Genomic DNA, 54999 nt, shown 5'->3' on the forward strand with positions numbered 1-54999 from the left:
AGGCCAGCTGCTATCCATCCCTGATTTGGGAGGCGAGGCTTAAACGAGGGCTGGAGGGCGAAGGGCTTGGCAGGTGCTGATGCGCCACTATGGCCGCCGCCACCACCCCAGACGAGGAATGGTTCAGTGGTCAAGGGGGCACAGAATTGTGCAGATCTGTAATGGAGAAGATCCATTTGGGGCAGCCAAATTTGGGGCTTGCACAGGGTGCCATATTTCCCCACTGGGATGCTGTCTGGCAGAAATTCCTGCTGGAAGGTCCTCCCTCTCCCAGTGGCGTAGCAAGATCAGGTGGTACCCGGTGCATGGCGCCATATTGGAGGAATCAAATGAATCAAATGGGATTTAGCTGCCCCAGCGTCCCTGGCCCCTAATGGGGCAGTCAGCTTTTGTTTAAAACATCCCTTCACCCACCCCACTCCCGTGATGGGTGAATCATTGCAAAAGACAGCAATTTACAAGAAAGGAATAAGGAAGTGATCTTGAGAGGGGGACTAATCTTGAAATTTGCTTATAAGTCATGTTCCCCAGCGGAGGAACCAGTGGGGTGGAATTCTTGTGATCTTCTTCCTTGCTTGCAAAAATTGTATAATCTTGCCTTGGAAATGCTCATATATCATGCAACAATATTACAAAAGATTACCTCCCCCACCCCTTAAAATTTAAGGGTTTAATTTGAGTCAAGAGTGCAGAACTATCCAAGTCCGTTAAACGCACAAGCGAATATTTGCAGCCTATTAAAGTGCTCAAGGAAATGGAATCTGTAAAATATAGCCACTAATTTTACCCTTCGGAACAGTGGAAGAACCATAACTATTGCTAGAAAAGCACTAGAAAGAATAGAACAATTCAGACAAGTAGCAGGTTTCAAATTAAATAAGAAAAAAACAAAAATGTTATTGAAAAATATGAACTGAGATTTGATTGATACATTGCAGCATCAGAGTGGAATAGAGGTTGTTAAAAAAGTTGAATATCTAGGAATCTGGTTAACATCGAAAAATGTAAATTTATTTAAAGACAATTACACACTGGTATGGAATGGTACTAAAAGTGACTTAGAAGTGTGGGGAAGAATGAAACTATCCTTAATGGGTAGGATTTCAGTTATTAAAATGAGTGTGCTACCAAAAATGTTGTTTTTATTTCAATCAATCCCGATAATTAACGGAGTTGGTATCTTTAGAGAGTGGCAAAAAGCAATTTCAAGATTTATCTGGCACGGGAAGAAGCCAAGAATTAAATTTAAACTGTTAACAGATATAAAAGAAAGAGGAAGCTTCTCTCTACCAGATTTGAACTTGTATTATGAAGCATCATGCCTTTGTTGGTTAAGGGACTGGATATTATTGGAGAATACAGATCTTTTAGATCTGGAAGGATTTGACAACAGATTTGGATGGCACGCATATCTATGGTATGGCAAAGTAAATGTTCATAAAGGATTTGGAAACCACATATTTTGAAAGTTATTGTATGAGGTGTGGGATAGATATAAAAATCTATTAGAACTTAAGACACCATGGTGGCTCTCACCGCTTGACATACTTGGAAAGCAACTGTAAACAATTGTAGGCTTAAAAGAAGTTTTGTAAGGAGTAATATAGAAATTATTGTGAAAAGAATTAAGAATAGGTATTAAGATTTGGATTTATAGCAATAACTATAGCAACAAAATGCATAATTAGAAAGGATTTTAGAAAACCATCAGTTGAGGTTGAAGGAAGTCTTAGGCTGTGATAGCCAAAAATTTTGTAATGATGTTTAAAAGGATGATATGCTGAAAAATATGAGGAAAAATCAATAAAAAATTATTAATATTTTTTAAAAGCGAGAAACATTGGACAGAAACTGTAAAATGAGGGCAGGGTCATAACTACGGCATGGTCTGCTCAAACAATCTATAAAAAACACACAAAAATTTCCCTTCCGTTTAATTTGCATGCAAAAGGCAGGAAAATGTCATTAGAAACCCATCTAGACCCTGCTCCTCCTGACAACTCATTAGATGACCTAGTCGAGGACAGGAATAACCGGCTCTTGGCGGCCATCAATGAGATCGCACCTAAGCACCCTCTGTGACCCTGTCGAAACTGGGCCCCTTGGTTTACTGAGGAGCTCCGGAAAATGAAGCGGGATCTCAAATGGCTAGAGCGAGTATGGTGATGGACTTGTGACGGAGCTTCAAGAACATCTTATAGGACACTTATGAAAGCCTATGAGATGGCTATGAAAGCTGCTTAGAAATCTTACTTTGCAGCTTCCATTGCACCCGCTAGCTCTCACCTGGCACAACTTTTTAGAATAATTAGGTCGATAATGTCCTTAGGAGGAGAACTAAATTTAAGCACAAATTCGACCCACAGCTGTGAGGCATGCACGAGCTTTTTTGTGAAGAAAGTCCTCCCTGCCAATTTAGATACAGTGACAGAACTGGAGGCCCCTCGACTGTCTTTGGGTCCAGTGTTGGACCATTTCGATCGGATACTCCCTGCTGATGTGGATAGATTCCTTCCAGCTGGTAGGCCCACCACCTGCCTCCTTGATCTGTGCCCAAACGTCGCACTGACCCCCCTGGTTGAAGTTATCAATTTGTCCCTTGGCACAGGGACATTTCCAGGGGAGTTGAAGGAAGCAGTGGTGTGTCCGCTCTTAAAGAAAACGTCACTAGATCCTTTAGGCCTATCCAATTACTGCCCAGTTTCAAATATTCCATATCTGGGTAAGGTAATTGAGAGAGTAATTGCTGAACAGCTTGGTAGGTTTCTGGAGGAAACATCGGCTTTAGATCCAATTCAGTCCAGGTTCCGTCCTGGTTTGGGACCGAAACGGCTCTGGTTGCCCTAACAGATGATCTCCGTAGACAACTGGATCGAGGCAGGTCAGCACTGCTGATCCTTTTAGATTTGTAAGCAGCCTTTGACATGGTCGATCACGATCTTCTGGACCACCGCCTTTCCAACGTGGGGATACAGGGCATAGCCCATAAATGGCTGTGCTCTTTTATCTCTGGTCGGGGACAGAGGGTGGCGCTAGGGAGAGAGATGTCATCGCGCCACTCCTTGGTGTGTGGAGTGCCGCAGGGCGCAATTCTCTCCCCGATGCTTTTAATCATCTTTATGCGCCCCCTTGCCCAGATTGTCCGGAGCTTTGGGCTGGGCTGTCACCAATATGCTGATGACACTCAGCTCTATCTGCTGATGGATGGCCACACCGACTCGGCCCCGGACACACTGACCAGATGCTTGGAGGCTATGGCTGGATGGTTTCGTGGGAGCCAATTGAAACTAAATCCTTTGAAGACAGAAGTCCTCTGGCTGGGTCGGGATAGTATGGGGATGAGGGACCAACTCCCTTCTCTTGCGGGGGCCCAATTAGTGCCATTGCCTTCCGTTAAGAGTTTGGGTTTGACGCCTCCCTTTCCATGGAGGCGCAAGTTACAGCAACAGCCAAGGCGACATTTTTCCACCTTCGCCGCATCAAGCAGTTGGTCCCTTACCTTTCCCGCCCCAACCTGGCCACAGTGATCCATGCGACGGTCATCTCCAGGCTTGACTACTGTAATTCGCTCTACGCGGGGCTGCCCTTGAAGCTGACCCAGAAACTCCAGCGGGTGCAGAATGCTGCAGCGAGGCTTCTCACGGGGTCTCTGCCATGGGAGCATATTCACCCAGTGCTTTTCCAGCTGCACTGGCTCCCGGTAGAGTACAGGGTCAGATTTAAGGTGCTGCTTTTGATGTTTAAAGCCCTTCACGGCCTAGGACCCTCGTCCCTATGGGACCGCCTCTCCCGGTATGCCCCACGGAGAGCCTCAAGGTCCATGAATAGCAACCCCCTAGTGGTCCAGGGCCCTAAGGAAGTTAGATTGGCTTCAACCAGAGCCAGGGCCTTTTCAACATTGGCTCCGGCCTGGTGGAACGCTCTGCCTCATGAGACCAGGGCCCTGCAGGATCTGATTTCTTTCCGCAGGGCCTGTAAGACAGAGTTGTTCAACCTGGCCTTTGGCTTTGAGTCAATTTGATTCCCTCCCCCTCTTTCTTTTTTCCTTTCTTCTCCTGTGATGAGGCTGCATTTTAATGTTTTGATGTTTTAATGTTGTATTTTAATCTTGTTTTTAAGTTGTATTCAATCAACTTGTTTTTATTATTGGTTGTTAGCCGCCCTGAGCCTTGGCTGGGGAGGGCGGGGTATAAATAATTTTTTAAAAAATTATTATTATTATTATTAATTAAAGCAGCACGTCTCTAGCTCACAATTCTTCCAAGCAGAATTTGTTCACAATTTAAAATACTCATTTTAACATCCTTAAAATATCAATGATTTCCCTTCTTCTCTTCCCATGGTCCATTTTGCATACCATATCTCTGCATATTCTACAAAAACTATACCATTCAGTATTCCATTCTTGCGTCCATCTAAACTTATTTACACTGTTGAATTTATCTTAATGCTGCCAACATTTTCGTGTGTACACAATTTCCCCCCGTATATTCAACAAACTTTTTCCAATCTTCTCTTTTTTATATAATATTTTTTTATTAATTTTCACAATTAAACAGTAAATCTAAACCACGGGAAAAAAGAAAAAAAAATTAGAAAAGAAAACATTTTCTCACCGTATTATAGATTCACATTTTGGGATTGCCTCCCCTGGTTCTTTTGGAGCATCTTATATTATACAACAACAACAAATACAGTGGTACCTCAGGTTACATACGCTTCAGGTTACATACGCTTCAGGTTACAGACTCCGCTAACCCAGAAATAGTGCTTCAGGTTAAGAACTTTGCTTCAGGATGAGAACAGAAATTGCACGGCAGCAGCAGAAGGCCCCATTAGCTAAATTGGTGCTTCAGGTTGAGAACAGTTTCAGGTTAAGAACGGACCCAAAGTACTTAACCCGAGGTACCACTGTATTATACATGTGTATAATTTACTTATCCTTAATTATTTCCAAATTTAAACATTCTCCTTAATATTCCAAGTGTTTGTTTTTTTAAAAAAACCTGCTATTGTGTTAATATATTCAATAAACCTTTTCCAATCTTCTCTAAATGTATGTTCTTCTTGTTCTCTTATTCTATATGTTAGGTCTGCATATTCTGGCCTGCAAGTTTTTATGGAGTGTGCATTTGAGCTGGTGGCGTGCGCTGCTCCCGGCTGGAGATGCTATCGGTCGTGTGGCCTTTTCTGGCACATTGCTAAACTCCAAGGATCAAAGTCCAATCTGTCTGGAGAGAGACACTTGTGGCTAATGAAAAGCTAGCATGCGCCACCTTGAACAGGGAACAACGTCAGCTCTGGAAGCTGCTAACAGAATCCAGTCCAATTCCATTCATTCCCCCACAATGAAGCATGCCTGGCCGGTCACACCGTAGGGCTAAAGATCAACATCAAAGCAGGTGTGATGCAGAAGGTCTGCAATCAGATTCCAAACATTTCTTCCTTTTTTCCAAAATATTCTCTTTTTCTTTTGGAGCCGACATGCTTATAACTTTATTGAACAATGATTGTGCAAACTTCAACTGCACTCCACAGGAAAGGTTAAGTGGCTGAAGGTATTGATCATAGCTGGATTCTGAAAATGTTTATTGAGGGTGTTCAAGAGATAGTTTGAGGGATGGCAAGAAAAATTGATGACGTATGCAGAACTGGCTAAATTGACAAGCAAACTGCAGGACAAGGACAACTGTGACTTTAATGAAGATTGGGAGCTTTTTACTTTTCAAATAGTTCATATATTTACTCCAGTCTTCTAAGAATCGCTGGCCTCACAGGTTTCGAATCCTTCCTGTTAATTTATCTAATTCTGCATAGTCCATCAACTTCATCCTCCATTCTTCTTTCGTCGGTAGTTCTTCTTGCATCCATTTTTGTGCCAATAATATTCTTGCTGCTGTTGCTGCATATAAAAACTTTACAATCCTGTCTATTAATATCATCTCCTTTTCCAAAATATTCTGAAGCATACGGGGTCTTGGTCACAGCAGTGTCGCTGGAGTGGGTGGGAACCAACCATTTCTGCCCATGCCCTGATTATTAACATTGTCTTTTGTTATATAGTGATTGATGCTTTGCTTTTCCCCCTGACAGAGACGTGTGGCTCAGGCGCGCTGCAGACCCTGTGGTGAGTGCTGCCCGGCATTTTGTCACCCCCCTCAGTGGTGACACCCGGGGCGGATTGCCCCCTGTCAGGGGCTCAGGAGCAGAGGCACAGGAAAGGGAGGAAATAGAGAGCGAGGGGGAGGAATCCGAAGGAAATGTTAGCGATGACAGCGGCCCGAGGTCTCTGAGTCTTTCCAGCGAATCGGAAGATTCACAGAAAGGGGCTCCCATGGTCAGAGCAAGGGGGGTGCCTAGGGGGACACCCCAGGAAGAAGGGGCCAGAGGGGACTCAGAGAGCAGCAGTTGGAAATCAGGACCAGCTTCCCCACCAGAGCGCAGTAGGGGGGAGGAGTCCCAGGTATCGGGATCAGGCGGCTCACCGCCAGCGGGAGGAGAGGAGTCAGGATTGGCCACGCCTCCATCGGAGAGTGAGGAAACGGTCAAGAGGAAGGTTGGAGGCTGGGCGCGCGCGCCAAGTTCAAATGTACAGGAGGGCGGCGCAGTTGGCAGCCCGGATAGGGAGCCAGGTCCTAAAGCCCGCAGAAAGGAGGGACAGGAGTCAGGGGGGTCAGCGTCAGCGTCAGAAGAGTCCAGAAAGGAGGAGACCCCGGGGGGCAGAAGGACCCAGAGGAGAAAGGAGAGACGGAAGAGGTGGAGTAAGGTTAGAGTCTTAAACTGGTGTACAGGGGGTGGAGACTCAGACGGAGCTTCACCGGTCTAGCTTCTCAGACGTAGAGCTGCGCACTGCGGCTTGAAAATGGAAACTGTACTTCAATAAAGACTTTTGTACATTACTAGCGGCTATCGCTGGTCCTCTGTGAGCTGGGACCTGGAGGCAGCTCTGACACCCCCCCTTCCTCCGCCCCGGGGGGGAAACCCAAACATTAAAAAACAGCTAAACATTAATAGAATTAAAACTATATATAAACACAAAAGGTCTGTAAATATACAATACAGTGGTACCTCGGGTTACAGGTGCTTCAGGTTACAGACTCCGCTAACCCAGAAAAAGTACCTCAGGTTAAGAATTTTGCTTCAGGATAAGAACAGAAATTGGGCGGCGGCGGTGCTTCAGGTTAAGAACAGTTTCAGGTTAAGAACTGACCTCCGGAACGAATTAAGTTCTTAACCTGAGGTACCACTGTATGTAATCAGGGATGAGTGAATCTTTCCGACTTTTCAGTCTTGAGTTCATTTGTGTGCATTTCCATGCGATCTTTTTTTTAAGTCCTCATGAAAATACATCAACCTTTTAGTGTCAGTTTCTCCCACTGTGCATTAATATATTTTTTTGCATGTTGTTTTTACAACTGCATGCATTTTTATGCACCGTTTGCCCTGGTATATTTGTTTTTGTGCACATCCCTGGGCTGGCAAACAGCATTGCAACAGTCAGGAAAGTGCGAATTCCAGAGGCTGGCTCCAGCCTTTCTGTTTGTGCATTGTCTTGGAAAGCGCGGATTCTATAGGTTTGCCTTTAACTAAGGAATTAATGGAAGCTCTTCCCTGCCTCTGTTCGTCACGCTTGCAGCGCTTGGTGATGCCACCTCAGAGTTAAACTGCTGCTGATTCTTATCTAGAACAAATGACATCAAACTGGAAGCTGAAAAATAACGTATTTTCAGGCTTAATGGATAGAAATGTGTTTTGCAGATAGCAGCCAAACAACCTGTAGAACTTGGGGGAGGAAACTTGATTAAAAAAACCCCTGACTTTCTTTCCTTCCTTCCTTCCTTCCTTCCTTCCTTCCTTCCTTCCTTCCTTCCTTCCTTCCTTCCTTCCTTCCTCTCTCTCTCTCTCTCTCTCTCTCTCTCTCTCTCTCTCTCTCCACCCTAAGCTCACCAAAGACAGCACACTCAACAAGCATTGAGTTCAGAGCCCATGTTGTGCACCAGCCAGGCTGCTCCTGGTCTGAATGGCCTGTTCCTAGCTAAGGAGCACATTCAACCTTTTCTCACAGTCTGAAGTGGCTTGGCTCTTTGCAGCGCAACCCCTCTCTCCGAGCTATTATTTTGGCCACGCCTTCCCAATTTTAGGCTCCACTGGCCCTGCCTTACTGGTCTATATAATGCACACCTTTTGCCACCTGTTGGAGGGCTGTCCAAGGCAGCCACCAACCACCCAGCCCAGATCAACCAGCAACAGAAGGTAAGGAGACTGGGAGGAGGGGTGATTCGAGATGAAGTGGTGGGGTAGACTTGGAAGGGGGTCTTCTTTTTTTAAATATAATTTTAAATTAATTTTTCAACATATCATTTTCAACAGTAATTAAACATACTTTCATTCCTTACACCATTTTTTACATCCTTCCTATCAATTTATCTAATTCTGCGTAGTCCATTAATTTTGTCTGCCATTCTTCTTTCGTCGGAGTTTCTTCTTGCCTTCATTTCTGGGCTAACAATACTCTTGCCACTGTTCTTGCATATAAAAACAATTTAACAGCTTGCCTATTGATATCTTCACCTATAATACCAAGTAAAAATGCTTCTGGTATATTTCAACATCTTTTTCAACTCATTATATATCATTTCCCAGAAGATTTTTACTTTCTTACATTCCCACCACATATGAGAAAATGTTCCTTCTTCTTTTTCTTTACATTTCCAACACTTATTACTTGTTGTCAGGGGCTCAGGAGCAGAGGCGAAGGGGAGAGAGGAAATGGAGAGCGAAGGGGAAGAATCTGAGGGCAGCGGAGGGCAGAATGACAGTGACCCGAGAGATTCCATGAGCCTCTCCAGTGAATCAGAAGATTCCCAGAAGGGGGCGCCGATGGCCAGGGCAAGGGGGGTCCCAGGGGGGACACACCAGAAGCAGGGGGCCAGCGGAGACTCCCAGAGCAGTAGCTGGAAATCAGGGCCAGCTTCCCCACCGGAGCGTAGTGGGGGGGAAGAGTCTCATAGGTCAGAGTCAGCGTCTCCTCCGGCAAGCAGCGACAGGAGCAGTATAACGGTCAGAAGGAAGGTGGCAGGCTGGGCGCGTGCACCAAGTTCAAATGTACAGGCGCGCGGGACAGCAGAAAGCCCGGATTGGGAACCAGGTCCTAAAGCCCGCCGGAGGGAGGGGGAAGACTCGGGGGAGTCAGCGTCAGAAGAGTCCAGAAAGGGGAAAACCCCGGTGGACAGGCGGACCCAGAGGAAAAGGGAGCAGAGGAAGAGGTGGAGCAAGGCTAGGGTCTTAAACTGGTGTCTGGGGGGAGGAGACTCAGACGGAGCTTCGACGGTCTAGGGTTTCAGACGTAGGGCTGCGCGCCGCGGCTGTCAAACCAATAATGAACTTCAATAAAGACTTCTGTATATAAAGAGGAACTGGCGTTGGTCCTTTGTGAGCTGGGACCAGGGGCAACTCTGACACTTGTCTTATACATTTTAGCTAATTTCACAGGTGTAATATACCCGGAAGGGGGTCTTGTGTTTGATTGCACAATCATAGATCTGTAGCTTTGGAAAGGATCCCCCAGGAGCCATTGCATGTCCCACCCCCTGCAATGCAGGAATCGCAGCTAAGGAATCCCTCACAGCTGCTCATCCAACCTCTGATTAGAAACCTCCAGTGAAGGGAGCCCTTTCCAAGCAAGTCCATTCTGCTGCTGAGCAGCTCTTACCACCAGAAAGTCCTTCCTGATGTTGAGTCTTGTCATTTGAATCTATCGGTCCTGGTCCTCCTCTCTGGGGCAGGAGAAAACAATTCCTGCTCCGTTTTCTGTGTGACAGCCGTTCTCTTGTCCCCTCTCAAGTCTCCTCTTCTCCAGGCTGAACCTAAAAAAGGTAAAGGGACCCCTGACCGTTAGGTCCAGTCGTGACCGACTCTGGGGTTGTGGCGCTCATCTCGCTTTACTAGCCGAGGGAGCCGGCATGACTAAGCCGCTTCTGGTGAACCAGAGCAGCGCACGGAAACGCCGTTCCCCTTCCTGCTGGAGTGGTACCTATTTATCTACTTGCACTTTGACGTGCTTTCGAACTGCTAGGTTGGCAGGAGCAGGGACCGAACAACAGGAGCTCACCCCGTCGCGGGGATTCGAACCGCCGACCTTCTGACCGGCAAGCCCTAGGCTCTGTGGTTTAACCCACAGCGCCACCCGTGTCCCAAGATCTAGTCTAAGCTCCTGCTCAGTGGAGGAATATCCCTAACAGACAGGCAAAGCCAAGCTGCAGACCCTGTTGAGATCAACCTCATCTTGGAGACTGTCAAGACCCAGGGCTCACCCACACTTGCCTCTAGCCATAGCTGTCAACTTTCCCCTTTTCTTGCGAGGAATCCTATTCGGAATAAGGGAATTTCCCTTTAAAAAAGGGAAATGTTGACAGCTATGGCCTCTAGCTCTGCTCTTTCCAGGCACAAGTCTGAGCTTAAAGGCTCCCCCGTGTCCGAGGTTGCAGGTTGTTCCCCCATGAAAACAAAACCTCTCCTTCTTTTGTCTGTCTTATTTTCTTCCTTTATTTTGCAGTATTTACACCCCGCCTTTCCCCTCTAAAGAGCTCAAGGTTTCATACCTGGTCTCTCCCAGGTCTCAGTCTGACACTCTAATCACCACGCCCATTCCCTCCTACAGTCCTCAGGTGAAAATAGGGACATTGTATTCAACATCAGTACAGTGGTACCTCGGGTTAAGTACTTAATTCGTTCTGGAGGTCCATTCTTAACCTGAAACTGTTCTTAACCTGAAGCACCACTTTAGCTAATGGGGCCTCCCGCTGCTGCCGCGCCACTGGAGCACAATTTCTGTTCTCATCCTGAACCGAAGTTTTTAACCTGAAGCACTATTTCTGGGTTAGCGGAGTCTGTAACCTGAAGCGTATGTAACCCGAGGTACCACTGTATCACTGCCGCCCTGCTTTTTTGCATGTGAAATTATTTAAATTAAAGTTTTCCATGATACAGAAACCTCCCACAGCCCAGCTAGCTCCCGCACCCACGCTGGACTCCAATTCCCTCCTTGCTAACTTGTGCAAAGGACATTGCAAGTTTCCTTTGAAATGCACCATTTAATGCCTGCTTCTTGCAAATTGCCATTATGCCTACACAAGATAAGTTTCAGGTGAAGAGGGTGAACCTTACATTTTGGGGAAAGCAAGCTGTATCCTGATTCGCAAGTGAAATATACTCGGAGTCGAGAGCGGATTTCATGCTCTTTATTCAGCTCATAGTGGTGAGGAGGAATGAAAGTTCCCCCAAAGTATCAGCTTTATATACATTATTTACACAACGGGCTGCACGTGATTGGCTAATTCCAGAATTCTCCTGTAGGCCAATCAGGTTGCGGATTCACTTCCACCTGGAGCTGGATTGGGTGGCTCCTGTGAACCAATCAGACTGCTGCATTCTGGATCTTATTGTTCTAGGACCAATCAGACTGCTGCATTCTGGATCCTATTGTTCTAGGGCCAACCAGACTGCTGCATTCTGGATCCTATTGTTCTAGGGCCAACCAGACTTCTGCATTCTGGATCCTATTGTTCTAGGGCCAACCAGACTGCTGCATTCTGGATCCTATTGTTCTAGGACCAATCAGACTGCTGCATTCAGAATCCTATTCAACTCAGTACAGTGATACCTCAGGTTAAGTACCGATACTTAATTCGTTCTGGAGGTCCGTTCTTAACCTGAAACTGTTCTTAACCTGAAGCACCACTTTAGCTAATGGGGCCTCCTGCTGCTGCCACGCGATTTCTGTTCTCATCCTGAAGCAAAGTTCTTAACCCGAGGTACTATTTCTGGGTTAGCCGAGTCTGTAACCTGAAGCGTCTGTTACCCGAGGTACCACTGTATATAACAGCAAGTCAGGAATAAGACAGGCTTTATTGTTTATTGCTAGACAAATATGTCATGTGACAAAGACACCTGAGAGCCGAAGCAGCCAAGCAGGCGGGGAAGTGCTGGGGTTGCCCCGTCATTTGGGCTGAGTCAAGTTCTCCAGGCCTGACTGCTAAGTGTGGAGTCACTCTGTCATGGGACTTAGTAGCCAGTTTCTCTTTTGTGTTCTCTGTAAGATGTCAGTCAATGTCAGTCTGCCACAGTTGTGAGCAGAGTCAGTACAGTGGTGCCCCGCAAGACGAATGCCTCGCAAGACGAAAAACTCGCTAGACGAAAGGGTTTTCCGTTTTTTGAGTCGTTCCGCAAGACGAATTTCCCTATGGGCTTGTTTCGCAAGACGAAACGTCTTGCGAGTTCTTGCGAGTTTGTTTCCTTTTTCTTAAAGCCGCTAAGCCGTTAATAGCTGCTAAGCCGCTAAACTGCTAATAGCGCTAATCCGCTAAGCCGCTAATAGGGTTGCTTCGCAAGACGAAAAAACTGCAAGACGAAGAGACTCGCGGAACGGATTAATTTCGTCTTGCGAGGCACCACTGTATGTAATCTCAGTCAGACTGTCTGGAACCATGTTGTTTATGAAGAAGTTTATTTTAATTCAGTAAAGCTTTTACAGTAGTACCTCGGGTTAAGTACTTAATTCGTTCTGGAGGTCCATTCTTAACCTGAAACTGTTCTTCACCTGAAGCACCACTTTAGCTAATGGGGCCTCCTGTTGCCGCCGCGCGATTTCTGTTCTCATCCTGAAGCAAAGTTCTTAACCTGAAGCACTATTTCTGGGTTAGTGGAGTCTGCAACCTGAAGCGTATGTAACCCGAGGTACCACTGTATTCTTTAAAACTCTGCATTATTAATACCGTATATGCTGCATGTCAAAATAGTCATCAGTTTGATCCAGAAAGTCCAACAGCATAAAGGTTACAAATATACAGTGGTGCCTCGCAAGACGAAAATAATCTGTTCCGCAAGTCTCTTCGTCTAGCGGTTTTTTCGTCTTGCGAAGCAACCCTATTAGCGGCTTAGCGGATTAGCGCTATTAGCGGTTTAGCGGCTGTTAAAGGCTTAGCGGCTTAGTGGCTAAAAGGCTATTAGCGGCTTAGCGGCTATTAAAGGCTTAGCGGCTTAGCGGCTAAAAGGCTATTAGCGGCTTAGTGGCTATTAAAGGCTTAGCGGCTAAAAGGCTATTAGCGGATTAGCGGCTTAGAAAAAGGGGGGGGGAAGCGAAAAAAATCGCAAGACTCGCAAGACGTTTCCGTCTTGCGAAGCAAGCCCATAGGGAAAATCATCTTGCGAAGCAACTCAAAAACGGAAAACCCTTTCATCTAGCGGGTTTTCCGTCTTGCGAGGCATTCGTCTTGCGGGGCACCACTGTAGTAAGAATTCCAGAAGGTCATGAAGGGCCACAGTGGCTTTTCTAAATATCAATATGCAAGCGAGACTGACACTTTGAAGCAGGGTCTGCAAACTTTTTCAGCAGGGGTTGGGTCCACTGTCCCTCAGACCTTGTGGGGGGGCCAGACTATATTTTGAAAAATAATAATAAATGCACGAATTCCTATGCCCCACAAATAACCCAGAGATGCATTTTAAATGAAAGCACACATACTACTCATGTAAAAACACGCATATTCCCAGACGGTCTGCCGGCCAGATTTAGAAGGTGTTTGGGCCACATCCGGCCCCCGGGTCTTATTCTGCCTACCCATGCTTTGAAGCATCAGTATGGACCAGCTCAAAGGCAGACCCCATAAAAACCTGCACCTGGTCTTTAAGTTTCTGCTTAGAAGAATTGTGAGCTAGAGACGTGCTGCTTTAATGAAGGCGGCCAGACAAAGCCCTTTGATGCATTTTGGCTGCCTCTCTTTCTCCAGGTTACTGCAGAAGCCGCCATGGCCCAGACTGTTCTTCTGAGCGTCGCCCTTCTGAGTGTCGTCCTCTCCTTCCATGGCGCCTTGGGCATCAGTGGCTGCAGAGTCTCTCAAACTGGGCTGGAAAACTGTAAGTGAAGCTGCCCCTCCTGCAGATGTGCCACTTAAAATCCCCAAGCCAACCATTTATTTATTTTGCAGAAAACCCCCAGGTAGCTCAACGCTTGGTGTGTTTCTCGGATGCAACAACAACCCATACGAACAGGTTCCAGACCTGGTTCCTTGCCCTGCCTCCCCTCCCTCAGAGAACCAGGGGAAGTGTAGTCTTGCGAGGGCACAGAGAGTTCTTAGGCCTGCACCTTTCCTGGGATTCCTTCCTTGTGCACCACCAGCTACGACCCTTAAGGCATTCTGGAGCTGTGTGGCATCTATAGGGTTGTGGCTGGCATCTGTCTGTCTGCAGAGACATTGGAGTGTGCCTCCGGGGGTGAAGTCCAACTGCTGCACTAGCAGCACCAAAGTGACCTCTCTGGGGGACAAGCCTGGGCAGTGTGTTTGGAGGTCCTGGGATGGCCTGAGGCCCCACTGATGCGGTCCAGAGGAAAGCAGAGCAACGTGTTGGAGCCTTTTCTTCTCCCAAAGATGCCCTGCAAGGCAGTGGAGGTTTAGGATGAGCGCTTTCCTTCTCCTAGATGGGTTCCCTTCCCAGGTGGGCAAGGCTCAGCCAGACGTTCCAACTTCCAGGTGCCTGCTGAAACCTTTTGCAATTATTCCATCAGGCTTGAGCAGGCAATTAAGAATGGCATCTTTCTGTAAGAGCTAGCTGGCCTCTGATTTTAATTTTTTTATACAGCTTTATATACAGGTGAAACACGGAAAATTAGAATATCGCAGAAAAGTTCATTAATTTCAGTAATTCAACTTAAAAGGTGAAACTAATGTATGAGATAGACATGCAAAGCGAGATATGCCAAGCCTTTATTTGTTATAATTGTGATGATCATGGTGTACAGCTGATGAAAACCCCAAATAAACAATCTCAAAAAATTAGAATATTAAATGAAATCAGCAAAACAAGGATTGCAAATAGCTGTACGCCATGATCATCACAATTATAACAAATAAAGGCTTGACATATCTTGGTTTGCATGTCATGAGTCTACTTCATATATTAGTTTCACCTTTTCAGTTGAATTACTGAAATAAATGAACTTTTCTCACGGCCATGACTTTCCCAGTGCTGAAGGTGGAAGACTGCTGGCTTGCACCAACCCTGGCTTGTTCCAGGGCATTGAAGAACCTGGTCCTTGCCTCTCCCTTCTCCAATAATCTCCTCTTTGTGTTGTCTTTACAGATTGCCGTTCCACAAAAAAATACTGGGAGCAATTCCTGCAAGGTCCTATCCAACAGCTCCCTGTCCCCGCCCTTCCTGGTCTGGTTGGGTGAGTAACGATTTTCCTGCAGGGAAGTCATTAGTTTAGATGCTTTTATGGGAGACAAGTTCCACTCTCCAAGTTGCTCCGGGTTCTTTTTTCTCTTGGAATCCTGGAAGCCAAGACCCAAGTTTGGGGCAAGCGCTCTTTGGTGAGAAGACGCTCCAGCAGAGATGTAGCATGGCAAAACACGCAGCAAAGAGAAGTGTAGAAATCTAGGCTGTGAAACCTTTCAAATGTGTCCTTCTGGTGAGTCGCACAATGTCCCCTTTTAAAAGCTTTCCCCAAGCTATCCCACTTCCCTTGCACAGAGAGAGGCCACATGTCTGGTAAGTCATAAAGTGCTTTACTTACAAACTGTCCAAAGGTCAGGTTCATGTGCTTTTCCATACAGCAGTCAGAAAAGATGCACAGGCAGTTTAAAATGTTGTTTAGTTATAAAAGGTAGAAGTAGAGGAGAGAAAAGCTAGTTTCAGACTCCATTCTTTCTGAAACAAAAGAAGCTGGTTAAAGCCATGCGACCGGAGCAAACAGCTCAGACCTCCTCACATGCTGTAATCCACACGTTTCGTCTAAATCGGTGGTCCCCATACTTTTGGGGGCTACTGCCCCTTTGGTTCCAGAAACCCATCCCCAATGCCCCCTACCTTACCCTCTAGAAAGCCTTATTCAGAATGGTGGTTTGCATGGCCTACTGAGAAGAACAACTCAGTGAAATTCAAAACTGTCATGGTGGCTTGTACATTTATTCAAAATCCAAATGAAGCTGTTCAATCAAATGGATGAATGTTATCCAGTGATGCCAGATTTTCAAAGTCTGATAAGTCTTTTGCAACTCCAGTGCCCCCCCAGCACCTCCTTGCCTCTTAGCACCCCACCCTGGGTAATCCCACTGCCCCCTGGTGGCAGTCCCTCTCCTAGCATCTATACATATCCGTACAAAGACTATGGGCCCAGAAATGATTATTGATGGATGCCAGTAGAGTCTCTTAAGAAGAGAGACCCAGGAGAATCCAGCCTGCCTTAAAGCATCCTGGATTACTTAAACTACAAGGCTAAAGCTGGCCTATCAATGCTTCCCTTTTAAACTGCAAAGGTATGGCACTCTGCTGAACTCACAAATGTGAGCAAGGAAGGATAATATCCGATAAATAGATCCTCTCCTAGCATCTATAAACATTCCTACAAATACTGCCCATTTTGGGAACCATTGGTTTCTAAAACAATGGCTGTCACCCACCTGAATAGAACTTTGCCAATTAATCAGATGCTTAATAATAATAATAATAATAATAATAATAATAATAATAATAATTTATTTATACCCCACCCATCTGGCTGTGCCTCTCCAGCCACTCTGGGCGGCTTCCAACAGAATATTAAAATACAGTAATCTATTAAACATTAAAAGCTTCCCTAAACAGGGCTGCCTTCAGAGGTCTTCTGGTAGTTGTTTTTCTGGTAGTTGTTTTTCTCTTTGACATCTGGTGGGAAGGTGTTCCACAGGGAGGGCGCCACTACGGAGATGGCCCTCTGCCTGGTTCCCTGTAACTTGGCTTCTCGCAGCGAGGGAACCGCCAGAAGGCCCTCAGCGCTGGACCTCAGCGTCCGGGCAGAATGATGGGGGTGGAGACGCTCCTTCAGGTATACTGGACCGAGGCCGTTTAGGGCTTTAAAGGTCAGCACCAACACTTTGAATTGTGCTTGGAAACGTTCTGGGAGCCAATGTAGGTCTTTCAAGACCGGTGTTATGTGGTCTCGGCGGTGGCTCCCAGTCACCAGTCTAGCTGCCGCATTCTGGATTAGTTGTAGTTTCCGAGTCACCTTCAAAGGTAGCCCCACGTAGAGCGCATTGCAGTAGTGCAAGTGAGCGATAACTAGAGCATGCACCACTCTGGTGACACAGTTTGCAGGCAGATAGGGTCTCAGCCTGCGTACCAGATGGAGCTGATAAACAGCTGCCCTGGACACAGAATTGACCTGCGCCTCCATGGTCAGCTGTGAGTCCAGAATGACTCCCAGGCTGCGCACCTGGTCCTTCAGGGGCACAGTTACCCCATTCAGGACCAGGGAGTCCTCCACACCTGCCCACCTCGTCCCCCAAAAACAGTACTTCTGTCTTGTCAGGATTCAACCTCAATCTGTTAGCTGCCATCCATCCTCCTACCGCCTCCAGGCACTCACACAGGACCTTCACTGCCTTCACTGGTTCTGATTTGAAAGAGAGGTAGAGCTGGGTATCATCGGCATACTGATGAACACCCAGCCCAAAGCCTCTGATGATCTCTCCCAGTGGCTGCATGTAAATGTTGAAAAGCATGGGGGAGAGGACAGAACCCTGAGGCCCCCCACAAGTGAGAGCCAAGGGGTCTGAGCACTCATCCCCACCACCACTTTCTGAACACGGCCCAGGAGGAAGGAGCGGAACCACTGTATAACAGTGCCCCCAGCTCCCAGCCCCTCTAGACGGTCCAGAAGGATGCTTTGGTCGATGGTATCAAAAGCCTCTGAGAGATCCAGCAGAACTAGGAAACAGCTCTCACCTTTGTCCCTAGCTCACGGGAGATCATCAACCAGTGCAACCAAGGCAGTTTCAGTCCCATGATGAGGCCTGAATCCCGACTGGAAGGGATCCAAATGGTCCGCTTCTTCCAGGCGTGCCTGGAGTTGTTCAGCAACCACCAGCTCAGTCACCTTGCCCAAGAATGGAAGATTTGAGACTGGGCGATAGTTGGCCAAGTTGGCTGGGTCTAAAGGTGGTTTTTAAAGAAGCGGTTTAATAACCGCCTCTTTCAGCGGGTCTGGGAAGGCTCCCTCACAGAGAGAAACATTCACCACCCCACGAAGCCCATTGCCCAGCCCTTCCCGGCTAGCTTTTATAAGCCAGGATGGGCAAGGATCCAGGAGACAGGTGGTTGATTTCACTCGTCCAAGCAGCCTGTCCACATCCTCGGAGGTAACAGATTGGAATTGATCCCACACAACTTGACTAGACAGGACTCTCCCGCCCTGGCCCTGCTCCCACGGTGGCGTCTACCTCTTCCCGAAGCTGAGCGACTTTATCTGCAAAAAACTTTGCAAAATCATTGCAGTAGATCATGTGGCCTGTATCTCTTAACGAATTGCTTCAAAGGTGCATATATCTGCATGGGGGGTAAAAAACCCAAGACCCCAATACTTGGGCAGTCTCCTTCCTTTTTTGCTTTTGATGGTCACACACAGTTGCAGAGCAGTAAATGTTGACACACCGGAGCTTGCGATGACCACAGCCGGAAGAGCCTTTGGCCGCAATGGAAATGGCTGGCAAAGGGTTGTGTCACAAGGAGCGTGTTTGCCTTGGGTCGTGGAGACTTCGGCTGGTGCTGCTCAGCCCCCTCCTAACAGCTCCTTTTCCATTTCTGCAGCTGCCATTTCGATGCCCTGATGTGTGAGCGTGTGAGCGTGGTTTTCAGGCCGCCCTATGGCGTGGACGTGGTTGTGTGCTTCGTGGTCCAGATCAAGTGCTCTTTGCTGTGAGTAAGATGCATCCCGGGTCACTGGGCAGATTTGGGAGACCCTTCGTTGCCGAGAGTTGCAAAGACAAAACCGCAAAAGCCTTTGCACCCGCTCTGCCCGGCTGCTCGCGCACGGCAGGACTCTCCCCTTGGCCGTGACCTCTGTGGTTTGAGGACAGGGGGGTGCTGATCTCTTGACACCCTCTTACCGTCCAAAAAAGCTCTTGCTGTTCTCTTGGCGTCTCCTGGGCGCAAGGGGCGTAAGTCTGTTCTGGCTGGGTGGGAAAGGGAACCTCAGAGGTGAAAAGGGGCTGTTCAACAAAGGCAGACCTGGCCTTTGGTCAGTAGGCAAGTGAAGGAACATCTCTACACGCCAAGATGGAATATGCAGGAGAATGAGTGAAAGGAACACATGGCCTGGCTCATGACATCCTCTGTCTTGCATTTAAGAGCGCTAAAGAAAAATCAGACGGGAGGGTGGCTCTCCAGATGATTTGTCATTTCACATCATCCCCTGACAGCATGGCTAAGGGCGCATAGGAACACCGGGAGCTGCTTTTTGCCTGGTCATCTAACTGCATGCTGTCTGCGCTCTGGGTGGACCTTCATAATATGGCCATCGTTCTCTTCTTTCTCTTTCTCTTAAGGCCTTTCTTTTCGTTCTTTCTGCCTTTGTTCTTTTTTCCCAATTAAGTAGCTGTTTTAATTCCGTATATTATAAAAAGATACTTTGCTGTGGGTTTGTATTTTTGTATATCTTTGAATAGGTATCTCTAGCTATATCTATCTATCATCTCTCTCTCTCTCTCTCTCTCTCTCTCATCTATCATCTATCTATCTATCTAAGAAATATTGAGCAGAAGAGAAGGGAATAAAAAAATGTTTGAAGTTTCTCGCCTTTGTCTAGAGGAGCATTTCTAATGACATTTTCCTGGCTTTTGCATGCAAATTAAACCGAAGAGTAAAATTAGTGGCTATATTTTACAGATTCCATTTCCTTGAGCACTTAAATAGGTTGCAAATATTGGCTTGTGTGTTTAACGGACTTGGATAGTTCTGCACTCTTGACTCAAATTAAGCCCTTTATATATATATATATATATATTTTGGGGGGTATTCTTTTGTAATATGGCGCCCTGTGCAAGCCCCAAATTTGGCTGCCCCAAATGTATCTTCTCCATTATAGATCTGCACAATTCTGTGCCCCCTTGGCTAGGCACCCTGCGCGGAGGAACCACTGGCAATGCCCTAAATCTGATTCTGCTCCATTACTGGCAGAAGTTCTCCAGTCTTATCTGAAGATGCCAATATTTGAACCCGGGACCATTTGTGTTCAGAGCGCACGCCTGGCCACTGAGCCGTGCCTCGTCTGGGGTGGTGGCAGCGGCCATAGTGCCCTCGTTTCGGCCTCGCCTCTCGAATCAGGGATGGATAGTAGCTGACCTTCCTCTCCTCTCTGCTTAGGCTCACAGTGCGCGTCGCATTTTGTGCTACCATCCAGCTGATGGTGGTACCTTTGGGGCTGAGCTTCGGCAGCTGCTCTTCGGAGTACGTGGAAGTCAAAGTAGACCCACTGTTCGAGTAGGTGATGTGCAACTTCCTTTCCTTGGCGGGGGGACGGGACAGGCGGGGGTGGGTCGAGCGCCTCTCTTCCCCACAACAAGGGGAAATGCCCTGAGCCGTCAGAGGTGTGTGAGATTCCAGCCAAGTCTGTCACCAGATCTAGGATAGCAGCATTTTCCACTGTGGAAGGAGGTGTGGGTCCAGAACTGGCCTCCACAGTCACTTACGGGCTCACTGGTCAAACCGTGTTTATGGAAGACAATCTTCCTCGGCTACGAGGGATTGTCCAAGAAGAAAGATCCAGAAAAGCAAAGGGCTACAGCTTCCATGCAGGGGTGGAGTGCATGAAAATGCTGCCCAGGTGGGGTCTGCAAGGCGCCCCCCCCAGGGGTGTGGTGTGGAGGGAGCCCGTTGCAGCAGTGGGGCAGGGGCTCACTCCAACTCCCCAGTCCTGGAGAGGGCGCAGCAGCATTGCAACCCAAGTCTAACCCACTTTCTGCCAGAGCTGCTGGGCCGGCCGTGAGGAGCAGGATCTGATCTTCACCCTCCATGCTCTCCAGTACCCCCTGCTGGCAGGGCACAAGGGGGATCTCTGCCGGGGGGCTGGTTCAGTTGCAATTATGGGAAGCGATGCATAAATGAAATGAACAATAACAACAGAATATGAAGAAAGGAAAGAGGAGCAGGATTCCAAAGAACCTCTCTGCTAACTTAATTCCTTCTTCTTCTTCTTCTTTTGTAGTTTGCAGCTGCCAGTAGTGGCGAAAATGCTGGCCCCTCTGATGAATCCTGTGGTAGGTCTCACAGAGCATTTTATCTCCCCTCTGCTAGCAGCCCCACATCAACAAAGCGGTTCCAAAAAGCAGGAAGCAAATTCAGTTGATTGGAGGCCTCTGCCTCTGCAATGCTCTCTTCAGGCGAATCTGGTGTCTCTTCTGCATCTATGCTTTCTTGTTGTTGTTGTTTAGTCGTTTAGTCGTGTCCGACTCTTTGTGATCCGATGGACCAGAGCACGCCAGGCACTCCTGTCTTCCACTGCCTCCCGCAGTTTGGCCAAACTCATGCTGGTAGCTTCGAGAACACTGTCCCACCATCTCGTCCTCTGTCGTCCCCTTCTCCTTGTGCCCTCCATCTTTCCCAACATCAGGCTCTTTTCCAGGGCGTCTTCTCTTCTCATGAGGTGGCCAAAGTATTGGAGCCTCAGCTTCAGGATCTGTCCTTCCAGGGAGCACTCAGGGCTGATTTCCTTCCGAATGGAGAGGTTGGATCTTCTTGCAGTCCATGGGACTCTCAAGAGTCTCCTCCAGCACCAGAATTCAAAAGCATCAATTCTTTCAATTTATTCTTTTCAATTTATTCTCTTCAATTCTTTCAATTCTTTTCAATTTATTTTGAAGAAGTTTACTCACATTTCAGTTCACGATTTGATCCCTGAAAAGCAGGCTTTAGCTAGTATTTACATAACAATCTGTGAGTTCATCTCACTTGGAGATTGAGGTCATGTGCTGCTAGCTGAGAACCAGCAGACAGCGAAATTACATTGAGAGAACAAAATGGCCGCAGGAGAGCAGCACTGCTAGCAAGAGAGCAGGTGAATGTGTGTGAGAGAGAAAGCTTAAGATGGCTGCGTGACTCGGCTCTTTTATGGAGTCAGCCAGGGCTTTGCCCATCTCCCAGGTCACACGCAGAGGGAGGACGCTCCAGACCAGGAACAGGAAGTTTGACTGGCTGGACGGTCATCCCCTGTATGTCCACTCTAGCAATACAGGTAATGTTGTACGTGACTGCTCCACTGGATCACATCCCACATCTAAAAGGGTACATGAAGGCACCTGCTTGATCTCAAAAAGGGTACATGAAGGGACCTGCTTGATCTCAAGTGGCAGGGAGTTCCAAGTTTCTGACCCACTGGAGCTTCTCTTTTTCTGCAGGTTTGTGGCCATGCCCAGGAGATAATCATACAGCTGAACATCCTCCTTAACTTCCAACTTCGTAAGCGCTAATGGGGTGCACTGCTGGTTTACTTAAAAGACTCACGAGTCGCTTTGATATTTTAAGAAAATCGCAAAGTAGTACGCAAAAGAATAGAATGTCTAAATGGGCACAATAAGATGATATTTCGCCAGAAAGCTCTACACCTTCACAGTAACCCAGTGATGGGCCAGACTGGGCCACTGCGGTAACCAATAACGTAGCTGAACTCTGCTCTGAAAATGAACGCAAATGGGTTTTGGCCAACGCAGAGGACACAAATGGCATTAGGAATGAGGTCACCTGGGAGGAGGCTAAAGCTGATGGTCTGAGGGTCAAAAATGAGGTCTAGCGTTAAATAGGTCTCTGGTTCCCAGTCCTGGGATTCTCCTTTTTTGTTGTTTTTGAAGTAGAGGTTTTGAGAGGAAAAAGTGTCATTTGGATTTTGGGGGGTGGGGTGAAAGGCCCTATTCTTCAGAACTCCCTGCCTATCAATGCCTTGGCCGGTACTTTTTTCAACACCCACTAAAGCCATTTTTCACTAGGCAAGCCTACAATGCATTTGCGTTTTCAAACTGTTGATTTTTTGGTTATATTTTTACAGGGTTTTTTTTAAAAAATGCATTGTTTTAAAAGCTATTGTTAATGGATATTGCACACCGTTCTATGTAAAGGGTTAAGAGATTTTTTCCATTAAAGCAAAGCGTTATATCATTCTTGCAAAATAAATAACAGAATATGACCCCGGCCCCGCCCACATTCCAGATGTAAAACAATAGGATTAATTGGCAAAAAAGGAAGAGTAAACCCATTTGATATTGAGCCCTCAGCGAGTCTCTGGACTCCCATCCTACCCAGCTACCAAACTTCAGAGTGAAATCACGAAACGAGAGTGATATGCCACACTCTGCTTAATGGTCTGGCTGGCACTGATGCTCGTAAAATTAAAATTAAAAGTTAGTCTGCCTCGTCCAGCCTCCCCGTAAACTGTCACCTGGAGCAAGGCGAGTGGCTTGGCCTCTGGTTGCATCCAGTGACTACTTAATTATGCCATGCCTAGTTAGACTGTGGAACTCCCTCGCACAAGATGCAGTGATGCCGATGGCTGTGCCTCCACAGTTGGGGGGCATCAATGTTTCTGAATCCCAGTTGCTGGAAACAGAAGAAGAAGAAGAATAGTTTGGATTTGATATCCCGCCTTTCACTCCCTTTAAGGAGTCTCAAAGCGGCTAACATTCTCCTTTCCCTTCCTTCCCCACAACAAACACTCTGTGAGGTGAGCGGGGCTGAGAGACTTCACAGAAGTGTGACTGGCCCAAGGTCACCCAGCAGCTGCATGTGGAGGAGCGGGGAAGCGAACCCGGTTCACCAGATTAGGAGACTACCGCTCTTAACCACTACACCACACTGGCTCTGGAGAATAAGAGGACTCTTATATTCGGGTCTTGCTAGTCTTGCTAGCTGGGTTCTCAAAAGAGGCTCCCCCCCTTTTCCTTTATATTCCTTTTCTTTTGGGGGGTATTCTTCAGTTTTTTTAAAAAATAATGTTATTTTCTTCTTGGGTTTTTTTTTGTACTTCTTGGGTTGTTTTTTTGTACTTAATCACATTTTTCTTTTTTCTTTTTAGGTATATTTCCTATTTGGGAAATAGAGTCTATACCTATGTAATATGATTGAATGCAAATGCTAATCTAAGTGCCTATGGAGGTTCTATGTCTATGAACGATATTAGAAAATAAGATAAATGTTCAAACATAGAAAAGTTCATTACAGTCATACCTCTTGTTACGTTTGGTTCAGGTTACGTTCCTTCAGGATACGTCCCGCGGTGACCCGGAAGTAATGGAACGGGTTACTTCCGGATTTCACCGCTCGCGCATGTGCAGACGCGCAAAATGACGTCACATGCATGTGCAGAAGTGGCACATCGCGACCTGCGCACATGCGGGTTGCGTTCTGCTCATGTTGCAAACGTGGCTCCGGAACGGATCCCGTTCGCAACCAGAGGTGCCACTGTATTAGATATTTGTTAAATGGTACAAGTCATAAAATGAATGGGTATTGGGGAAACAGGTATACCTCACGGATACTTTGACGAATGCTAAAGGTGTGGCCATTTGGTTCAAAAAGCATTTTTCTCATGTACTTCTAGCCCAGAGGTTGGTACCGCCTCTCGCCCCCCCCTCTTTAGTCTCAGTGCTATCCCTTGCAGAACTCAGCAGGGGGCAAGATGGAGACCAGACCGTGTTGCCTCTGCCTGACATTGGCTCTCTGGCGCCACCTACTGCCTGCCTCCCTGCCTCCTGCCCCATCAGTCCCAAGAGCTGCCAGGCATCCCGGCTTGGGCTACTGTTCTGCTGTGCTTTGTGGTCCAGCTTTGGAAAACTCCCGATCTTTCTCCCCCAGAGCCAACGCCGTTCTTCGCAGGCTGCCAGTACATCTGCACAAGGCCCTATCCGCCTCAACTCAACTCTTTCCACCTGGATTTGCCTTTTGTGGTGAGTGGCTTCATCTTCTAGGAGGCTTGTTCCAGGCTCAGAGGGGGTCAGTCTGAATGATGGGCGCAGGGAGGGAGGGCTAGAATTAGGGCCGGGCGATATTTCAAGATTGTGATATATCACCAGCGAAACATTGCAATATACTGATAAATCACTATGACGAAATAAGGATCAAGCTACGTACAGGCATACACGGGTGGTGCTGTGGGTTAAACCACAGAGCCTAGGGCTTTGCAAGGGGAGACTCCCTTGATTAGATGCTGGCCGGTGAAGGGACTGACCCATAGCTGTCAACTTTTCCCTTTTCTTGTGAGGAATCCTATTCGGAATAAGGGAATTTCCCTTAAAAAAAGGGAAACATTGATAGCTATGGACTGACCAGTCCACCAGGGGACTGCAACACCTGCCCCATCCCGGGTGCCAGCAACCCACGCTATGCCCCGGCCACAAGGGTTATCTAGTTCAACCGGCTGCAGCGCAGGAGTCTCAGCTTGCTGCTCTCTGGGCTGGCAGTTCCTTTAGCAGTTGGCGCTCTGACCTTCCCACCTGCTTTCTGAAAGGCCACTGAACCTGCCTTGAGTCATTTTCCAGCCAGTGACTTTCATGTTGCCTCCAGATCTTATGTTCAGGCGCAGGCTGACTCATGGCGATTGTGCTGGTCCCGTGGGTTACCCAAGAGGCGAGGTCCAAGACCGGTCCGTGGTCAGAGGTGCAACGTGGAGACAGTCTGTAGTAGCTGGAGCTGGGTGCAGGGCAGGGATTCGGGTGAAGTCAGAAACAGGCATGCAAGCCGGGAGCCAGGGCGGGTCAGGAGCTCAGACAGGAGAGCAGGACAGGGTTCAGGCAGGAACTAGCAACCAACAATGTTGCTCCCGCAACTTGGGACTGGGGCTGGCCGGCTTTTATCTGCCCCGAGGCATAGGGCGGCCCCGAACTTCTGGTGACTAGCCTCTCCTGCCCTGGAGGCGAGCACCTCCTGCGGGTTCCCTCCGCCTCTCTGCCCTGAGCCGCTGCAACTCCGGAGGCTGGAGGGTTACCGGACCCAGAGGCAACCTCCGCTTCCTCTGACGGGGCTGAGAGTGGAGCACCTGCAGGCAATGGGTCCTCCATCACCTCAGGAGCCAGAGCAGGCTCAGCTGACGCCTGCACCTGAGGATCCAGCACAGGTGAGGACCCTTCAGGCTCATGCTCCAGCCCTGGCTCATCTGATTGTGGAGGCGGGGAATCCTGTGCAGGCTGGGATTCCTCAGGTTCAGCATCCGAGTCCGAATCCCAGGCCATCACAGTGACTGCAGCTTCCCCCCTCTTGTTCTCCTTGCAGCCTCAAATGTCCTGCGGAGGAGCTGTGGTTCCCTGGCCCAGCTATCCCATCTACTACCCGCCATCCACCCTCATTCCTGACGGACACATCTGTCATTATTATAGCGAAGCTGACATGGGCAACATCTTTTCAACTTTGAGGGCAAGAGAAGTGTTCAGCCTTGAGGTCACCCTGGTGAGTTCTGCACAATGAGGGCCCTTTCTCTGGGCAATTGATAACAAGCTGGAAGCAGTGGTCGCCAATTTTTTGGGGGGGCCTAATGCCCCCTTGATTCCATAAGCTCACCCCCCAGTGCCCCCTAACCTTACCCTATTAAAAAAAAGCATCATTCAGAGCAGCGGTTTGCACAACCTGCCAAGGAAGAGAATAACACAATAAAATCCAAACCAGTAACAATTAATTGCACATTTATCCACAATCCAATTTATTTGTTCGTTTAGCTTAATTAATGCAGCCGAATTGATCAACTTGATCCAGGGCTACCAGTTTTTCAGAGTCTGGAAGTCACTGACACCTCCAGTGCCCTTTTGCCCCTTTGCCTCTTAGTGCCCCCCCAAATCCTACTGCCCCCCCCAATTGCTTCCACCACCTTTAGGAAGCACTGAGTCAGAGGGTCAACAGCAGAGATATTTTTGCCCCGCTCAGTGAAATATGAAGCCTGTGGAAAGATGGCAGCTTGATCTGATTCAGCTGAAGCCCTGGGATCCAGAGCTTCAGGGGCCAGTTTGTTCATCTGGGCCATTAATATTCTGCTTCATACTGCTTAAAGTCAGGATAGGAGGAAAGGCTATATTGATTAAGTATTATTCTTCCTTCCCTTCAATATAGCAGGAAGTTACTTTGCAGATTTGTTTGAATCTCTTTAGTTAAGTGAAATATACTTGGAGTCAAGAGTGGATTTCATGCTCTTTATTCAGCTTATAGTGGTGAGGAGGAATGGAATGAATGTCTGCTTTATATACATTATATACACAATGGGCCCCACGTGATTGGCTAATTTCGGGATTCTCCCTGAAATATACTCAGAGTCGCAAAGTGATTTCATGCTCTTTATTCAGCTCATATTGGTGAGGAGGAATGAATGAATGTCCCCTCAAAGTATCTGCTTTATATACATTATTTACACAATGGGCTGCACATGATTGGCTAATTCCAGAATTCTACTGTAAGCCAATCAGGTTGTGGATTCACTTCTATCTGGAGCTGGATTGCGTGGCTCCTGCTGACCAATCAGACTGCTGCATTGTTCTAGGACCAATCAGACTGGTGCATTCTGAATCCTATTGTTCTAGGACCAATCAGACTGCTGCATTTTGGATCCTATTGTTCTAGGACCAATCAGACTGCTGCAGTTTGGATCCTATTCAACTCAGTACATAACACTCCTATAGGCCAATCAGGTTGCAGATTCACTTCCACCTGGAGCTGGATTGGGTGGCTCCTGTGAACCAATCAGACTGCTGCATTCTGAATCCTATTGTTCTAGGACAAATCAGACTGCTGCATTTTGGATCCTATTCAGCTCAGCACATAACATTAAGTACCGTATTTTTCGCTCTATAACACGCACCAGACCATAACACGCACGTAGTTTTTAGAGGAGGAAAACAAGAAAAAAATATTCTAAACAAAACAGTGGATGTATGATTTTTGTGGTTCATGCTGTGGCCACAGACATGTGATCTGACGGTGAGTTTGGGGTAGCCCAATGCAAAAATCCTGAGGATCCATGTGGATCCATGCTAAAGTCGCCCTAAAGTCGCAGGGGCGCTGGGGGAGTGAACAGGAAGCAGGAGGAGGCGAACAAGCCCTCTCACACATAGAGACACACACAGTATCAATCCTAAAGTCGCAGGAGAGGCAGGGGCACTGGGAGTGGGAAGCAAGAGAAGGAGAACGATCCCCCCCCCTCTCTCACACACACAGTATCAATCCTAAAGTCGCAGGAGAGCGCAGGGGCACTGGGAGTGGGAAGCAAGAGAAGGAGAACGATCCCCCCCCCTCTCTCACACACACAGTATCAATCCTAAAGTCGCAGGAGAGGCAGGGGCACTGGGAGTGGGAAGCAAGAGAAGGAGAACGATCCCCCCCCCCTCTCACACACACAGTATCAATCCTAAAGTCGCAGGAGAGGCAGGGGCACTGGGAGAGTGAACGGGAAGCAAGAGAACGATGCCTCACACACACACAGACACACACACAGAGTATCAATCCTAAAGTCGCAGGGGCGCTGGAAGTAGCAGGGGCGCTGGGAGAGTGAAGGGGAAGCAAGGGGAGAAGGATGCCTCACACACACACAGACACACAGAGTATCAATCCTAAAGTCGCAGGAGAGCGCTGGGGCGCTGTGAGAGTGAACAGGAAGGAGGAGGAGGAGAACGATAGCTCAAGCACACACACACACACACAGCCCCTACAGTGGCTGATCCAAAATCGGACAGCAAAAAAATGCAGGCAGGGACATAGAGCACGGGGCTGTTTTAAAGCAACCAACCCCGATCTGCTTCTCTCCCTCCTCCCGGCTAGGCTGGCTGAAAAGCTTTGCTGCTACTTAGCAGCTCAGTGGAGAAGAGAGAGGGACATAGAGCACGGGGCTGTTTTAAAGCAACCAACCCCGCTCTGCTTCTCTCCCTCCTCCCCGGCTCCGCTCGCTGACAGGAGCCGCTTACACCCGCTTTGCAGTTTGAAAGAGAGCCACGGACTGCTCACAACTGCAGCGGATTCCCCTGCCATCTGTAGGCATTCGCTCCATAACATGCACAGACATTTCCCCTCACTTTCCAGGAGGAAAAAACTGCGTGTTATAGAGCGAAAAATACGGTAATCCAATTTGGCTTGCCCAGAGGGATTATTCCTGGTGTCACACTTCTTCAGATACACTGAAACAGAAGTCACCAGACCCTTATATATAGTGGGAGGGTGGAGTTTTTCTCAGGAGGGTAGTGGGAATTGGGTGATTGACTCAATGGGTATGGTAAACCTGTGGAGGACTGTTAACGACTGCAATTAGTCCTACAGGAAAAAACAAGGGATAGTATGCAGATGACCCCACCCTCCCACTATATATAAGGGTCTGGTGACTTCTGTTTCAGTGTATCTGAAGAAGTGTGCATGCACGTGAAAGCTTATTCCCAGAAAAAACTTAGTTGGTCTCTAAGGTGCTACTGTAGAATTTTAAAATTTATTTTGAAGATGTTTACTCACATTTCAGTTCACGATGTGATCCCTGAAAGGCAGGCTTTAGCTAGTACAGTCATACCTCAGGTTGAAATAGCTTTTGGATAAGTATTTTCGGGTTGTGCGCTGCGGCGACCCAGAAATAACGGAGCGCGTTACTTCCGGGTTTTGCCGCTCGCGCATGCGCAGACTGCCAAAATGACATCGTGCGCATGTGCAGAAGCGGCGAATCGTGACCCACGTGTGCGCAGATGCACGGACGCAGGTTGCGTTCGCTTCTGGATGCGAACGGGGCTCCAGAACAGATCCCATTCGCATCCAGAGGTACCACTGTAGTTACATAAGAATCTGTGAGTTCATCTCACATGGAGATTGAGCCAGCAGACAGCGAAATTACATTGAGAGAACAAAATGGCCGCCAGAGAGCAGCACTGCAGTAAGAGATCAGCAGGCAAGAGAGCAGGTGAATGTGTGTGAGAGAGAAAGCTTAAGATGGCTGCGTGACTCGGCTCTTTTATGGAGTCAGCCAGGGCTGTGCCCATCTCCCAGGTCACACGCAGAGGGAGGACGCTCCAGACCAGTGGAACAGAAAGCTTGACTGGCTGGACGGTCATCCCCTGTCTGTGTCCACTCTAGGGATTGTTTAATTTGACTGCTCCAATGGATTACTTCCCACACAAACACTCTCCGTTTTTCACATCTGGATCTCAAAGCAGATGTTATTTTTTAAAAAATGGGGGAATATACAGAAAGGAACAACTACAATACCCCCCCCCCCTTTTTAAAAACCCCAGAACAATTAGCCACGATCCCCTTAGGGTAGTTCTACACTTGCCATTGATAGCGTTAAAAATGTCTTATTAAAATGTGACACCAGGGCCACCGACAATGGGAAACTGCCATTAAGCGTTCTAAACGTTATTAAAAAATAACGTTCTGTAAGATCAATGTAGATCCAGCCCCTGTCATGAATATAAGGGTAGTATCCTGTGCTATTTGCAACAGGACACCCGTTTCCTCTTCCCCTCTCTGCGGCTTCGCACAACCTCAAGCCTCAGTTTAAGTATCCAGGGAGACATCCGTTCAGACAGAGTGTCTCCTTTCCCCCCCAATTTTTTCCCCTTGATTTTCCAAATTTATAACAAACATAAACAAAAAAGAAAAAGAATTACATATAAAAAAACAAACATACAAACATTCATCCTAACTATTATACTCCCACTTATATTACCATTGTTAGTTGACTTCTTCAAATCCCTCTAGCTGATTTTCCATATATTTCATTGTAGCAGTTTTCCAATACTAATTTCCAATAAGATTAACTTAATCAATTTAGATCTTTCTTTCTTATCATATTCACTTCTATCCATAGTGTCATACAATTTAAAACATTTAACTCCCAAGCCAATTTGGTACTGACAAATATTACTACTTATATTATCTTAGAATATTTTACTAAATAATCCTTATACTTCTTTTAATTTAAGAAATCTCCCGGTTGACTCTTTGAACAGAGCTCAGCAAGGGGGGGCGGGGGGGGGGGAACCATGGCAGAACATTATAATCAAGATGTATTTTCTTTCCACAGTCGACTGTGACCACCACTTTAATAAGGAGCCGCATCCCTGAGGTACGTGATCCTCCTTGGCTGTGAGATGGGTTTGTCAGGGGACGGGGAGATTTTCAGAGATTTGTTCATGGGCCGGCAAGGTTGCACAATGGCTTCTTGGCCCCCCTGCGATGGACACATCATTTTGGGAGCGATACCGACCACTTTGGAAACACCCCTCAACAAGTTCAGGACAACGATACCCATTTCCTCTCCCCAGGAGAAGCTCTGGAAACCAGCCTTGCAAGTTTGCAGCTTGGTTCAGCTGAAGCTGCACAGCGGGAACCGATTGGCTAGCGCTCGTGTTGTCGCCAGCACATCTCTCCGCTCTGTCTATGGAGCAGTTTTGCAGCTGTTTTCAGGGGCTTCAATGGGGACAGGAAGGACTGCCAGCTGAATCAGGATTTGCTGGTCTGGCACACAAACCTGGGAAAATCAGAGGCTCGCTATGTCAGGTTCCTATTGGAAGACCGGACAAATGCTAGAACATTCGCAGTGGCAAAGTTTTTATTGGTGGTTGCAAGAACCAATGATCCCTATCTTTAAGTTGGAACAAAATGCTTGTTTAACCTGGTGGTAGGCTGCCTGAATTGTGCATTGCTTTGTAACAATTTGTACGGTCTCTGGACCGTAATAAATGATTGATAACTTCCACCCCACTGGTGACGTGCGCCAGAGCCAGGATAGATGATCCTGAGGGATCACATCTACCCTCTTCTCCCACAGATTGACTGTCCAGAGGATCTTTCTTCTTTGCTGAAGTTCTCGTGCACAAGCATCTCCATCCAGTTTATTGCTAGCACTGTCATTCTTGATGCTGAGCTGCGTATCAATATTGGCTATTTCCAGTCAGAGTTTGTTGGCCTCCTTCAACTCACAGCGGTAAGTAAAAACACCGGGCAAGTGACCCTTCAGGAGCCCAAAATCAGGGGTGGGATTTTCTGAAAACCTCAATGAAGAGTTTATCTACACCTATTTCCCTCCCCCATTCCTGTTTTGCTCCTTGGTCTCAACAAGAAGTGCGTCTCCCCCGATCTCCCCACCCTGCTGTACTGAAAAGATGAACTGTTAGGCACCCGTGCTCTCTAGGCTCCTAAAGGCAACCAGCACGCAGCTATAAATGAAAGGCAATAAATTGGTGAAAGACGAGCCACTCCTCTGTGCAACCTGAGCTTCGCGTTTAATTTTGCACATACTTATTTCAGTTTAAAAGAAACGTCAAGCGTCTGAGCGCAAGTGGCCGTTTGATACAAGACTCCATCTGATGTGAGCAAAGCTGGACGGAGTCGGAGCTGTCTAAGTCTCTTAAAAAACGGATTGCTCTTTTTTTTAAAAAAATATTTTTTATTTGGAATTTCAACAATTAATCAAAAATACATCACCCTCATCCCCCCATTTCCCCCTCCCCCACCCCTAGAAAGAACCCCCCCAGACTTCCCTCAGCTCCTCTCTCTGCTTTTTCAGCACTCTGCATGTTATCGAGTTGTAAAGATCCTCAATTTATCTATCAGTATATTACCGATAAAGAGTTTGTGAATGTTTATTCCGAACCTGCCAAGGAGTCCAGTTCATTTTGTTGTTTCTTTAAGTACTTCGTAAAAGGTCCCCATTCTTCTTTAAACTCACCGTTCTCCTTCTCACGTAGTTTGTGTGTCAATTTTGCAAATTCCACACAATCCACCAGTTTCTCTTGCCACTGTTCTTTAGTCGGGATTTCCTCATTCTTCCATCCTAAAACTCCACGGATTGCTCTCCCCTGGCCAACGGTTCGACTCTGATGACCTTTGCATCCCAATTTCAGAGACTGAGAATAATTCTCCACCTGGCCATTGACTGCCAAAGAGGACTGCTGCTGTTGTCGGTGGGTGAGATAAGGTAATGCATGCAAGGACCCGTCCTCTGGTTTGGATTAGATCCCTTGGGACCGTGGATGGAGGCCCTCGTGGGCAGCTGTGGTGGGCTTTATTTGTGGGCACCTGTGACGCTTCTTCCTCCCTGCACACAACCTGACTTTTCCTGGCTCTGGAAAGGTCTCCAGATCAATAGGTGTTGAAGAGGCCTGCCTCAAAAAGCAGGGATGCAGGGCTGAGGCTGTGAATGCAAGGAAGGAAAGAGGCCCTATAGACTGAAAGTTGCAAAGAGACCTGGGGCTGGCTTGGGATTGAAAGTTGGGGAATGGATGGGGAGGGGATGGGTGGCTCTGCCTCGCATCACAGTGGCTCATTCCTCTCTCCCCAGCGACCTCAAGATTACAGCTACTTGCAGCGGGAAACCTTGCACGGTTGATGTAAGTATCGGGTGATTTAATGGGGGCAGTGAGGCTCATGGATGGAGCTGACCTTTTTTGACTTCCATCAATCACATATGAAAATTTTCCAAATCTGTTTACTTGGTTAACATTTCTTATTTTCATTATTACATTTAAATCTCATAACTAATGTCTCTCTTCTTACTCTTCTTTGCAATATTTCATATATTCCTCCGTACAAAACTTCTAGTAGTCCTACTAGTGTAATTTGTTGATTACAGTTGCTCTTCAAATAGTTCGTATTCTTCTTCCAATCTCTGATCCCGCCGGTTTCAAATCCTTCCTGTCATTTTATCCAGTTCTGCATAGTCCATTAATTTCGTCTGCCATTCTTCTTTCATCGGTATTCTTGCTTCCATTTCTGAGCCAACAATACTCTTGCCTCGACCGCACAGATTTTAAACTGATTGACACATCTCTTCCCTCTCTCTAGGGAATTGTGGGCCCTGTGGTTTTGAGGGTGGCAGGGACCTCTAGCAGAGACCCCCCCAGCCTTGACACCCAACTACAATTCCCATGATTCCTCGAGGGGAAGCCATGACAGAGTGGAACTGGTGCTGAAGCGATGCTGGTTGCAATGCAGAGAATATGCTCCCTTGCCCGCCTTGCATCTTGCAGTTTCTGGGCTCGATGGTCCTCCCCCTGCTATCTGGCCTTCCTTGGGGTCTTCACACCTCTAAAATTACTAGCATTTGCCAAAGCCCCCAACTCTCGATCTGTGCCATTCAGGGCTCTGCCCAGTATACCTGAAGGAGCATCTCCATCCCCATCGTTCTGCCCGGACACTGAGGTCCAGCGCCAAGGGCCTTCTGGCGGTTCCCTCCCTGCGAGAAGCAAAGCTACAGGGAACCAGGCAGAGGGCCTTCTCAGTGGTGGCACCTGCCCTGTGGAACGCCCTCCCACCAGATGTCAAAGAGATATACAACTACCTGACATTTAGAAGACATCTGAAGGCAGCCCTGTTCAGGGACGTTTTTAATGTGTGACATTTTACTGTTTTCTAATCTTTGTTGGAAGCCGCCCAGAGTGACTGGGGAAACCCAGCCAGATGGGCGGGGTACAAATAATAAATTATTGTTATTATTATTATCCAACACACCCTGGTAGAAGTGCTACTTGCCTACCTTTCCCCCAGTCTCCTTCCAGTTGCTTTGAAAGGGACCCCAAAAGGCATCTAGTCCACCCCTTTGGCCCAAGGGCTGGTGGTCTCCCACTCACCCTCCTGCCCCACTCCCTTTCTTCCCTATACGGAAAGCAAGTGCAAATGCAGGAAAGGTGCGATGCCTCAGAAGGTGGCCCAATTCTCCTTCATTTGGAGGCTGCATGGCCATGCGCCATGGATTCTTTAGACGTGGTTCCTGCACCGCAGAGGGTTGGGCTACATGACCCTTGGGGGCCCCTTCGAAGTCCACATTCCATGATTCCCATCTGCCTCTCTCTTGACGCGTGGGGGGTTTTCTTTTCGCAGGGCTCCGTGATAGAGGAACTGTTTCCGATAAGGACACACTGCCGGGACTTATTCAACGGTGAGTGTTGCTCAGGGGCGCATTTGGCTGAGACAACTGGTGAGATTTGCACCGGCTCAAGCATCTCCTTCTGACTTCGCCGCAGCGAAATCTAGGGGATGGTCGGTTTAAAGGTTCCAGCATTTGGGGACCCTTGACATGAATGTCAGCGGCCCCCCAATCCTCACTTGCCCCCCAATGGAAAACCTTGCGAGAGTGGCAACTTCCGTGTGGGTAAAAAAAGAAATAAAAAGTGTGGCAGAAAAAAATAACTCAAATATTATGTGTTGCTAAAGGCTTGGAGGACTCTAAAAAACCCAAGCTGCTTGGTGGGACTTTATCTGCATCAAATGCAGGCCGGACTTCCTCTCTGCAGTATATAGTGGAGAGAATAATCGGGTGCACTCTACCCACCTTGGATCAAATCTACGCTTCCAGGTGCCATAAGAAAGCGGCAGAGATAGTGCAGGATAGTGCGCACTCCAGAAATGATCTCTTTCAGCTTCTGCCTTCTGGAAGAAGGTCCAGGGTTATAAAGACTAGGACTAGCCGCCTGAAAAACAATTTCTACACCAATGCAATTCTGGTTCTAAACACAGCATAAGGAGTCTCTATACTATATTGTATTTTAAAATGGGGTTTCAGAGTTTTTAGGGGTTTTTGAATGTCTTATGTAGTTTGTCAATTTCATTGTTCTGTATGGGACAATGACAATAAATATATTGTATCGTATTGTATTGTATCATATCGTATCATAAGTGCTCCGAGGCGAAAATGCCAGGGGTATCAGTCTTTAGCTCTTGCGATGTGGGCACAGCCATAACTGCATGATAATTTTTTTATTCCCTGTCTTCTCCTGCAGAGGGGCTGAAAGGCGGAATCCACTGGCCGTTCCCCATAAACTGTGCCTGTTCCTCCTGCCGTGACGTCATTGTTGTCCCGGTGAGAAGAGAGACTTTAAATTGTATGCCAGTGTTGGGTGGGAGAGCATGCGGGACATAAGAAATGGGGGAATTGGGAAATAATGAAGGGGGGGGGCACTGTGTCCCATAATCCCTCTTCTGTATTCGTAAGAACTTGATCATTTAGTGTGGCAGCAGCTACCCTTTGGAACTCCCTGCCTCTTGATGTTGAGCTCGGAAACGCTTGTGTGAATTTTATTCTGTTCTGGTATTTTAACTCCAGCTCTGGAGGCAGATCAGAGCCATTCTGGCTAGTAGCCATGAGAATGGGGGGAGTCTGGGGTGAGGAAGGTCTACCTTTTGGCTATAGCTTGACTACCACCAAGGGTCTCTTTAGCTGCCCCTGGCAGCTCTCTCCAACCCATCCTGCTTTTCACTCCCCATAGTAAAGTTTCATTTCATTTATCTCCCTGCTACTGTGTCCCGAGGGATGCGGGTGGTGCTGTGGGTTAAACCACAAAGCCTAGGACTTGCTGATCAGAAGGTTGGCGGTTCAAATCCCCGTGACGGGGTGAGCTCCCGTTGCTCATTCCCTGCTCCTGCCAACCTAGCAGTTCGAAAGTACACCAGCACAAGTAGATCAAGAGGTACCTCTCCGGTAAGGTAAACGGCGTTTCCGTGCGCTGCTCTGGTTCGCCAGAAGCGGCTTAGTCCTGCTGGCCACATGACCGGAAGCTGTACGCCGGCTCCCTCAGCCAGTAAAGCGAGATGAGCGCCGCAGCCCCAGAGTCAGCCACGACTGGGCCTAATGTTCAGGGGTCCCTTTATCTTTACTGTGTCCTGAAAGGGTTCCTGTTGGCCAGGATTTCTTCCATTGCCACCTCCCCCCCCCCCATGCCCCCGTTCATTCCTAAAGGGACTGTGCAGGAGAACTTCCCAAAGGAATTGTGCCCCGAGTTTATTATTTCATAAAAGTTACACCCCCCCTTTGATTGGGAAAAACCTCGAGGGGCCTTGCAATAAAGAGAAAAGAAAATGTGTACAAGGTATTTGTAACAATGCAAGAAATATAACTGTACAAGGAAAATGTATAGGGAAAGTTTAATTACTGAAACAGATTAAAAGTCCCGCCAGCTTTCTAAGCACCTGAATGGGCTTGTCTAAGCAAGAATGTTTTTAGCAGGTGCCAAAAGGAGTCCTGCCACTTTGATGTCCATAGGCAGGGAGTTCCAAAGTTTGGATGCTGCCACACTAAATGATGGAGTTCTTACAAAGGCGACACGGGTGTTAACGTAATGCAGGGGCCCCAATTCCCCTTCCCCGGAGTACAGGTGTCCACTGTTTGGGTTTTCTTCCTCAGGTGCCAGAATTTACAGGGGCCTGAGTTGAAGAGGGTGGAATCCAGTGGCGAAATGGGAGGTTCATCATCCTCACCCAATCTCTTATGACCTTTTTTTTTTTTTTAACAGAAATTTGCCATGTGGTGCTGCAACCTGAACTACCTGCCCTGATAACCTCGGGTGGCTGGAGAAGACCCTTCGACGGAAGCCAGAGCGGTCCTTTGCTTCGCTCAGAAGGGGGGAAAGGAGGGGAAACTGGGGTGGTTGATTTCTCTATGTTCTCTGTAGTGGGATGGGGTCAATCATGCACAGGGGTGTATCTGCAATTGTGCACATCTTTAGATCTTGCAATCAGGGCTTTTTTCAGCTGGAACTCAGTTGGTGCCATTCTAAGAGAACAAGGGAGGTGTTTGTGGCGAGTTCTGGCACCTATTTTTCTAGAAAAATAGCAGTGCTTATTCTGCTTAAGGGCAGTTTTCAGGGGTGATTTTAGGTGCTAAAGGGTGAGAAGAAAGTTGTTTCATTAAAGAATCTTTGGGCTGCATTCCTGAGTTGTGGCATCTGATATTTATTTCTTTATTTAATTGCTTTGTCAAATTTATGCGCCGTTTGATTCTTAAAACAAACAAACAAACACACACACACACGCACACACACCTCAAAGTTGTTTATGAAAAGGTGAAATGACAAAATCAGGAATGATCTGTGATACTTTAAAACGGGCAGAGAGTTAAAATGCTAAAACAGATTAAAACTTGCATCAACTTTCTAAGCCTTTGGACGGGTTTGTGTGAACTAGAACACTTTCGGCAGATATCGGAAAGAATATGGCAAAAACAGCTGCTTGGCCTCAAGAGGCAAAGAATTCCAAAGTTGAGACGCTATCGCACTAAATGATCAAATTCTCAGCTAGCTCCTCATTGCTTGAGATATTTGCGCCTAATCAAGACTGTGCTTTGCACATAGGTGCATTGCTTACATGTTAGTAGGGGGGGGGGTCTTCAATCTTTTAGGGACAATGGTCCCACAAGGAATTTGAAGGAAGTGCAATGGGCATCCGTCAAAAATGCCATGATGTGTGTGTGTGGCAGAATGCAAAATGGAAGCCAGGGCGAAAAGAGACAGGACCACAAGAGGGTGCGGGCAACCCCCAATCAATCGATGTGGAAAAGGCACCTGTGCGTGTTAGCAAAGTCACTTAAATAATGCAGATGGAGTCCAGAGAGAAATAAATCCAGATAGCACTTTACTGCCTGAACAAAAACAGTGTATAATGTGAGGAGCCTGAACAAAAACAGTGTATAATGTGAGGAGAAAGAAACAGAGGCTTTGTATTCCTTGGCCCCTAGGCATTGGCTCCTATGGTGAGTTCCCAAACATTTCCTTCAAAAGTTTCTTTCCAAAGTTTCTCTCTTCCTCCAGCCTGGGAAAAGGACTATTAGTAAAAAATAAATAAAAAAGGTTTACTTGCAAACTCTTCAAAGGTCATATTCGTGTCCTTCAGAAAGTTCCCCAGGCAGTAAAACTTTGCTTAGTTACAAAGTGGGGAAAGTTCCTAGATTGTTGGTATAAGAACTCAAGAGTGGCTGGTGAGAGCCATGCGGTCTGAGCAGCCAGCTGAAACCGCTTCCTGCCATCCAGAGCAGGAGAAAACAAGCTTGCCCCATCCTCTTTGGGATGGCCCATGGCACCATTGGCCCATTGCAGAACACACCCACGAAACCCCCACAGATTGGGAGGGGCCCAGGCCATGGCTGTGGGCTGATGGGACTTGTAGTTCCCGGAGGGCGCCATGTTGGCGGAGGCTGGTTTAGATGACTACAGTTCTCTTGCTGCCACTTTCTGCACTCCGACTGACTCAGTTTAGTGCCAGTTCCCCACGGGCTCCTCTTCCCTTTGATGCCAACTTAGAAGACGGTACATTAGAAGAGCTCCTTTTGCTGAGAGACTCAAAGCGCGGAGGACGCTTTGATGTGGGAGGAATTACGATCAAAGCTCCCGCCGGTGCCACAATGCAGCTGGCTCTGCAAGCGAGGAGGAAACAAAGAGGCCGCTAAGTGCACTCTGGCTATATTCAGATCGGGAGTGAGGAGCTGATGAGTGGAGGAGACCCCACAGAGACGCAAGGCCTGGCCCTCGCCTTGATTGTCGCCCGGGGACTCGAAACCCAAAGCGCTTTATGGAAGAGGCTGGTCCGTGAGGGTGGGGCACCGCCTGACCTATCCCAGTTTTTCCTAGGGGTGTTAAGGCCTGGAAGAAGGATCAAAAAGTTGGGGGGGGGAGAAACCACCCCAATTCCACCCCCTTTCCCTCCCCGTTTGTTTCTGAAGATTTGGGGAAATAACAGAAAAGTGAGGAGGGAGTGACCTCATTTTTCAGATTTAGTTTTTCCAAAAATTGCACATTTCCTATTTTCTCTCAGCCAGCCCTGAATTTGCTGACTTCTGACTTAGAAGCAGCCTAGCCCAGGGGGTGGCACTGCCAGAGAGCTTCCTCTGGGTTTTTGGTCTCAGGTTTTGCCCTTGCACAACTCATCAGGCAGGAAGATGGGGTAAAAATGCAGTGTGTGTGTGTGTGTGTGTGTGTGTGTAGCAGCAGCAGCAGCAGCAACAACAATTTTATTATTTAAACCCTGCCCAACTAGCTGGGTTTACCCAGCTACTCTGGGCGGCTCCCAATAGAATATTAAAGGTATCTGTAAAGGGACCCCTGACTGTTAGGTCCAGTCGTGGCCGACTCTGGGGTTGCGGCGCTCATCTCGCTTTATTGGCCGAGGGAGCTGGCGTACAGCTTCCGGGTCATGTGGCCAGCAGGACTAAGCCGCTTCTGGTGAACCAGAGCAGCACACGGAAACGCCGTTTACCTTCCCGCTGGAGCAGTACCTATTTATCTACTTGCACTTTGACGTGCTTTCGAACTGCTAGGTTGCGTGGCTATTCCCTCCCCCCCCCACAGGTGGAATAAATAAAGACACTGGACACAAAGATTTAGGTTAATGGGCGAAAATGGCCACAACTTTATTGATTACAGGTAAGAAGGGTATTGGCTTTAGGCATTGGCCCCTAACCGACTATCCGGTCTAACCGGGAAGGGTTAAACACCAACAGGGGGAGCCACCCGAGATGCATATCCCTAGGCGCTCCCCTAGGGGTTACCGCTCGGGGGCGCGCTTTAGGCCCTAGCCTCCATAGGTTTCGGACGAGGCGTCGCCCCTCGGAGTCCTTTAACGAACTACCCTTCAAGCATTGGGGGAGGTGATGGCGTTCCTCCCCCCCAACCTCATTTGCATGACAATACCCCGGCCAATGCCTACCGCCACCCGAGCCGCATTAACCGGCTCGCCGCCAATACCCTCAGACCTGTAACCAATCCCTAACACCTTGGAAAATATCCGCCAACCAAATATCATTACCAGCATCAGATAGATGTACGCCATCCCAGCGATAGAGCGTTTCCATGTTATACCGGATGCTTGGGTGCTCAATGACCCTTCCGCCCAACGCGGACACTCTGAGCGCCACCGTGCGCTCCACGATCCTCCTAGCTTTATTTACGGCCACGGGGTTCGCCGCGTCCCGCCAACATCGCCTTTCCAGCAAAGATGACCAAATTATCGCAATGTTTGCATGGGATGCCCTCAACAATTCCAAGTCATTGATAATGTTCCACATTAGGTCCACCCCTTTCCTATAAGCCATGTCATTCTAACCCAGCTGGATGACCAAGGCGCTGGGTGGGCCTTCGGCAGCGATTTTCCTGGATATAGCAGGGAAAACTCTTCCCAACGCATACCCCGCCTAGTAATCCATGACACTTTAACCTTGCTAGGCAACACTTTAACCTTGCTATTATGCTGTGGCCGATAATCCACAGTCGCGCCACATCAATACCTGAAATGAGAGAATCGGAGAGCCAGGTCAGGAGGACTGCCGGGGAGTGATGGGTAGGAGAGAAAACTGAAAGGAAGAAAAGGGGCGAGCCAAGGGCTGCCCCGACCTTAAGTGGCCTCTGGAAGGCCCGCCCCTGCCGCCAGCCGATTGGCTGGCGCTGCAGGGGGATGTAAACTAAGGGGAATCCCTGCTTCCCGCGAGGCTGTCGCCAGCCTCGCGGGAGTGAGTGTGGGCGGGGTCGTGAGCCCGCAACCCCCCTCCCCCTGAAGTTCGGTAGTGGCATTGGCAGGAGCAGGGACCGAGCAACGGGAGCTCACCCTGTCATGGGGATTCGAACTCGACCTTCTGATCGGCAAGTCCTAGGCTCTGTGGTTTAACCCACAGCGCCACCCCCGTCCCAATGTGAGTAAACTTCTTCAAAATAAATTTTAAAATTCTCCAGCAGCACCTTAGAGACCACGTAAGTTTGTTCTGGGAATAAGCTTTCATGTGCAAGCACACTTCTTCGGATACACTGAAAGAAAAGTCACCAGACCCTTATACATAGTGGGAGGGTGGGGTCATCTGCATACTATCCCTTGCTTTTTCCTGTAGCACTAACTGCAGTTGTTAACAGTCATCCACAGGTTTACCATACCCACTGAGTCAATCACCTATCTCCTACTACCCTCCTGAGAAAAACCCCACCCTCCCACTATATATAAGGGTCTGGTGACTTCTGTTTCATGTGACTAGTAGGTGGCTGTGACCTTTCCAGACCTGGTAAAAGGCCAAGTCATGTAGCCACCTCCTCCTCCTTCCTTCTTTTTCATTCTGCCTGCTTCCAGCTTCACCTGGACTGCACTCCTGGTTCTCAGCCAGCAGTCCCATGGTTGTCTCCCTTTTGGGGTAAACCTATTTCTATGTATTTGTAACTTTAAGCCTAAAGCCTGCCTTCAGGGATCTGCCTGATCATGACTGTGGTGTCTTTATTATTTTTGTTGTTGTTGTTTAGTCGTGTCCGACTCTTCGTGACCCCCTGGACCAGAGCACGCCAGGCCCTCCTGTCTTCCACTGCCTCCCGCAGTTTGGTCAAACTCATGCTGGTAGCTTCCAGAACACTGTCCCACCATCTCGTCCTCCGTCGTCCCCTTCTCCTTGTGCCCTCCATCTTTCCCAGCATCAGGGTCTTTTCCAGGGAGTCTTCTCTTCTCATGAGGTGGCCAAAGTCTTGGAGCCTCAGCTTCACGATGTGTCCTTCCAATGAGCACTCAGGGCTGATTTCCTTCAGAATGGAGAGGTTTGATCTTCTTGCAGTCCATGGGACTCTCAAGAGTCTCCTCCAGCACCATAATTCAAAAGTACCCATTCTTCGGCGATCAGCCTTCTTTATGGTCCAGCTCTCACTTCCATACATCACGGCTGGGAAAACCATAGCTTGAACTATACGGACCTTTGTTGGCAAGGTGATGTCTCTGGCAGGATGATACCTCATAGCAAATCAGGGAGCCCATGGTCCATCTAGTCAAGGATCGACTCTGCTGGTGAGCAGCAGCTCTCTGTGGTCTCCAGTGAAAAGAGAGTCTCTTTCCCAGCTCTGCTTCCTGCAGAGTCTTGGGCCACTGGCATGCAGAGGTCCTGCTCCTGAAAGGCTTTGCCATATAGAAACACCAGCTCCTTCATCTCTGCCTTGGATGTGAAATTACTGTCAGGTCCTCTTCTCAGTGAGGCCAGTTTCATGTATGCAAGGATCCAACCTGACTACAAGACTGGTAAGAAGCAGCTGAAGGGAAACTTACAGGCTCCATGTAAGGTTCAAGGAGGGTTCCAGCATGTACAGTAAAATAATGGGTTGAATAAGGTTGCATTTCAAGGCACGTGGTCAGAGGAGAGATAGTGGGGTGAAAGCAGCTGGTCGGGTAGAGAATGAACAGCTAACATGGCATAGTTTTAGCCTTCGTGACATTTTCTGTGAAGGCAATTTCCTGAGCCAAGCTTGTTGAATGGTTTGTACAGTGGTACCTCGCAAGATGAATGCCGCGCAGGACGAAAAACCTGCAGGACGAAAGAGTTTTTCGTTTTTTGAGTTGCTTCGCAAGACGAATTTCCCTATGGGCTTGCTTCGCAAGACGAAAATGTCTTGCAACTTTGTTTCCTTTTTCTTAAAACCGTTAATACCCAGGGTGCATTGCTTGAAGAAGTGCAGTTGCGACTTGACTTCGAGGAGCAACTCATAGCACGTGGTGTGGTAGCCTTTTTTGAAGTTTTTGAAGATTTTGGTGATTTTTGAAGCTTTTCCAAAACTTCTTTTGCAGCCATTTGGTAAGTTAAACTTTTAAAACTTTTTTTGGGGTTTTTGGGTTGGGGTGTTTGGAATTCAAGGACTTGGTGTTGAGAAGGGGTTTGCAAGAATCTGGAAGCTTGTGTGTTTTCTGGGAGGTTTGGTGCTTTTGAATTTTTTGGCTGTGAAGCACTGATGATTATTTTTTTGGGGTTTGCGAAGGTAGGAGCTGTGCTGCCATGGGGCCCAAGAAGACTGCTGCTGCAGAGGCTGGCGAGAGGAAGAAGGAGAAGGTGACGCTGGAAATGAAGAAGGAGATCATCCGGAAGCACGACGGTGGAATGTGTGTGACGGACCTCGCCAGGGAGTACAGGAGGAATCCATCGACCATCGGGACCATCCTGAAGATGAGGGAGAAGATCCTTGCAACTGATGCAGCCAAGGGAGTCACCAGGATCGTGAAGAACCGCCCAGCTGTTCTGGAGGAGGTGGAGAAGTTGCTGGTGGAGGAGCACGACCACGAGCTGACCACCCAGGAGCTGGTCGAACTGCAGGCAGAGGCTGCGCAGGAGCAGGCCTCGCTGGAAGAGGAGGAAGCAACTGAGGAACGGCTGTCCTCCAAAGAACTGAAGGACATTTGCCAGAAGTGGAAAGATGTGCAGGCTTTTGCACAGCGGCACCACCCTGACAAGGACCTGACATGTGACCTTGCGAACACTTTTGATACAAGGGTCATGTCATCTTTCAGGGAGGTGCTGAAAAGGCGGATGAAGCAGCAGACCATGGACAGGTTCTTCAGCAAGAAGCAAAGAGTGGAAGAAGAACCTTCTTCGAGTTGTCCACCAGAGTCTTAGAAAATGTATGTACAGTACACTTTGGTTATTTTTAAATGCTTTTCTGTCATGTTTAGAAACTTAAATTATTGTTCCTTCACTTTTTGAAATGCTCTTTACAGTATGTGTGACTTTAAAGAGCACTTAATAAACTCTTTTTGTACCAAATTTGGCTTTGTTTGGACTTTTTTTGACCATAGGAATGCATTAATTGATTTTCAATGCATTCCTATGGGAAACCGTGCTTCGCAAGACGAAAAATTCGCTAGACGAAAAAACTCGCGGAACGAATTAATTTCGTCTTGCGAGGCACCACTGTACTCGTGTGGTCTGTTCGTAGTTCTTTGAGCTGTATTGACCAGTCCAGCACAGTGGGAGGCAGGGGGATAACCTCGTCTAGTGAGGTCTCACTCTGAACTCTCTTGCTCACTTCTTTTTGGGGAAAAAACTGGTGATTTTGCTTTGCCTCCTTCGATGCTCCGTAGAGCTATGAGGCAAGGTTAGCGTGACTCCCAGGTCCTTACAGTTCTTCCTGGTGAGGACCATAGTAGATATAGAGCATGGAGTAATTGACTATCAGCAGTTCTCTGATGTCTCTCTGCTCCGGGGTGTGTGTGTGTGTGTGTGTGTGTGTGTGTGTGTGAGCTTGCCTTGGCAAATGCCAGAGTCCGGGTGACGGGAATCACTAGCGAGGGCATGGATTTATAGTAGTTGCCACTGGAGCTTACTGATATCTCTGACAGACGATAAGATAATAGCTGATGCCAAATAGAAATTATTGAGCCAAACTTGCTTTCAGTTCCTCAGGTAATCAACCAGTTCTGGTTTCTAATTGCGACAGAGGTCTCAACGTCTTTGCATAGGGAGTGCTTTAGACCCGTCTGCTAATAAGCCTCTTTGCAATATTTATTATTGGGAGCAGGTTGTCGAGCCTCTCTCAAAGTGAAGTTGTGAGCCTTGTGAGGCAATAGAAACTCATTAATAATGCCTCTCATTCGGGGGGGGGTGGGGGTGGAAGAGAGCTCAGCTTTTCCTTTCCTGCAACCTCACGGTGGAGGTTGTTAGTCCGATAAAATAGCAGGGTAGAGCATAGAACGCAGCTTTGAGAAGAGCTCTAATAAAGCATTAAAAGGTAGAACAGGTAGGCAGATAAACTGGTGCCAAGAAATAGATTAGGAGCGTAAATCTTGCCTTCAGTTAGGGAGTAGCCAGATTCACCATGTCTCCTCCATCTTGACCGGAACCGGAACCCTAACATGGCATATATTTTGCCTGTACTGTATAGTTTGTGTTCTGGTGGAAATGTTCTCACAGATTCTTTCAGCTCTGTCTGGTAATGCCGTCCCAGATAAAGTCTGACCAACTGGGAATCTGGGTGTGAGCCTCTGTACTTGAAGCCTCAAGTATACCTGAAGGAGCATCTCCACCCCCATCGTTCTGCCCGGACACTGAGGCAGCTGCATGTCACAAGACAATGTTTACATTCCACAGTTCAGTTACTGTTGTGTTCTCACGGGAAAGGGAGACTGGATGTGACGTACACTGGTTTCCTGTTCCTTTCTTCCGTCGTTTCTTTGCTGAGTGAGTTGCTCTCTGCTCTCACAGAGGCAAGATGCACATTTGTGTGTTCTCAGTATAGCTGAGAAATAAAGTTTAGCAATGTAGCACTATACCTGCTTATCCTTTCTTTGCAGACTACACTCTGCTGGGCTCAGGACAAGACGAGCCATATCAGCTCCAGATGGGCCGGAGCTGAATAAACTAACACTTGAAGCCTCAAGTATACCTGAAGGAGCATCTCCACCCCCATCGTTCTGCCCGGACACTGAGGTCCAGCTCCAAGGGCCTTCTGGTGGTTACCTCTGTCAGTGTTTGTAAAAAAAAAAAAAAGGGGGGGGGGTTCTGACCTCCCTTTGTCACCTCAGCCTGGTCCTCAGACCCTTATCGGCATAAAAGAGTCCACGAGAAAAGTATCCTTGCAGAGTACTTTCTGCTTTTATTCTTAAAAGTCTTTCTGCAAAAGCGACTGACCAACTGTATACACATCAACACTACTAGCTTTCACTAACCAACCAACCAACCAACCAACCAACCAACCAACCAACCAACCCAACAACAAACTAACATTTCTCACTCTATATATACAACCCGGAGAAGGCCGCTGACTCATGCTGACCCAGCTTTTTAAGCATTAAAGAAACAGCGGCCAATTTTTAGCCGTGACAACCTCACTGTGAGATGCCAAGTTATAGGGAACCAGGCAGAGGGCCTTCTTGGTGGTGGTGCCCGCCCTGTGGAACACCCTCCCATCAGATGACAAGGAAATAAACAACTATCTGACTTTTAGAAGACATCTGAAGGCAGCCCTGTTTAGGGAAGTTTTTAATGTTTGATGCTTTAGCGTGTTTTTAATATTCTGTTACGGGACGTGGGTGGTGCTGTGGCCAAGGCTTGCCGATCAAAAGGTCGGCAGTTGGAATCCCTGAGACAGGATGAGCTCCCGTTGTTTGGTCCCAACTCGTCAAAGTGCAAGTAGATAAATAGGTACTGCTCCAGCGGGAAGGTAAACGGCGTTTCCGTGCACTGCTCTGGTTCACCAGAAGCGGCTTAGTCATGCTGGCCACATGACATGGAAGCTGTACGCCGGCTCCCTCGGCCAATAAAGCGAGATGAGCGCCACAACCTCAGAGTCGGCCACGACTGGACCTAACAGTCAGGGGTCCCTTTACCAATACCTTTAATATTCTGTTGGGAGCCGCCCAGAGTAGCTGGGGAAACCCAGCTAGTTGGGCAGGGTTTAAATAATAAAATTGCTGCTTTTGCTGCTGCTGCTGTGCGCGCGCGCGCGCGCGCGCACACACACACACACACTCCATTTTTACCCCATCCTCCTGCCTGATGAGTTGTGCAAGGGCAAAACCTGAGACCAAAGACCCAGAGGAAGCTCTCTGGCAGTGCCACCCCCTGGGCTAGGCTGCTTCTAAGTCAGAAGTCAGCAAATTCAGGGCTGGCTGAGAGAAAATTGGAAATGTGCAATTTTTTTTGGGGGGGGGGGGAATCTGAAAAAGGAGGTCACTCCCTCCTCACTTTTCTGTTATTTCCCCAAATCTTCAGAAACAAACGTGGAGGGAAAGGGGGTGGAATTGGGGTGGTTTCTCCTCCCAAAAAAACTTTTTGATCCTCTTCCAGGCCTTCACACCCCTAGGAAAAACTGGGATAGGTCAGGCAGTGCCCCACCCTCACAGACCAGCCGTAAAGTGCTTTGGGTTTTGAGTCCCCGGGCGACAATCAAAGGGAGGGCCAGGCCTTGCGTCTCTGTGGGGTCTCCTCCACTCATCAGCTCCTCACTCCTGATCTGAATATAGCCAGAGTGCACTTAGCGGCCTCTTTGTTTCCTCCTCGCTTGCAGAGCCAGCTGCATTGTGGCACCGGCGGGAGCTTTGATCGTAATTCCTCCCACATCAAAGCGTCCTCCGCGCTTTGAGTCTCTCAGCAAAAGGAGCTCTTCTAATGTGCCGTCTGCTATGTTGGCATCAAAGGGAAGAGGAGCCCGCGGGGAACTGGCACTAAACTGAGTCAGTCGGAGTGTGGAAAGTGGCAGCAAGAGAACTGTAGTCGTCTAAACCAGCCTCCGCCAACATGGCCCCCTCCGGGAACTACAAGTCCCATCAGCCCACAGCCATGGTCTGGGCCCCTCCCGATCTGTGGGGGTTTCATGGGTGTGTTCTGCAATGGGCCAATGGTGCCATGGGGCATCCCAAAGAGGATGGGGCAAGCTTGTTTTCTCCTGCTCTGGAGGGCAGGAAGAGGTTTCAGCTGGCTGCTCAGACCGCATGGCTCTCACCAGCCACTCCTGAGATCTTATACCAGCAATTTAGGAACTTTCCCCACTTTGTAACTAAGCAAAGTTTTACTGCCTGGGCAACTTTCTGAAGGACACGAATCTGACCTTTGAAGAGTTTGCAAGTAAACATTTTTATTTTTTACTAGTAGTCCTTTTCCCAGGCTGGGGGAAGAGAGAAACTTTGGAAAGAAACTTTTGAAGGAAATGTTTGGGAACTCACCATAGGAGCCAATGCCTAGGGGCCAAGAAATACAAAGCCTCTCTTTCTTTCCCCTCACATTATACGCTGTTTTTGTTCAGGCCAGTCAGTAAAGTGCTATCTGGATTTATTTCTCTCTGGACTCCGTCTGCATTATTTAAGTGACTTTGCTAAAGGCAGCTTTTCCACATCGATTGATTGGGGGCTGTCTGCACCATACTGTGGCCCTGTCTCTTTTAGCTGTGGCTTCCATTTTGCATTGTGCCACACACATACATCATGGCATTTTGTGATGGATGCCCATTGCACTTCCTTCAAATTCCATATGGGACCATTGTCCCCAAAAGATTGGAGACCCCCCCCTACTAACATGTAAGCAATGCAGCTACGTGCAAAGCACAGCCTTGGTTAGGTGCGAATATCGCAAGCAGTGAGGAGCTAGCTGAGAATTTGATCATTTAGTGCGATAGCGTCTCAACTTTGGAATTCGCTGCCTCTTGAGGCTAAGCAGATGTTTTTGCCATATTCTTTTCGGTATCTGCCGAAAGTGTTCTAGTTCACACAAACCCGTCCAGAGGCTTAGAAAGTTGATGCAAGTTTTAATCTGTTTTAACTCTCTGCATGTTTTAAAGTATTGCAGATTATTCATGATTTTGTCATTTCACCTTTTCGTAAACCACTTTGAGGTGTTTGTTTGAAGAATCAAACGGCGCATAAATTTGACAAAGCAATTAAATAAAGAAATATCAGATGCCACAACTCAGGAATGCAGCCCAAAGATTCTTTAATGAAACAACTTTCTTCTCACCCTTTAGCACTTAAAATCACCCCTGAAAACTGCCCTTAAGCAGAATAAGCACTGCTATTTTTCTAGAAAAATAGGTGCCAGAACTCGCCACAAACACCTCCCTTGTTCTCTTAGAATGGCACCAACTGAGTTCCAGCTGAAAAAAGCCCTGATTGCAAGATCTAAAGATGTACACAATTGCAGATACACCCCTGTGCATGATTGACCCCATCCCACTACAGAGAACATAGAGAAATCAACCACCCCAGTTTCCCCTCCTTTTCCCCCTTCTGAGCGAAGCAAAGGACCGCTCTGGCTTCCGTCGAAGGGTCTTCTCCAGCCACCCGAGGTTATCAGGGCAGGTAGTTCAGGTTGCAGCACCACATGGCAAATTTCTATTTAAAAAAAAAAAAAGGCCATAAGAGATCGGGTGAGAATGATGAACCTCCCATTTAACCCCTGGATTCCACCCTCTTCAACTCAGGCCCCTGTAAATTCTGGCACCTGAGGAAGAAAAACCCAAACAGTGGACACCTGCACTCCGGGGAATGGGAATTGGGGCCCCTGCATTACGTTAACACCCGTGTCGCCTTTGTAAGAACTCCATCATTTAGTGTGGCAGCATCCAAACTTTGGAACTCCCTGCCTATGGACATCAAAGTGGCAGGACTCCTTTTGGCACCTGCTAAAAACATTCTTGCTTAGACAAGCCCATCCAGGTGTTTAGAAAGCTGGCGGGACTTTTAATCTGTTTCAGTAATTAAACTTTCCCTATACATTTTCCTTGTACAATTATATTTCTTGCATTGTTACAAATACCTTGTACACATGTTCTTTTCTCTTTATTGCAAGGCCCCTCGAGGTTTTTCCCAATCAAAGGGGGGGGTGTAACTTTTATGAAATAATAAACTCGGGGCACAATTCCTTTGGGAAGTTCTCCTGCACAGGCCCTTTTGGAATGAACGGGGGCATGGGGGGGGGAAGGTGGCAATGGAAGAAATCCTGGCCAACTGGGACCCTTTCAGAATACAGTAAAGGTAAAGGGACCCCTGACCGTCAGGTCCAGTCGTGGCTGACTCTGGGGTTGCGGCGCTCATCTCGCTTTACTGGCTGAGGGAGCCGGCGTACAGCTTCCGGGTCATGTGGCCAGCATGACTAAGCCACTTCTGGCAAACCAGAGCAGCGCATGGAAATGCCGTTTACCTTCCCGCCGGAGCGATACCTATTTATCTACTTGCATTATGTGCTTTCGAACTGCTAGGTTGGCAGGAGCAGGGACTGGGCAACGGGAGCTCACCCCGTCGTGGGGATTCGAACCGCCGACCTTCTGATCAGCAAGCCCTAGTCTCTGTGGTTTAACCCACAACGCCACCTGCGTCCCTCGGGAAACAGCAGGAGGGAGATAAATGAAATGAAGCTTTACTATGGGAAGTGGAAAGCGGGATGTGTTGAAGCGGGAGCCCATCAGGGGCAGCTAAAGAGCTCCTTGGTGGACGTCAAGCTATAGCCAAAAGGTAGGCCTTCCTCACCCCAAACTCCCCCCATTCTCATGGCTACTAGCCAGAATGGCTCTGATCTGCCTCCAGAGCTGGAGTTAAAATACCAGAACAGAATAAAATTCACACAAGCATTTCTAAGCTCAACATCAAGAGGCAAGGAGTTCCAAAGGGTAGCTGCTGCCACACTAAATGATCGAGTTCTTATAAATACAGAAGAGGGATTATGGAACACAGTGCTCCCCCCCTGCATTATTTCCCAATTCTCCTGTCTCTTACGTCCCCCATTCTCTCCCCAAATGGAGATTTAGGCACTCCCACCCAACACTGGCATACAAATTAAAGTCTCTCTTCTCACCGGGATAACAATGACGTCATGGCAGGAGGCACAGGCACAGTTTATGGGGAAAGGCCATGGGAATCCGCCTCTCAGCCTCTCTGCAGGAGAAGATGGGGAATAAAAAAATTATTATGCAGTTATGGCTGTGGCCACATCGCAAGAGCTAAAGACTGATACTCCTGGCATTTTTGCCTTGGAGCACTTACGATACGATACACTATCTTTATTGTCATTGTCCCATACAGAACAATGAAATTGAAAATCTACATAAGACATTCAAAAACCCCTAAAAACTCTGAAACCCCATTTTAAAATACAATATACTATAGAGACTCCTTATGCTGTGTTTAGAACCAGAATTGCATTTGTGTAGAAACTGTTTCTCAGGCGGCTAGTCCTAGTCTTTATAACCCTGGACCTTCTTCCAGAAGGCATAAGCTGAAAGAGATCATTTCCGGGGTGCGCACTATCCTGCACTATCTCTGCAGCTTTCTTATGACACCTGGAAGCATAGATTTGATCCAAGGTGGGAAGAGTGCACCCAATTCTTCTCTCCGCAGTCTTTACAACCCTGGACAGCATTGTTTTTCCCCTGACCGTGCAGCTCCCAAACCACACACACAGACCATAAGTTAATACCCTCTCAACAGTACAATGGTAAAATGCCATCAACAGGTCCTTTGAGAGATTGTTTTTCCGGAGGATTCTCAGAAAATATAACCTCTGCTGTGCTCTCTTCATCAGGTCTTTGCTGTTTTCTCCCCAGGTTAGGTCATCTCTCAACTCCATTCCCAGACATCGAAACACCGAGACCTGTTCCACACACTTCCCCTCAATAATGAGTGGATGAATATTCCATTTACATTTCCTAAAGTCCACAATTATCTCTTTTGTTTTCTTTAAGTTAAGGAGTAAGTTGTTTTTCCTGTACCACCAAAGGGATGAGGAAGGTGGGTGAAATAAATTAAAGAAATCAAGGCATCAGAAATAATAGAAGAGCAAAAAAAGCAACACGGTATATCTGGGAAAGACTTATTGTCAGGTTGGTAGACAGCTTAAGACCATTAGGAAAGCCAAACTCCACTATATACTGGAGAGAGGGAGTCCTGACCAAGCAGCTTGGGTTTTTTAGAGTCCTCCAAGCCTTTGGCAACACATAATATTTGAGTTATTTTTTCTGCCATCCTTTTATATTTTTTTTTACCCACACGGAAGTTGCCAGTCTCAAAAGGCTTTCCATTTGGGTGCAAGTGAGGATTGGGCCCCCCCCCCGACATTCATGTCAAGTGTCCCTGAATGCTGGAACCTTTAAACCGACCATCCCCTAGATTTCGCTGCGGCGAAGTCGCAAGCAGATGCTTGAGCCGGTGCAAATCTCACCAGCCGTCTCAGCCAAACGCGCCCCTGAGGGACACTCACCGTTGAATAAGTTCTGGCAGTGTGTCCTTATCGGAAACAGTTCCTCTATCACGGAGCCCTGCGAAAAGAAAACCCTCCACGCGTCAAGAGAGAGGCAGATGGGAATCATGGAACTGTGGACTTCGAAGGGGTCCCCGAGGGTCACGTAGTCCAACCCGCTGCAGTGCAGGAACCACGTCTAAAGAATCCATGGCGCATGGCCATGCAGCCTCCAAATGAAGGAGAATTGGGCCACCTTCTGAGGCATCGCACCTTTCCTGCATTTGCACTTGCTTTCCATATAGGGAAGAAAGGGAGTGGGGCAGGAGGGTGAGTGGGAGACCACCAGCCTTTGGGCCAAAGGGGTGGACTAGATGCCTTTTGGGGTCCCTTTCAAAGCAACTGGAAGGAGACTGGGGGAAGGGTAGGTAAGTAGCACTTCTACCAGTGTGTGTTGGATAATAATAATAATAATTTATTATTTGTACCCCACCCATCTCGGTGGGTTTCCCCAGCCACTCTAGGCGGCTTCCAACAAAGATTAAGAAACATTAAAAGCTTCCCTAAAGAGGGCTGCCTTCAGATGTCTTCTAAAAGTCTGGTAGTTGTTCTCTTTGACATTTGGTGGGAGGGTGTTCCACAGGGCGGGTGCCACTACCGAGAAGGCCCTCTGCCTGGTTCCCTGTAACTTGGCTTCTCGCAGGGAGGGAACCGCCAGAAGGCCCTCGGCACTGGACCTCAGTGTCCAGGCTGAATGATGGGGGTGGAGATGCTCCTTCAAGTATACTGGACAGAGCCCTGAATGGCACAGATCGAGAGTTGGAGGGCTTTGGCAAATGCTAGTAATTTTAGAGGCGTGAAGACCCCAAGGAAGACCACGGGGAGAACCATCAAGCCCAGAAACTGCAAGATGCAAGGCGGGAGCGTATTCTCTGCATTGCAACCAGCATCGCTTCAGCACCAGTTCCACTCTGTCATGGCTTCCCCTTGAGGAATCATGGGAATTGTAGTTGGGTGTCAAGGCTGGGGGGGTCTCTGCTATAGGTCCCTGCCACCCTCAAAACCACAGGGCCCCGATTCCCTAGAGAGAGAGGGAAGAGATGTGTCACTCGGTTTAAAATCTGTGCGGTCGATACGCCCTACAATGGCCTGGGCAAAAATTCATGAGATGTTGATTTTGTCTGACTAAAAGCTGGAGGGGGGGAAAGGGCTGAGTGAGGTCAGCTCCACCCACGAGCCCCGCTGCCCCCATTAAATCACCCGATACTTACATAAACCGTGCAAGGGCTCCCGCTGCAAGCAGCTGTAATCTGGAGGTCACTGGGGAGAATGAGGAATGAGCCGCTGTGATGCGAGGCATAGCCACCCATCCCCTCCCCATCCATTCCCCAACTTTCAATGCCAAGCCAGCCCCAGGTCTCTTTGCAACTTTCAATCTATAGGGCCTCTTTCCTTCCTTGCATTCACAGCCTCAGCCCTGCATCCCTGCTTTCTGAGACAGATCTCTCCAACATCTGGGGACCTTTCCAGAGCCAGGAAAAGTCAGGTTGTGTGCAGGGAGGAAGAAGCGTCACGGGTGCCCACAAACAACGCTCTCTGCCCCAAGCCCACCACAGCTGCCCACGAGGGCCTCCATGCACAGTCCCAAGGGACCTAATCCAAACCAGGGGAAGGGTCCTTGCATGCATTACCTTATCACATCCACCGACAACAGCAGCAGTCCTCTTTGGCAGTCAGTGGCCGGGCGGAGAATTATTCTCAGTCTCTGAAATTGGGATGCAAAGGAGATTGAGAGGAATCTGGGTTTTTTTTAGGATGGAAGAATGAGGAAATCCGGACTAAAGAACAGTGGCAAGAGAAACTGATGGATTAGGTGGAATTGGCAAAATTGACACATAAACTATGTGACAATGATAACTGTGACTTTAAGGGAGAATGGGAACCTTTTACGAAGTACTTAAAGAAACAACAAAATGAACTGGACTCCTTGGCAGGTTTGGAATAAACATTCAAAAACTCTTTATTGGTAATATAGGTAAAGGGTAAAGGGACCCCTGACCATTAGGTCCAGTTGTGGCCGACTCTGGGGTTGCGGTGCTCATCTCGCTTTATTGGCCGAGGGAGCCGGTGTACAGCTTCCGGGTCATGTGGCCAGCAGGACTAAGCCGCTTCTGGCGAACCAGAGCAGCGCACGGAAACACTGTTTACCTTCCCGCCGGAGTGATACCTATTTATCTACTTGCACTTTGATGTGCTTTCGAACTGCTAGGTTGGCAGGAGCAGGGACCGAGCAACAGGAGCTCACCCCGTCATGGGGATTCGAACCGCCGACCTTCTGATTGGGAAGCCCTAGGCTCTGTGGTTTAACAGAGCCACCCGCATCCCATAAAGCGAAATAAGCATGTGCAAAATTAAACACGAAGCTCAAGTTGCACAGAGGAGTGGCTCATCTTTCACCAATTTATTGCCTTTCATTTATAGCTGCTTGCTGGTTGCTTTTAGGAGCCTAGAGAGCACGTGTGCCTAATAGTTCATATTTTCAGTACAGCAGGGTGGGGAGATCGGGGAAGACGCACTTCTTGTTGAGACCAAGGAGCAAAACAAGAATTGAGGAGGGAAATAGGTGTAGATAAAATCTTCATTGAGGTTTTCAGAAAATCCCACCCCTGATTCTCGGCTCCTGAAGGGTCACTTGCCCGGTGTTTTTACTTACCGCTGTGGCTTGAAGGAGGCCAACAAACTCTGACTGGAAATAGCCAATATTGATACGCAGCTCAGCATCAAGAATGACAGTGCTAGCAATAAACTGGATGGAGATGCTTGTGCACGAGAACTTCAGCAAAGAAGGAAGATCCGCTGGACAGTCAATCTGTGGGAGAAGAGGGTAGATGTGATCTCTCAGGATCATCTATCCTGGCTCTGGCGCATGTCATCAGTGGGGTGGAAGTGATCAATCAATCAATCAATCAATCAATCAATCCTTATTACGGTCCAGAGACCCAGTAAAGCAATGCACAATTCAGACAATCTACCTCCAGGTTAAACAA

At 47.9% G+C, this 54999-nt stretch overlaps 3 protein-coding genes across 3 annotated transcripts in view; 2 read left to right on the forward strand and 1 right to left on the reverse strand.

The window, feature by feature from the left end:
• Positions 1-7672: 7672 nt before the first annotated feature.
• On the forward strand, positions 7673-37449 carry LOC114599853 (uncharacterized). The gene is made up of 16 exons (XM_077929521.1): positions 7673-8253; positions 13788-13914; positions 15139-15226; positions 18622-18729; positions 20176-20292; positions 21017-21068; positions 22206-22266; positions 24652-24743; positions 26065-26238; positions 30830-30871; positions 31577-31732; positions 32652-32725; positions 33089-33137; positions 34627-34684; positions 35526-35605; positions 37035-37449. Exons 2-16 carry the CDS (start codon positions 13806-13808, stop codon positions 37074-37076), a joined length of 1302 nt encoding a protein of 433 aa, XP_077785647.1. The 5' UTR covers positions 7673-8253; positions 13788-13805; the 3' UTR covers positions 37077-37449.
• Positions 37450-43192: 5743 nt separating this feature from the next.
• LOC144327885 (uncharacterized) lies at positions 43193-43909 on the forward strand. The gene has a single exon (XM_077929522.1). The coding sequence runs from the start codon at positions 43295-43297 to the stop codon at positions 43907-43909; it is 615 nt and encodes a 204-aa protein (XP_077785648.1). The 5' UTR covers positions 43193-43294.
• A 4789-nt stretch (positions 43910-48698) lies between these two features.
• LOC114599852 (uncharacterized) overlaps positions 48699-54999 on the reverse strand; it is a 21715-nt gene continuing 15414 nt past the window's right edge. Inside the window, exons 11-16 of the mRNA XM_077929472.1 lie at positions 54666-54821; positions 53644-53717; positions 53224-53272; positions 51974-52031; positions 50573-50652; positions 48699-49113 (exon numbers count right to left, since the gene is read on the reverse strand). Of these exons, the coding sequence (XP_077785598.1) occupies positions 49072-49113; positions 50573-50652; positions 51974-52031; positions 53224-53272; positions 53644-53717; positions 54666-54821 (459 nt within the window). The 3' untranslated portion in view covers positions 48699-49071. The remainder of the gene's footprint in view (positions 49114-50572; positions 50653-51973; positions 52032-53223; positions 53273-53643; positions 53718-54665; positions 54822-54999) is intronic.

The sequence above is a fragment of the Podarcis muralis genome, chromosome 5, assembly GCF_964188315.1.
Source record: "Podarcis muralis chromosome 5, rPodMur119.hap1.1, whole genome shotgun sequence".
NCBI lineage: Eukaryota > Metazoa > Chordata > Lepidosauria > Squamata > Lacertidae > Podarcis > Podarcis muralis.

Bases quoted from the DNA above. Each gene is read 5' to 3' on its own strand.
- LOC144327885 (XM_077929522.1), top strand. From the start codon at position 43,295: ATGGGGCCCAAGAAGACTGCTGCTGCAGAGGCTGGCGAGAGGAAGAAG.
- LOC114599853 (XM_077929521.1), top strand. From the start codon at position 13,806: ATGGCCCAGACTGTTCTTCTGAGCGTCGCCCTTCTGAGTGTCGTCCTC. The intron at 30,872-31,576 runs GTACGTGATCCT...CTTCTCCCACAG, and splicing joins TAAGGAGCCGCATCCCTGAG to ATTGACTGTCCAGAGGATCT. The intron at 35,606-37,034 runs GTGAGAAGAGAG...TTTTTTTAACAG, and splicing joins GTGACGTCATTGTTGTCCCG to AAATTTGCCATGTGGTGCTG.